Source organism: Drosophila albomicans, chromosome 3 (assembly GCF_009650485.2).
Source record: "Drosophila albomicans strain 15112-1751.03 chromosome 3, ASM965048v2, whole genome shotgun sequence".
In the NCBI taxonomy this organism is placed as follows: Eukaryota; Metazoa; Arthropoda; class Insecta; order Diptera; family Drosophilidae; genus Drosophila; species Drosophila albomicans.
Window position 1 is genome coordinate 13125881 of NC_047629.2, and position 72089 is coordinate 13197969.

Consider the following 72089-nt stretch of genomic DNA (forward strand, 5'->3'; position numbering starts at 1 on the left):
CAACGCAACGCAACGCCATCGCCATGTTTGCGCACGACGTGAAACTTGCTGCTGTTGCTGCTGTTGTTGCTGCTGCCAACGTCAGCAGCAAAATTTTGTATGCCAGAGCCCAGAGCACGCAAGACAAGTGACCCAGTAGAAAATGGCATAGTCATATACTGAAACGACTATTAAGCACTTATCCACTATTTATAAAATGTAAATAACAATATTATTAAATGTAATTAAGCAGCTCAAACCATTAATAATAAAAATCAAAGCGCATCTGTTTAATAAACATTAATATTTAATATGTAATCAGTGCTGACTAAATTGGGCACTGGGTTGTGTGCACAACGTTAAATGGGAACGATGAACGACGAGTCAAAAGCAATAGCAAGAAAGCGTAGTGTATGTACATATGTATGTGTGTGTGTCAGTGCTGTCTGTGGCTCTGGCATAGTGGTGAGTGAGCAGCCGCTGCCGACGCCGCCGCCGACGGCTGCTGCTGTTCGTATTGTTGCTTTGTTGCTTTGTAGCTGGCATTCAGCTGTAGACGTAGTGCCGCATTTACGTGTACCACAAGTGCTCATTACGTATTCGAATACACACACACACACACACACAGACGCAGGCATTTTTTGAGGGTTAATACGAACAGATACTACAGAGATTTCTTTCGCAAATCTTTCATGTTTACTCGCTTGTTTATACCCTTAATTTTTCTCATTTCACATTTTTTTCGTGTATTTTTATTGCATGCCCTGCATATTACTTTTTTTGTATGCTGCCCTCGTTACCTCTCTCTGTCTCTCTCTTGCTCTTGCTCTCTTGCGCATTTGTATAATCCCTGTGTGTGTGTGTGTACTTTTCTAATAAATTATGCGCCCTTTTTGATAAATGTCACTTTGGAAAGTACATTCAGCCTAATTGTGGCCAGAGCATGAACAGAGACATTAATTGCCATAAAAGATATGTAATAACTGCACCTGTCCAAATTATTTTCATATTTCACAGTTGCGAGGGCGAGCAAGAGAGAGAGAGAGAGAGAGAGGGATGTTAATAGAGAACTTCATAGAGGAAATGTATTTGAAAGGAGTTTGGATTTCGATTGCTACGCCACCTTTAACCGGATGCAACTTGGCAAACATTGCGAATCCAACTCCACAGACGGACATAAATCTATTGGGCATCTATGTTTGTTGAGTCTGCTCTTAACCGCATAGACAAAACCACAACCAGTTGCTACACACACATTAATTATTCACTTGGCCAGCAGGATTCATATATCCAACTGGGTTGCAAGGACTCACACACACACACACACACGCCTCTGGCAAAGGCTTCTCCTATCTCTGCCACATGGGATCCCCGTTTATGGAGCCTGCCTCTTGGTATGGGGCATAATTACGTTTGGATGCAGTCGACGACGACTCTGCAGTGGTTTTTTGCCAACTCACTGCAAGCCAAATCAGTTCATGAATAATGCTTGATTCCTGGCAGTCAAATCACCGTTGCTCCTCTGCAGCAATTTAATCAGCAACTGATTTATTCCTGCATTTCCATCATATAAATTAGTCAGTAGTCAAATGGATTAAGGCAAAGCTCGTTCAAATTGTCTTTTTCTTCGTAATTTTAATTCATTTTTAGAGTGTTGATAACTGCATTTACGTTTAAGTGCATATCGATAATAGTTTTATAAAATTATGTATTTCTTATATTCCACATCTTTGAAAATTAAATTTTAGTTAAATGCACAGCAAATTTCGGAACATTATTTATGTTTAAGATAGTTGCATAAAATCATGTTATGATTGTCATGTAGTTTTTAGGTTTTAGACATCTTAGATCTTATTCTTTGGCTATAAATTTCAGTTAAATATAAAGCAATTGGGTAACAGCATTTACATTTAATTGCATATTTAAGATAGTTGCACAAAATCATGTTTTGATTGTCATGTAGTTTTTACGTTCCACATCTTTGATCTTGAACTAATTGGCTATAAATTGCAGTTAAATGCAAAGCAATTGCTTAGCTGCATATATGTTTAATTGCATATTGAAGATAAAAATCTTCATCATCATCATAAAATGTTGTTATGATTGTCATATAGTTTTTCTACTCGACATCATTGATCATTCATTAGGTATAAATTTCAGTTAAGTGCAAAGTAGTTGCGAAACTTATTTAATAACAAAAAAATACGAAAAACTCGAATACCGTTTGCTGCATTTATCATGAGGTATTAAAAATATGGTATAGTTAGGTATATCACAAGCATGCATTAAGAATAGAGAAAATTATATTGAAAATATATTTATTTACATTTTTGTTGTATAAGAATTAGAATTAGAAATCGACATTCTGTATTCTGTATTATGTTAAAATTAATGCATTCATTTAATGTTTGAAAATTCCTTGCAGCCACAACATTTGTAATTAAGCAAATTGTAAAAAACACAAATGATTCACATTAGAGCGGACGTGTGAAAAGTTGTTTTAAACATAGAAAATTAAAGTATCACAAGATTACATACAAAACACACTATAAATCCACTTTAATATAGCTTACTGCCATATTTTTCTTTCCTTAACGGTCACACTTAAAAATGAAAGTAAATAAAATGTAAGTAGTGTGTTGTCTTTTCATTTAGCAGCCTACTTTTTTTTTCATTCCCGATTAATGGTGTTAAGCGAGGTATTTTCCTACAGATTTTCGGATGTTACCTTACTTACCGAATAAACTGGAAATTTGTCTACACAAATTATGTAAATATCTCTTCAGATATTACCTTACTAACTTAATTGTTGGAAATTTGTGTACACAAAGGATGTAAATATGTATGAGAAATGTTAGGATTTGTCCCAACTTCGTGTGGATTTCAGATTACCAACCGAATTGTCCCTTCGGCTATGTGTTCTTAAATATAGATTTTAATTTGATCATTATTAAACAGGTTAGATTTTAGATATTGTGTATAAAATACTTTCTTCAAAAATAATGTTTCAAAGAAAACTTAATTTTTAATGCCGTGCTATAGATGTTAAAAAGTAGGTAGTTATTGGGAAAAACCTACGGCAAGTGCAGACAACATATTTTCTTAAAATAAGTAGTCAGCACAGTGGAAAAAGATAATGCACATTACAACAACAATATTCCTAATGCCATTCAACTAAACTTTCCTAAGAGTGAACACCGAATTAACACATTTTAATACATTGAAAGTGATTTTAGTTCTTGAAAAGCAAAGTCGAATTTTAATAAAATATTTGTCGAATACACTTTTGAGAAACTGTAGCGTTATCACATTATTATTTTGCATGATTCTAATAATATTTTCCATACTGTAGGGGAACCCGAAGTAACCGATTAGCAAAAGTCTCTTTTCAAAGTTATGAAATTGTTTTGAGTAGTTATTTTTGGTGATTTCAAAGCTATACAATTTGTTTAATGATTTGCTAAAATAGTGAACTTGATAGATTATGAATTTCATTAGTTCATTGCAATGTCTTCTGTCATATATTTATAGGGTAATAGTAGCAGCTACATTAAGGAATTACTTTTTTTATACACAGCTTTCATGAAATTTATTAAATTGTGTTGAAATTGCCACGTTTATATATGTATATATTTCAGATATGGCTAAATGTTTGTTTACAGAATTACAATCATCATTATTGCTAAGATTAAAAATACAGTGACTATGCAAAACTTAAAGGAAGAAGAAGTCGACTTATGTTTATATATCTTATACTTGGTTATAAATATACCGAAAATGTTGTTAATTTATGTATGCATATGCATATTTTGTTTATCCAAAAAGTAAGTATTTTCCATCTTATTCAAACCGGGGGTATATATTTAGGATTGTTGTTAAGTTGTAACAATTCTAATATCAAGAAAATACAATAAATAAAGCAAACTTCAACAAATAAAGATAAATGAATTATGCACGTTTGGATAAAACGGAAATTGAGAAGAGTTCAATGAAAAAGGAAAATTAAGTTGGAGCAGGGGCGTGACACGAGGAGCATGAGAGTATTCCCCATTGAAATATGATAAGGGAAGCGATAGAAACGCTTGAAAATTCGCGATGCGTATGTGCATCATTTGTCAAACTCAATGCCCCTTGATATTTTCGTGTGTGTCTGTTTTTCCTTAGTTTCCGTGAAGCAATTGCTATGCATATTAATGCCTAACGGGCCTTGAAATCAACGACGGAACGTGCAGAATCTTCAAGGACATTTTTATTTTGCACTTGTCGTCGTCGTCGTCGTCGATGTTGCCACAAGCCTTTGAAATGCAAATTTCGACAAGCGCCGAAGTCGCTTTCAATTGAATTGAATCAAAAATGCGAGCAGAAAATTCGCAATTCCCCCTTCGTGTTTTCCCCCTACGGCAAAACATCGAATGTAAAATGAAGTAGGCTTCATGTGTCAAGAGGTGTCAGTGACAGGCATCAAAACGGATAAAGAGATACAAGCACACACACACATGCACGTAAGGGAGAGGATGATACGTTTTGCATATGGCATATTCATAACTTACACAAAATGCCCAACGAACTGGGAGAGCGAGTGAGTGTGAGTGTGAGGGACAACAACAACAACAACAACGACTGCAACAATGTGTAGTGGCAGCGACCAAACGAGAATTCGCGATAATTAAAATAAACGCCAAGGCCAATACGTAGCTGGCACTCGACTGTTGACAGCGCTGCCTGCGCTACTCTGTGCGCTTGCCTCTCTCTCGCTCTCTCTCTCTTTCGATGCCAACGTCAATGCTGAAGCGACGTTAATCTCTCATTTGACAGTCGAATTCAATTAAAAAGCAGCACCCACATACAAACAAACAAACAGACACCAACACACACACAACACACGCACGCACAAAGCAAGGCAAACGCAACGCACAGCCACCCCAAAAAAGGTAAAGGCAGCTCAGCAGCGAAGCGCACACACACTTCGTACATCGCATACGTTCGCAACGCACACACTTCGTGCAGAGACGAAGTGTTCGGGCATGGGAGCCGAACGTGCCGAACATGGCACTCGCAGCCAATCAAGCCTCACGACAGCCGCAGGGTGGGCGGTACAGCAATGGCGTGAAACGGCAACAGCGCGTCTCTTTGTCTCGCTTGCGCTAGCTCTCGCTCTCGCGACGAACTCTCAGGCGCAGACGCGACGAACAGCGACAGCGCCACGGTGCCGAAGCCGTTGGCAGGTCTAATCAGAATCAGTCTTTGAACAGTTTTCGTGCCGTGCACTTTGTGGACGGAGAAAAGTACAAAAAATTTTTCAAAGTCGCCGTTCACTGAACACCACAGAGCGAGTGACAGAGATAGTGCGAGTGCAAATGCGAGTGAGTGTGTGAGATAGCCAGAGTGAGAGAGTAAAAGCGCTACAAAATCTCAGCGGCTGTTCGGTGATAATAAAAACGTGTATGAGAAATCGATAAGAGCAGCAGCAGCAGCAGCTGAAGTGAAAGAAGCGCGCACACATACAATCATACGCACACAACAACAACACACACATGGATTAGTGTTGGTGTGCCTGATGTGTATGTGTCGTCGTCAAGTGTTATAAAGTAAGCACTAGAAGAAGAGGAAGAAGCAGTAGAGAAATCCATCAATTGCTTTGAATCGATTTATGCTTTTTTTGCGTGCGTTAAAATAGATATGAAAAACCACAGTGCAGCAGCCACCGGCGGCAAGCGACTGTAACTGTAAGACGTGTGCAATAGTTTGCAGCAATTTGCGTCGTAATGGAAAAGCGCGCCTGTGTTTTGTGTACATTTCTAATAAGAAAATTTCACTTTGCTTTTTGATTGCGCGGCGAGTGCGGCGAAATGTAACGAAAAAAAAAAATAACATAAAAATTATGCCCATGCCGATGTGGTAATTGTGTGTGTGAAAATTTTGTAAACACACACATACACGTGACTGCGTGCGGTGGTGTGTGTGCGTCGTATTGGAATTTTCGACGCAGGCGGCGATTTCGTAGCGAGCCGAAAACTAAAATTGTGCGGCGAAAAGGCGAAAAACGCGCGCGCAAAATTGTAGAAAGTTTTGTTTTGGCTTTTGCCAGTTTTGTTTTGCTTTTTTTCTCGTGCGCTCTCCCCACACAAACACACTCACACACAAACATCAAAACAACCCACTGGGGCGGTCAGGCGAAGCAGCGTTGGCTCTCTCTCACAGTTTATTGCGGCGAATAGATACAAATTTGTGTCGTCTCTGCTTCGTTGTGCCGTCGTGCGCTCGTTTCGCCTCAATTGCGCGGCGAGTACGAGTGCGAGTGCGAGTACGAATACACACACACACCCATACTTACGCACACACATAGATAGTTACGAACGTAGCGTAGCATTTGAATTTCGTGCATTGCTTTCAGTTGTATTTTCAGCGGCTGCTGTTGTGGACACAACGCAAGCAAGCTTATAGCAAAAGTATTTCGTTCACCAAGTTTTGTTTTTCGATGTAACAACATTTCTCGCTTTGCGCGTGTGTGTATGTGTGTGTGTTCGTCTCTCGGCAAAGCTTGTTGCGTGCGCTTCGTGCCGTGTCGTGTCGTCTCGTGTCTATGTGCGTGTACGTAAGTGTGTGTGTGTAACAACCACCCTGCGGGTCGGTTTGTAAACTTCGCTCGTGCCGGCGCAAGTTGTTGTTGCTGCTGCTGTTATTGTTATTATTGTTTCGTTTCGATAGCGATAAGAGCGCGGCAAGCCTCTTTCCATTTTTTTTGTATTGTAAGCTGTGGCCATTTCGTCACTGTCTGCGTGTGTGTATGGGAGACTTTAACGTCAGCGACATTGAAGACGTCATCAACATTGTCTATTGACGTTCGTTCGTTCGTTCGTCCGTTGAATCCTTTGGCACCCAACGAAACCCCGCACAGTGGGACATTTTCATCAAGTGGGCGTGGATGTCAGTGGGCGCCTTGATGAATGATTGCGCTGTTTGCTTAGGCTGCACATTCGCCTCATTATCCTCATTCTAGATTGCCTAGAGCACTTTAGCAACTACAGTGTCCACCCTGTTCAACTCCCACACACACACACACACACACCCCACTGTCTTCCTCCCCACTGCAGCATCAAGTACAATCTACATCTTTTTCTCGCTCTCTCTCTCTCTCTCTCTGTCTCTTTGCCGCCTCATCCTTGCGCCCACTTTGCATGTTGGCTTAGTTTTGCTGCCACTTTTTTTGCTTTTGTTTTTGTTCGCTTTGCTCGCTTCTCGCTTTTTGTGTTTTGCTTGCCAGCATCGCAGCTTTGACGTCGTCTTCGCCTTCGTCGTCGTCGTCTTGCTTTTGTGTTGTCACTTCGGCCGCCTATTTCGTCTTCCCTTTTGCCAGCTGCTTTCGTGCCAGTTTCGCGTGAGCGTGTGCGACGTACAAAAGCGAAGCATGTCAAAGGCAAACGGGGCAAAAGTGGGCAGCAACTGAATGCGACTTGACTTCGCTCTACTCGTCGCACTTCAAGGCGACTTTTATTTGCCCTACACTTTGCTTTCGAGCGAGGCAGGCTAGAAGTTGCTCAATAATGTTGCAAGTTTTCCAATTGAGGCACAGATTGAAAATCAGATGCAGAGCTTAGAACTTTTACTTCATATTCACAATAGAAGTTGAAGTTTACTACTAGGTTACTATCTTAGACCCTATATTATATTATATACTCCATATTACCTAGACACTATAATATGACCTCTATATATTTTAGACCCCATATTATAGTCTCTATACTTCTTTATAATATACAATATATAACAATAATATTAATATCAAATTTGAACAGTTGTCAATCTAAACACTCAACATATCTGTAGACATCTTTATGGATTATTACCAATAATTCACATAGTTCTAAAAATATAGCTCAACATATTTTTGATGTTTTTTTACTATCCAGATCTTTTCGCAGTTCATTTCATTTGGTAATTACTATAAATATTGGAGACTTGATACGTTTTTCTCCATACAAGTTTATTTCTAGTTTAGATGCAATATTTTGCGGTTCCATATAAATAGATTACATTCAAAGTTCGCCTGTTCGGTGTCTAATACTTTTGTAATTGTAGAAAGATGATTTAATGTTTTCTGAGTCTCATTTTAAGAACGGAAATAGATCTAAGGTGTATAAAGTGTAAAGTTAGTATTTTTACGAAGAATATGATTACTGTAGTATAGAGGATCTTTCCTTTTCAATCCAGTACTAGACTCTATTTATAGAGCCAGATACCTAAGTACGTTTTTCCTTAGTTTGGTGGACTAATTATCATATTTCTTCTAACTTCATTTTTATGTTCTTATTTTCTAATTTGGAAACAATATTAACAGTATTACATCGAAAATCCTTCAAATTTTGAATAATTGTTAGTATTTATTTTGATTTAAAAACTAGAGTACTTATTAAGGTACTCTAATATGTATGACAAATAGTTTTTATATTCAGTTTTTACAGAAAATACAAATACTATAATATTTATAGCAAAAAGTTTTTCTATACAGTTTTTAAAGGAACTAAAAATACTATAATATTTATAGCAAATAGTTTTTTTATACACTTTTTGAAGATTGTTAAGCCCAGTGAAATGTTAGGATATGGCGCCTTCGGCTACTTTGTATTCCAGTTCTTTCCCAGGCCCACACACAGACAGACAGAGACACACACAAACTATTATCGTTGTGCTCTTGTATCCCATGTGACAATGTACAGTACATAATAGATTGACATCATGACATTTGCAGCCTTTGTTTCATACAAATCTCTTCATCGTCAACGTTACAGTCATCGTCATCGTCATCGTCATCGCCATCATCGTCATCATCATCATAATCATCGTTGTCATTATGGGTTGGCAACGCTTCGAATGTGGCATAGATTCTTGTGGTAAGCGGCGCTCCAACCTGCTGCCGCTGTTGATCCACAACTCGCTGCCCACATACATACATAATAATCATCATTATTATTATCAAAGAGTTGCTCTATGTATGTGTGTGTGTGTGTAGGGCACAAGAGCGTAATTTTCGTACTTTATTCGTTTGCACGACGCCGACGACGACGACGAGGCAAAACCTAAAACTAGATTCAAGTACACACGTCGAGTGCACAATCGTTGCCGCTGTGTGAAGTGTATGAGTGTGTGTGTGTGTGTGTATTAGTGTGCGTGTGTGCATGTGTGCTTTGTGTAGGGTGCCCTCTGTGTGACACGAAGGGCGTCGCTTTTGAGTAGCCCCCCCAACTCAGTCTTCGCTCTTTGAGCTCTTCCTTTTTTTAGCTGACCCGCGCGTATGAATTACTTTTTTTTCTATTTTTTGTTGTTGTATTCTTCTCTCTGTGCCACTTCCTCTTCTTCTTTTGTTGTATGCTCATATTCGTATTTTTGTTTTCGGCATTGTTCCGATTCATGGATGGCTGACTTACTAGTCTAAAGTTTTGAGGTCTTGTGCCTACAACGACATCGACAACGACATCTACAGCTACATAGATAGAGATACAAAGATACTCTACAGATACATATACAATCTTTGCTATATGCGAGAGCTATCTGCGGCTTTTGTTGTGTGTTTTTTGAAGCTCCTCTCTGACGACAGCGACGACCACAATGATATTTCATGGCTCTTGGCTCTTGGCTCTTGGCTGATGGCTGATGATGGTCTTGTCTGCTTGATGATGGGATTTTGCTTTATGTTTTTTCTCACAGTTAGCTTTTTACTACCTATACTTGGTTTTTGTGGGTTGTAAGGGCATTCTAAGTTGGTGACAATCACAAAATGATTAAAATACTCGTTTGTGAAGCTTTTCAACACTGTTAATACGGTGTTGATCGGTAGCAGTAATTGAGTTGGCCGTCTGTCTGTCTGTCTGCGTCTTTGGAAGATCAGATCTCAGAAACTATGAACGCTATATCAACGAAATTTAAGAACAGTAATCTACTATCATGTTTCATTGTTTTGTACTATGCCATCCCTCTTTACCAAATTCAACGTTAATGTAAAGTCAATTGAAATAATTAGGAATGTGACTAATTCGCAAGTTATTCATAAAGTAGTCTTATTGTATGCATTTCAATTGGAAATGTTTCTTTACGACAGTGCAAAGTAAACGAACAAACAATAAATATGTTTTTAGATTGAAATGCTCCGACATTGAAACTTCTGGTCAACTCCAATCAACGTTTGTGGCTCAAAAAGTTTGTGAACCAAATGCATTTCACATATGTATCTTAATTACTGAACACTAATTTAACCAAAAAGTCAATTTCTTTTTCATATAAATTAGAATGAATCTCATTTAATTTATATATATTTATAAAAAATACAAAGAATATTAAGAAACCGTGATAAACTAACACCTGAATTTACTTTGACCGAAAAAGTAGCTGAACTTGCTTTGTTTTTATTAACGATAGAAATGCTATGAAACTTTATAAAGCGTCAACTGAAGAATCGCACTTCTTTAGCATCGCAATGATTTATCGATAACCGTGTTATCTCTGCTTTAATGACACGACTTTCTGTTAGAAGTGTTATTCCCTATTATGTTCATTCTATTGGCCAAATTAGTTTATCGTGTATCTCAACAGATTGTTGCCTTGTTTTATATCTTTGTGATCTCAGTTAGTTAAGCTTCTTTAAATTGACTTTACTTTACAGTTTCGTTTCCATAGCTAAGCCCCAATCTCTTTCCTTTTGCTATCCTTTCACAGGACATGACATTCGTTTGAAACAAATTCAGTTCAAATCAACAGAGGCTAATACAAAGAAATAAAAGCTTAGAATGCACACCAAGATGGAGAAAGCAGTCGCAAATCGTCGACAGATGGGCGACTTCAATGAACAGTTAAGCTGTCGCATCTGCCTGGGCTATATGATAGACCCCACCACAGTGGATTATTGCTATCACACATGTAAGTCCAGCTCAAAACCACTTGGGATGCCACTTCAGTTCCAACTTCAGCATCAACTTCAACTTCAACTTGAATTCGAACTTGAATTGTGCTTTCAGATTGCCGCAGCTGCATTTTGAAGCATTTGCTGCGCGATGTTTACTGTCCCCAGTGCAAGGCCAGCGGCGGCAAACAGATCAATGAGGATAACCTAAGGTAGGTGCTACAAAAGAGATCTCTTCATATTCCCCTTCAGCATCTTAGCTACTCTTCTCTATCATTCCACTTCATGCATTACTCATGAGTTCATCTCCTATTCGTTGCAGATCCGATGACACATTGCGTGCCCTCATCTATAAAATGGTTCCTGGACTCTATCAGCGTGAGTGCGAGCGACTCGTTGAGTTCGAGGAACAGCACAAGGACCTCGACTCCGACCTCGACGATGTGCTGCAAGCCGAAAAGGAACAGGAGTTCTTTACGCCAACAGAGCCTATAAGGTGAGTCTATAATTACTTTGATATAATAACTTCTTTATGTTGAATACAATTACATAAATTTTGTAATCCTTTTTGCTACTTCTTATAATTTCATTCAATTGAATTTGCTTCTTATACATTTTGTAGACTTTATTACTACTTGTAATTTATTTGTATTAGATACTTATTCTTAGTTTTGTTTTCGATTTTATAATTAAGATATAACAGTTTTTTAGGTTTTCCATTAGTTTTTATTATTTGTTTGTTTCTTAGTTTTGTTTTCGATTTTATAATTAAGATCTAATAATTTTTTTTATCTGATTCCTTAATTTTTCAGTGGAATTAATAACTTTCTTTCGGAAGGAATTCCTTAGTTCAGCAAACTTCGCATTGCTTAGAAATTATAAAAAATCTTTTTTATTTTTTCTTTTCAAAAAGTAAACCTTTTCAGTCACTAAGAATTTTGATTAGAAACTCTCCCAGTCTCGGCTTTGTTCATCCCTCGACTCGTCACTTTAATTAAACTCAACAAACAGAACAGAATGTACAATTTCCACTGCTTTTATCTTAAGAGTTCGTTCACTATTCAACCCTCAAAAGCAAAATGTTTTCCTCATCAGTTATACCATATATTTATAGCAATTTCCGTCGACATTCTCTTAACTTCATCAGCCTAATTGAACTCGCACTGGGCATTACTTGGGCGCTCAAATTTCAAACTAACTATTTTCCTAATAATATAATATAAATGATTAACTATGGGATTTCAGAAATATAAAATACACAGAGAGAAAAAAAAATTTTGATTCATAAACAAATTTTGAAATTTCAGGCACAATTCTAGAATATTTCTTTACAATATCGTTGAAATAAGATGGTTCATTGTGAAAAACGAAATATATTTATTTATATTCTAGAATATATTCTTTCTTGACTAATGTAGAAATGTAAAAAAATGATCCTGAAATTCAAAATGTCTAGATTTTCCCTTTTTAAAAAATCTGTTTGACATTTGACTCTTGTTTGCAACTGCTTAAAATTTGAATAAAGATTAAAACTTTCTTCAATATTTATACCAGCTACCCATAGGGTAGAATAGTAATATAACTATGTCGTATATAATCGTATATTCTTGATCAACGTTAACAGTCGAGACGATATAACCATGGCCTTTTGTCCTATCTCAGATCTCAGAGACTATAAAGAGATTATTTACTACGGGACTTTGTAGCTTTGGCGGATAATCTGGTATATTTTGTTCTCTACGATATATTTTGAATGACAATATACCAAATATAGTATTTGGTATATTTCAGTATATTTGCGGTTATTAACTTGGTATATTTTAAGAATAATTCCGCACTGTTTTGCTTTTACTCAAAATTGATAGCGAGTATTTCACAGTCATTGCTTGAAAATGTCTTAAATTTAAGAGTTGCATTTTCAATTCTTCTTCAAACCTAAATTTTCTTATTGTGTAATAAGTCTTAGACATGTTTCTTGTCTTGTTTAATAATCTACACAGACTTTTACAGACTTGTTTAATTTCCTTCCGGCTTCTCTTGCGTTTATATTTAACTTTTCTTTCTCGCTTCACGTTTCTCCCGCAGTTTATCCCTAGAATATCATCCAGCAATGCTGAAACACTGCAGGGCATCGGATAAGCCGCCCGTCTGCTATCTTCAGTGTCCCGCTGGTCTGCGGATTGCGCATCTGAAGCAGTTTCTCTGTTCCAAATACGACATCGATGCGCAGAACAAACAAGTCGAGGTCGAGGTCACCTATGAGGATGAGGTGCTGCAGCCAAGCTTGACGCTAATGGACATTGGTTATTGCTACCACTGGGATCGGGTGAGTTTCCCCAACTAGTTTTTACACTCGCTACTCATGGGATAGAAGGGTATTATATATAACAGGCAGAAGGAGGAAAATCCGACATATATTTTTGATCAGCGTCAACAGGCGAAGGCGATAAAGCCATGTCCGTCTGTCCGTCCGTCCGTCTGTATGAACACCTAGATCTCAGAGATTGTAAGAGATAGGGTTATAATTTTTTTCGACATCATTTCTTATGTTTGGACGCAGATCAAGTTTGTTTCAAATTTTTGCCACGCCCACTGCCGCACCCACAAATTAACATAACTCAAATAACAAGCATAATTTTAAAGCTAGAGTAGCGAATTTCAGTATATACAATAAAAAATATATTTTCTTTGTGATTCCTGAAAGTTTGATCAGATAAAAATTGTTGAAGTTATTTAAGAATTACTTTTGTAATAGTTGTTTTAGCTAACAATCTGGTATATTTTACATTATTTGATATATTTTGAATATAGTACTATATTAATATATAAAATCATGTGGTAAATTTTTAGTATTTTTATGTTTTTATTTTATTTTTGGTATATATAATATATTTTGTTTTTTTCTAAATGGGGTATCTCACAGTCGAGTACACTCGACTGTAGCTTTCTTACTTGTTATCTATAAGTATGAAAAGGCAATTCGACTGGCAAATCCAATTGTATCGTTCGTTTAAGGTCAATTCTACAATCGTTCCCTTGTTTTGCTCTCTTCTTTTCCCCTCTCCCCTTTGTGCAGCATGCGCCGATGTCCTTTCAGTACAGGATACTGCTCTATGAGAACGAGTGCATAAAAAACGATGAAAACAATTTGTCAAAGGTTAATCAGGATATTGAGTCAAGACCCGCTGCTGCTGCTGCTGCTGTGGTGACAACCACAACAACAACAACAACGACAAAGAGTGCCAAATCCGTGACCTTTGCCGATGAGCTGGAAACGCAACCGAATAATCCCCCTCGCCCACATGCAGCGCCCGCGAGCAAAACGCGCGCTAAATCCAACTCAAAGGTCAGCAAGGGCAACAAGCGAACACCATTGAGTCAGACGGCAAATGAATCCCATGAAGATGCCTCTCAGGCGGTAAGCAACTTCAAGAGCTTACGCAGCAACGATATGCGGTACAGTGATTACGGTGTTGCACCCACGGCGGCTCCGTTGTTGCGCGTGAAGAGCGAACCGGAACCGGAGGAACAGTCTAGCCTGGGTGTGTCCAATATGAACATTGTGGTGAGCATACCGCAGTCGCAGTTGAGTAAATCTGCTGCCTATGCGGATGAGGAAGGTTTCGAGCTGAAGACGGCCAACAAAAAGTCCTCGAATGCAGCTGTGCGAAATTTGCCCAAGCTTAAGATCGAGCTGAACAGCATGAAGGCGAAACTGACGTTGCCCAAGTCAGCGGATGCACGTCTCGAGGATGCCGGGCAACATAATCAATTGGATTTGGAAACGTATGCCAAGAACATTGGCCTCAAACCCATTGAACAGCCAACAACACCCGGTGCAAGCGATGCATTGAAGTACAGTCCGAATGCCTCGCCCATGTCCTCGTGTTCCTCATCCACCAATGGCTCCAATGGCACCGCGGATGCCTCAACCTCAACCTCAACTTCATCCTCGACGAATTCTACGTCATCGTCGTCGCATCGCAAGCGCAAAAAGAAGCACTCCAAGGAGCCAAAGGATGCGAATGGCAAACGCAAAAAGTTGCATGCGGAAATCAGTTCACAAACCGATGGAAAAATGAAAATGAAAATCACAACAACACCGCACAATCACAAAGCGCACAAGCTCGATCTCAAGCGTTCGCATTCGTTAGCTGGCGGAGAGTTGAATGCGCTGCAGAAAGCCAACGATTTGAATCGCACTTTGGGCGAAGAATCGCGCAGCATCAGCAACCTGATGGCGACAACTTCGGCGACAACTTCGATGACGACTTCGATGACGACTTCGGGGATAACTTCGGGAACAACTTCGATGACAACTTCGGGAACAACTTCGATGACAACTTCGATTACAACTTCGGGAACAACTTCGATGACAAATTCAGTGGAGAAGCCGCAGTTGCCTGCATCACCGCCTTTGCCGCCGAGTTTGTTCAAGAGCTTTTCACCCGCTGGCAGTCCGCTGCCCAAGGCAGCAACACCACCTCTAGCAGCAGCAACCACTACGGCTACAACAGCAGCAAACACTCTGACAGCAGCCACAACCAAGTCGAAGCTTGTGCCCGCTCCCAAGCAACTGAAACCCACACCAACACCAACCAATAACAATAACAACAACAAAAGGCAACCCACTTTGACGCCCTTGCCTCAGCCTGCGCCGCACTTTGCCGTGCCACAAGCGCCGCTGCGTCAGGCGCCGCATCAAATGCTGCGATATCTTTCCACGCCCAGTTCCATAGCGAGTGCAGCCAACAAGCAGCCAAAGCGTTCGCTCTCGCTGGATGAATCCGCTCCAGCATCTAGCTTGGCCAAGCATCCACGCCTTGACTATCAGCAACAGCAACAGCAGCAACAACAGCAAGTGGGTGTCAAGTATGCTGCCGCAGCAGCCAAGCTGAAGCAACAAGCGAGCGCTCAACTGCGTCTTTACGGTCCGGAGTTGGCCAAGCCAACCAGCATGCCGATGCTCTCCAGCTTGAATCTACCGCCCAGCGGTTCGGTGACAATAACGTCGCGACCACGCAACACACAACCGCGAGCAACCATGGCAAATGCAACAGCAGCCAAAGCGGCAGCAGCAGCAGCGGCAGCAACACAAGCTCCAAGACCAACTGCAGCTGGGGGCAACCTTAGCTATGGCTATGGCGAGAGTTCGCTGAGCAATTTGCCAGCGTTGGAGATTATGCGACTTGGAGCAGCAGCCGCTGCGGCGGCAGCAACCAGTGCACGTTTGATGGGACCACCGAAGCAGCCAGCGAAACGTGCTGTGGCCATGCCGTTGCCGTTGCCACTCCCTTTGCCCCTCCCCATGCCGCTGCCGTTGCCAATGTCGATGTCGATGTCGATGCCAGCGACTGTCAAGTCGCCGCCGTTGTCAGTTGCGCTGAGTGCGCAACGAGGCAACAACCATAGCAACAGTCTCGGCAACAGCAACAATGCTGCTTATCGCACATCGCCGCCTGCATTAATAAATCTGCGCAACACCGTTCCAGTCTCGTTTCCATCAAAGTCAGCAACAGCGGCAGCAGCAGCCAAAGCCGAGCTTAATTCAAAGAAATCCGCAACAGTTGCCGCAGCGGGAGCAGCAACAACTTTGACTTCGACTGGAAGCAAAGCCAATGGCACAGCGGCTGCTGCTGCTGCTGCTGCTTTGCTGGACAAGTCGAAAACGAGTTTGCGTGATTTTCGGCCACCAACAACAACAACAGCAACAACAGCGGCAGCAGCAACAAGCTCAACAACAACCACAGCAACGACCAAGGATGCCGACATACTTGATTTATCAGCACAGGGCACAGGACGCAACAGCACCAAATTGGCGCCCACGTCGCCACCCGTGGGCAACAGCAGCAACAACAGCGGCAGCAGCAACAGTCTCGAGGCTGCGCTGAATAAAATCAAGCAAAACATTTCCGCCAACAGCAATTGCAGCAATGTTGTTGCTTCAGTTGCTTCGGTTGCTTCGGCTGCTGGCGATGATCTACAGAATCTGCATATGCTCTCCGAGTCGGCAACAGCGCGCGAAAAGATCTCGATAAAGGCTGGCAACAACAACAACAACAACAACACTACTGCTAACAACAGCAGCAACAGCAATACTGCAAGCAACAGCAACATCTACGAGAATAAGCCAAAGAATGCGGTGGTGCGACCACAGAATGCCTCAGTGCGCAGCATACCCAATCCATCGGCGTTGGCCTTTCGCAATCAGGCCACGCTCTTGACTAGCAGCAGCAGCAACACATCAACAACATCGTCTACAACAATTGCAGCAGCCAAGCCGTTGACTGTGAAAGCCGATGAGAAGCCCAAATTGAGCTCAGCCACAATGTTGCTTAGCCCTAACAGCAACAGCAGCAACAACAACAACAATAACAGCAGCAACAACAACAACAACAATTGCAATGCTGCCACATCGCCGCGTGCCACGAAAAAGGCAACAACCATCGATCAAGTTGCTGCCAATTTGAACATACGCGCCGAGGCAAAAGCTGCCGCCCTCGCCGAGGAGGCGCCACCAGCCAGTGTGGCAAGTGTTGCTGCTGCTGCCAAAACTCCCGAATCGGAGAAGGCAACCAAATCGGATGCCACGGCAACAGCGACAGCAACAGTCACAGCAACTGCAGCAACAGCAACAGCTACTGCAACTCCGACACCAACAACCACAACAACAGTTGCTGTTGCCAGCACACCTGCAACACCCGCCACACTTCCCTTGGCGCTGCCCACGGCAACAGCAACAGCAACCACAAACGCTGGCAGCGTCAGCAGCGAGACGCTCTCGAAGCCGCCCGTTCAAATCTCCGCTACCGACACTCCGGTCCCGGTGGCAAGTTCCGCTTAGTCACAAGGTGAGTCTCTCCACAAATATATGATTATTATTATTATTATTCCTATAATACCGATGAAAAGTTCTCATTGAGAACCTCAATTTTCATTAAAATTTAAGTCATTAGAATTATAGTTGGCTATAATCTAATATCAAACATTTCATGTTTATGGCTAACTGATAAACATAATTCAATTGAAAAGCTTTTCGTTTATTAGAGAAAATAAATATACATATATATGATTATTATAATTATTCCTCTAATACCGATGAGAAGTTCTCATTGAGAACCTTAATTTTCATTAAATTTTAAGTCACTTCAATTATATGATAGTTATCAGTTGGTAATAAGCTAATATCAAATATCATATGTTTATGGCTAACTGACAAATATAATTCAATTAAAAAACATTTCCTTTATTAGAAAATATAAATTATATGATGTTTGTCTCAAGAAAACTATGAAAAATCTATATCTTATTCATTCAGTAAAGGAAAAATTCTAAAACTTAGAAAATTTATCAATTTTAAAGTAAGACAAAACTATAGAATTCTAGATTGGCTGTTCTAGGATAAGATTTCTTTGCAGTTCGAATAAGGACTGTTGTCAATTCCAGAATTTAATTGAGGAATTCTTAATTGAAGAATGTAAAATAAAGAATGTCAATTGCACACAGAATTTATGTATTTTTTTATAGAATCAATTTTTTACTTAATATTCATATTCAGTTAAGACTTAGGATATTCTTTTGTATTTCTTAGAGACTAGAAATGTATATAAGTTTTAAGTGGAAGATATTATATAGGATATTCTTTTATATTCCTTAGAGAGTAGAAATGTATATAAGTTTTAAGTGGAAGATATGATACATAATATTTAAAATAGTATTAGTTGGTACACACGTTCAGAACTGTTTTGTTATCTGTTAGAGTTCCCATATTTGGAATTATGTGTATGTAACTTGCTTATTATACGAGTTTATTATTATATTGTACAAGTGATTACCTAATATTCAAATTGGATAAAAGTATAATTATTATAACAGCGATTTACTTCACATCAGATTAGTTTACATACTTGTATTCTTTGGAGTAACACTCATTCATTCATTCATTCCAGAATTCAGTTCAACTCGTTGTATCTATTACAGTTATTGTAATTTTATCTTTTACTATTTTATATATTATTATATTATTTTATTATTATTATTTTCATCACGGACTGTTGCTTTTACTGTTACTATACTAAGATTTTATCCTACCTTTTGCCATCGTATTGCTTATTATTAAATTGTAGCGTAATTCTTTGTTTTTGTATATAAATTTCTAAAGATTTTACAATCGGAATAGTTTATCAATACTTTGTTGAGTTTACTTTTTACTATTTTTGGTAGTAAAATATTTTTTTCCGGGATAAATTTTTATGTTTGTTTGAGGACTTTGAATTCATTTTTCGATTTCTTGAATTTAAAAGTTTTCTGTATTCTGTATTCTATGTTTTATTTTTATTACTTCTATTTAACGACAAGTTTGATGGAATACACGAAAATGTTTCGAAATAGTGAAAAAGTAATTAACTTAAAATTCTATATAAACTCAGCTTGAGTTCTTATAAAATTTTATTGTATCAGGAAAATCTATAATTTGTTAACTTTACCTATTATGTTATATTGTATTATATTATATTTATTATCTTATTATCTCACTAAATTAACAACAATAGAAAGTTGATTTTCAAAGGGTATTTAATCGTCGATTTGTCAGCATTAGTTTGTTAGTTGCCTTGAATTATTGTTTGATTGGTGAAATTCTCGAAGCGAGCTTAAGTACAATATCCATCCACTTGGTGTCGTCTTCCAACTTGAATGGATCATTTTTTTTTCTCTTTTTTTTTTTTTGTTGCTTGTGTTGTTGTCAGTTGTTTGTTAGTTGCGCGTGGTTTTTGTTGCTGCTTAACTTCTATGTTTAGTTTGGTTTTTTTTTTCGTTTTTTTTTTTTTTGCGCGTTTCCCACAGTCGACGACGCAAAGCAAGAAAAAAGCGACTCAAATTATACAAATTACATTTCGTGTGTGCTTGAGTTGTTGTTGTTATTGTCTGTTGTTGTTGTTGTTGCTGTGTTGTGTTGTGTTGTTTTTTTTTCCTCCTCTTTGGCTTTTCTCAAGTAGTCATTATACACAAATTTAGCGGCCACTGCTCGTCAACGTGTGTCTTCCACGTTAGCCTCTGCCCTCGTCTCTTTTTCGTCCCCGCTCTCACTCACTCGCTCACTCTCTCTCGCTCTTTCATTTCATTCACTCGTTTACCGCTCGCTCTCGCTCTCCCTCTCTCTGGCCTTTCTCGTTCATTTGGTGGTTCGTTGGGTCGGTCATTCATTCCTCAGCGAGCACTGCTTTATTTTTGCCGTTATAACGACAACAGCAACAACAACAATAACAACTCGGAACTTTTTATGCAGTATTTCGCTGGCCTTTTTTTTTATTTTTAATGAACAACAGCAGCAGTCTCTTCGTTTCTCTATTTCTCTGCCCTGATTGCGTCTCTCGTGTCTCTCTAGCGCCGGTCATTCGCTCATTTTCTCATTCTCTTGGCCATTACATCATTTCGTATTTTCATCCATGAATAACAATTTTCATTAGTCTTGCCACGTTTCGCTGTGCAGCTTATTGTATGGGATTTGTGTACTCTATAAAGTTGATTTAATTCATTCCGTCTGTCTGTCCGTCCGTCCGTCTGTAAAAACACTTCGATGTCAGCAACTATGAGAGCTAGAAACTCCTAATTTGGCATGTGGCTTTCTGAAAGTTATATACGCACAAATTTGGCTCTAAATTTGGAAAGCCACGCCTATACTGCCAGCATATGAGGGCATATTTTGTGGTTTTAAAGTGACTACATAATAGATATTATATATTAGTTTCAAAAATCAAACTTGCGTTGTTTTATCGGTCAGCCTCTCTGTCCGTACCTTCGGCTGATTAAATTTATCTTGTCTATTATTATATAAGAGCTCAACATATTAAAATATGTATATATTTTGTAGAAGAAGATGAAAGTAGGTTAAATAAGTTTTAATAAATTAAAAGTAAGTCCAACTTTTTTTGGTTTATACGCCAGACTCTCTATCCGTACGTTCGTCTGATTAAATTTATCTGTCTTGTATTATATACGAGCTAAACATATATGTGATATATTTTCTAAAGCAGATAAAAGTAAAATAAATTTGTTTTAATTCAAAAATCCATATCCAAGTCGAATTTACTTTGCTTTATTCGTCAGCCTCTCTGTCCGTACCTTTGCCTGATTCGTTGACTCTTCTTCTTCTTATATAAGAGTTGAGCATATAAAATATGTTCTATGAGGAAATTCTTTAATGAAATCTATTGAAATTTAATTGATTTTTTAATTTTCAAGTCAATATTCAAAGCAAATTTGCATTATATTTATCACTAACCTTCCTGGCCGTACATTTGCCAAATAAAATACATTGTTCAGGATATAATATATATTTTATTTAAGTTTTGAATACAAGAAAAACGAAATTCTTTTAAATTTAACAAGTTTTTGATGAAAAAATAAACATTACACATTTTCCAATACAAACTTTCATAGTTTTTACCATCAGCCTCTCTGTCCGTACATAAATTCAATTAAATTCGTCGTTTTTTCTGCATTGAAGACATAAAATATGTTTTAAGATGTTCAAGCAGAAGAAATTTGTTTTATTTGTTAAATTTAAGAGCCTCTCAAATTAAAATCATAAATTTAAAATAAATTTTAAGATGTAGCACCTTTTAAATTTAACGATTTTGTCTTAAATTGCATCTTTTTCTTTTCATTTGCAGCGTTCCTTTGGATGTGCGGCTCGCAAATGTATCTGGTGGCGCCACTGGAGAGTCTGCAAAGCAGCAGCAACCAGAATGCCAATTGATAACGTCTGCCAACGCCTTCCAGTTGTAGGAGCAGCTCCCAGGTTTCCAGCTCATCAATTAGCACACAAAAAGGTGACGGTAAGAGGAGCGTCGAGAGCGGTGAACCACGGTGAACATAAATACCTTCATTAGAAAGCAATATACAAATGATTCGCACCTAAAAGCTAGCTTATACCAGATACAGCTGCAATAAGATACAAGATACTCGACGTATACTTGTGAACTTGTGCTCTCAGATACAGATACAAAATTCGCGCACAGATGCAAATAATTGTGCAAATATTTGCGCTGGAATTAGTACGCGTCGAAATAAATTAAAAACGTAATGGAAATATGTCTGCTAAGCGACGAGCAGCAACAACAACAACAAAACAGAGAAAAAAGCTGACACAAAAAATGCGAAAATATAAATAAAATAAGCACAGCAGCGACGTCTGTTTTTGTCGTTATTGCTGCTGTTGTTGTTCTTGTTGTTGCTGTTTGGCATAGCAAAAATGCGAACGAAAATTAATTATAAAATATCAGCAAATAACAAATACAGCAACAACAGCTAAACAACAATCACACACACACTCACACACACAAGCCGACAACATTCGAGTCTCGCCGAATCGTTGAATCGCCAACTCGTAGTACGATTACACTGAGCGAAAAACAGCTTATCAAACTCGTCTTCAACTGACGCACTCAGTTGACGCTCACTTCTCAAAATGTCACGACTTTTAGATACCCTACTAATGAATTTCTTGAATTATTATATTTAAAGGAAATGCATTAGGTAAAGTTTCTACTTGATTACACTGCGCGAAAAACATCTCAACAATCGTCTCCTCAACTGACGCATTCAGTAGACGCTCAGTTCTCAAGATATCACGACTTTTAGATACCCTATTAGTGAATTTCTTACATTATATTTAAAGCAAATGAAATAGCTAATATTGTAAAAACCTTAACTAATTCATTTGCTTTAAATATGATGGAGAAAATTCAATAATTGATCAAAAAAACTGAAAATTTTTATAGAAAAGTCATTTTCAATGAAATCGGTTTACTATCCTATTATATGTGGAATGTATCATATATTTTAATGTTAAATTTCTAAAACTTTTATAGCAGTAGCAATAGACAACAAAATCCTAACGCTCCAATTTCTTTGTCATTTGCTAGGGTATCACAAAAAGCAAATGTCTTATCAATTTTAAAATCTATATGAGCTGAATCTATATGTCTGACGCTACTACGCCAATCAGACGTCACAAGCCAGGGTATCATAAAGATAAAACTTTATCAGAAGTAGACCGTTACAGCACTCGCATTAGACTATTATAAAGTGAAAGCTTCATAATCGAAATCGAAATTGCGCTATATGAAATGTAATGTTTTAGTATAACGGAAAGAAATATCAGTTTAAACAAAACTGTTTCGATATGCAAGAAATATTTAAGAATTGAATTAAATTTCTAGGGTATTAGAAAGATGTACATTTAACTGGTGAATGGAAATTTTCATTAATCATTTCAACAGTTAATAGAGGCTTTTAAGAGATTGGGATAGATCATAGAAAACAAAAACCTTAAAAATTCTATGTTAAACAAGTTGTAAAACTAGAAAGTTTTAAGAGCCATAAAAACAGACGAGCTTCTGAATTACGAAAACAACCAGATCAAGTTTTTGACAAAACAGGGAATATTAAAAGATGGCTTTACAATATAAGAAGACAAAACCAAACTTTTTAAAATAAAGCATTTTGAGATTTCAAATGTTATAAGATCTCTTCTATCCATCATCATCATCTATACAGTTTATTAGCTTATTCAAGTGCAATATCATAGCTAAAATCTCAGTCGCTGAGATTTGAATATTTGAAAGCAGATTAGCAGTTGTAACTACCCGTTTTGGAAGCAGGTCTTTAGCAGGGTATTTGTTGAAGAAGAGGCCAACAGAGCTGATAACATTATGAACTCAAATCGCATAAGGAATGCATAAATTATGATGAATATAATGAGTGTTGTGAATCGTGAATACTGAATGCTGCTGAATGGTGAATGGAGAGTTGTGAATCGTACGAACTGCGAGTTGTGAGTTAATCGGAAGTGTGTCCAAGTGTGAAACGCGCACTTGGCGCAGGTTGTTGATGAAATGAGACGCGACGCGATGCGAGTCGAGTTCGTTTTTTGGATTTTAGATTTTTAGTTGTATTTTGTTTTGGTTTATTTTTTGGTGGTGGTGTGTGAACAGTAGCCAACACACACAAACACACAGAAGTACACCCAACACACAAGTCGAAGAGCGGCACACGCACGTTCGTTGAGGCGATAAAATTTTAACGATTTGCGCCGTTTGAGCTGAGCGTGTCGAGCATAAAGATACAAACGACAACAGCAACAACAACAACCACAACAAATGAGAAAACAACAGCAAGATGATTATATACAAATATATATACACATTTATATACCTACCTATAGATACTTATAAATATCTTGTAGATACTTTTCGGTATTAGTTACGTTCAATTGCAGCACGAACTTTGTACATAAATTCAAATCGAAGCGACAACTCAAAAACAAATACAAAAAACAACAAATGCACACAATAATAATATATTATATATTTATCTGTATGTATTTTTTTCAAACTTAAAGCTTTGACCAAAAAAAAAAAACAACAAATAATAAAAAACAAACTTAATTATAGTGAGGAATGTTCTATATGTAATCGCAGCAAATTAGTTACCTAAGTATATCGTATCGTACATATCGATAACTATCGATATTATATAAAGCTTTATGTGCGCTCTCTTCCTATTACTTTTTTGTATTTTATTTCGTTGTCAACGTTTCGCTTTCCGTTGTTAAATTGCATTTTGTGTAAACAAACTTTTATTTGTTATTAATTATGTGTAAATATTTGATCAATTTTAAATTGTATAATATATAAAAAACATCGCGTGTTATCGAAAACATCCGCGTAGACATTAAGGGGGAAGAAAAATCAACCCTTTGTTGCCCACCACCTTACAGGGCGTAAAATTGACATAGGAAAAATCGTTCGCTACCCCATCGCAGATATATCTGTAACCATGGAAAAACGGCGACAAAACGTAGACAACATTTTCATTTTGGGGCTCGAAATTTGTTGAAGAAATTTTGTATTTGTAGATTTACTTAATTTAAATTCCCGGCTATACTATATATGTAGTATGTATATGGAGAAATCGTGCAAAAACTATAATTCTAATTATATTATTTGTAAGCTGATGATGATATTAATGTTTGTTCCGTGAGAAATGTTTCAACAATTAACAAAATTATACACACTATATTTAATTATTATATATAAAATATCTTAATGTGTGCACATACTAACAAAAAAATGCATTAACAATTACAATTAGATACATATTATTGTTAGAAACATTTTTGGCAAAAAGAAAACAGAAAGAGAAATCAAATCACATGTAATCCACATAAGTTAAACAATAAATTAGCAGATTTTCAAATAAAATAAAACATAAAAAGAAAAAAAAAGCAAATACACTCACAAATTGACAAATGTGTTTTCTACTTTAATGGGCACTGATAAATCTGGCAGCTGGGTCGGATATGAAGGCACAAACGACAACGACAACGACAACGTTGACGACAGAAGGTGTCGTTATGTGGCCAGGAAGATGCGATATTACGAAGTACTCGCAACTCCCATACGAGTACTCAACTCGTATCAAGTTACAGTCACAGTTACAGCTCTGCTTGGGCTCAATACGGATTAGAGCTGGGGCCCATGTGAGTTCGTGTTTCTTCACGCACGACTCAACTTGATTGTTGTTTTGAAGTCTCTTTCAGCCATCAACAGAGAAAATATGAGAATAATGCGATAACCATTTCATAATAAGTGTCTTTCTTTTGAATTTTGGAAGCTGTGAGAATTACAATTGGAGTAACACCAATGTACATTCCTTAGATTGTATTCAAATTATTGTATTATCGACATTATGAAAGCTTGTCTTACGATTGAAGTTACTGCAATGTTTTTTATTTGGGTTATATTTAACCCTTTACTAATAGAAAAAGTCTTTTCACTATGAAAGTTACACCAAACATTATTATATAAAAACCATCGAAAAAATGAATTCATTCTCTTGAAATTTGGCATACTTACAATTGAGTATATTATTTACGTACATTCCAAATTTCACGTTAATCGCATAAAAAACAACTACTTTATTGCAAAATTAAATATTGGAAACAAAATCACTTTATGGATTTTAACTTTAAAGCATTAGTTAAAAGATTTTTTAAATAAAATAATAATTCGAAATCCAAAACTAAGTAAATTTGCTCACTTTTCATAATACTTATTTAATAGCTGGGCTCTGGTTTTCAAATTCACATTGAAAACCCTTTAATACTATAAAACATCTTTTCACTATGAAATTAACACCGTCATTATTATATTAAAACTATCGAATAGATGAATGTATCCTCATAAAATTTGGCATACTTAAATTTGAGTATGTTATTTCCCTACATTTAAAATTTCACGTTAATTACATATAAAACCAGTACGTTATAGTAAAATTAAACATTGGAAACGAAATCACATTAAGAATTCTAACTCTAAAGCTTTCGCTAAAAGTTTTCTTAATCAAAATAATTTGATACCCAAATCTGAATAAGGCTAACAGTTTTCTTAAGCAAAATACAAATTCGAAATCTAAATCTAAGTAAATTCTCTTACTTTTCCCAATACACATTTAAATTGTTGCCTAATTTTCGTGTCACATTCGTGACACGCGTGCATCTCTTGCGTATGTTTTTGCCAAATGCTATCAAGGTGAAAGGCGTGGGTAGCGTTAGATGGAGTACGAGAATGGAAGTGTTGGAGTGTGAGACGGAGACAGAGAGCGGAAGCGAGAGAGTGAAGTGACAGTGGGCCGCTGTCAGTTTTTCATTTGAAATTCCAACCCCCGCATAGAAAATTGCACACCAAGTGTCAAGGCAATGTCCTGAGTCGGTACAGGGTGTCACACACACAGCACAGGGTGCTCTCATTGCTTTACTTGTTGGCATTGCAGATTTCAACGCTTTTCACGGACTTTGCTGTTGTCAGTTGTCAGATGATGGGTGGGGTAGGGGGAAAGGGCAGGACACTTGCCGGAAACATATGGCGGCACGCTAAAACCAAAGTCGACGTCGACACACACACACAATGGCAAAGCCACAGCCACAAATACGTAACAACTGGCACGTGCCCGAGCCCGTGCCATAACCTTCAAGGCAATGACAAACGCAGGGAGGCAGCGAAAAATGCAAAAAGTGGGGAGAGAGCGAACGAACACGATGACGAGGACGAAGGCGAGGCGTGGCGAGGCGAGGCAAAGTATAGGCAAAAGTAAGGCGAAAGCGAAGGCAAGGCGAGAGGCGAGAGCAAGGCCGAAGCGACTCGTGGGTGCCGTTAGCTGTGCTATCTGTGTGTGTGTGAGTGAGTTGGGGTGTGTGAGTAAGTGAGTGAGTGTGACGGAGTGAGTGTGTGTCTGTGGGTGTGTGTGTAGCTACTTGTTGTGCTTTATTTGTTTGTCGTACTTTTATTAAAAACGAACGCTACTTAATCAGCAGCAAAATGTCGCACTTTACTGCACACACACACACATACAGTGACTGCAGGCAGAGCCCCGCAGCGTCCTCCTTCCCCACACAACTCCGCATGCTTATCAGCTTTTTGTTGCTGAGAGCTTAGCGACTGCGACGTCGACTGCGACTGCGACTGTCGCTTCATCCGGCCTTCGGTTTGGCGTTTGCCGTCGCTTGCAGCCACACCCATTCCCCCTCCCTCCCCATCCACAGACAGCTTTGTTGCTGCTGATAAATAGCATTTAACATTTCTCGCCGTTTGTCGCTGCTGCTGTCGTTATTATAGTAGTTATTGTTGTTGCTGTTGTTGCTGGCATTGGAACGTGCTGAGCTTTGCGATTTGCGATTGGTAAATTGGGTAATTGAAAACACTTAACCATTATGATTTATTATCGACATTATACGCCTGATCTATGTAACTGTCATAACTGTTCTTCCCCTCCCTACTCCACCACTAGCGCCACCTGCCGTGCGTTGTTTGCATTCGCAAGTTAATTATGCAACAATCATTTGACTTGCTCAACGTTTCCCTTTTTGATTGGAAGCTCCAGTTATCTATGTGGTTATTAAAATTGCATCAATCATTTCCACTTCAAATTGATGGATCTTTTTGTTGTCGCATTACTTTATAGCGGATATGGCACAGTTATTTTTAGTACATTTGCAAAGCCCCTTGACTGTATTGCATTGCACAATTAATCAAACTAATTCAGTTGACATTCGAAGAAACCACAAAAACTCTCTTTGTGATGGACTCGCAATTTAAAGAGAGTTGTTGAATATTTGCACAAAGTACTCAGTACTCTATCAATACGCATTTAAGGAATATTTTAAAACGATTTATTGTGACTTTGAAACCATTCTTTTGAATTGCAAATTTTGCCATTGTCGTATAATTAATATTGCAAAAGTCTTTAGAAAGTAATTGTGAACTTTGAAATAGCAGTGCTAGCGACATGTGCGTATATAATGGAAAAATACTGCTAGAGGCAAAACTTCCAATTAAAATTTAGTTATAACTGCATAATAGACTTAATTTTTAATAATTAAACACACTTTAATAATTAAACACTTTAAACGAAATTGGGTGCTTTATGAACAACTTTGAAATATTTTAGACAACGTTTTCTAATGAAATTTTCTTGAAATAAGCACATATCCTGATTTGCTCAGGCTTTTAACCATATAGAATGTTGATCCACCAGTGTAGTATAAGAATAGTTTTATAACTTTATAGCTACACACAAAAAAAAAGATCAGAAATCAAAATTTTGGTCTAAAAACAAAAAATTTTCGTCAAAAAATTACGTTAAAAACATGCAATTTTTAATGTTACATCTTGCTTTAAAGAACATTTAATATACAGGCCAAGTTCTTATTAATAAAAAGAAGATGTCTTATAGTTTTAAGACCAAGAATCTAATCTAAAGAGAATGAAAAAATATTTTATATGATTGTTTATTTTTTCTTAGTAATTTATTATTATTCTACCATTCATGATTTCATTAGCGGATTCAGTTATTCATTCAGTTGTATGTTGCTCATTTTACTTACCCAATTATGAATCATCGATTCGCGCAGAATTTGATACTCCTATCTTCGACTGCAATGAAGAATGTTTCGACTAACTGAGCTATACACGAAAACACTCAAATCTAGATAAAAACTTAATAGGAATTTCCGTGGATTACAGAATTTTGTAACCTAATTCTAAAATTTTGGTTTATTTTGAAAATTTGTAATTTTTTAGACTAGTTCTTAGTTTTAAGAGTTTGTTTTTAAAGTGTTCTTTTTTCAAGAACATAATTTATAAGACGAATGTTCTTGAACTTGGTATTTTTATTCTGTGTATTGAAAATTGAAATACTAGGTCAACTTTAGTAGGGAGTATTTTGCTCTAAGTTACCTATTTACTTTATCATTTGCCAACAAAACAAAATCAAGATTCCTTCACTTATGGTATTTTGCAAGCACTTCTAATACTAAAGAACTAAAATTTCATGTTAAAACTTAAAACTGAAGTTTTATTAAAATGGAAAAACATTGTACATTAAATAATTTGCCAATAATTGAGATTAACTTGAATTCAATCACTTTCAATCAGAGCTTTTTTTAAATACTGCTTTACTATTATTTTTGGACTTTTCAATTATTTCAAGGAATATCCAGGATATGGAAATGTGACTAAGCGTGAATTTTGCAATCGTAAAGCAATTTGGTCTTCCTAATGAAATGCCTGTTTTCATTAGGAAGACCAAATTGCTTTACATTCATAAACAATGTTAAGTATCTAAGTTTTAAAGTAGTCTATGACTTATACGATCTTAAATGGAAGAACCCATGAATTGCCGATCAGACAGACGAACATTACTATGTAATTTTTAATATTTCTCAAAAGGAACATTAATACATTCTTTATTTAAAAGAAGACGTCTTCTTCAACCCATTACAACCGATTTACCTTTGCACAAATCCAATACCCTTTTAGTTTTTGTTAAAAAAGACGAAAACCTTTACAAACAAGAAGTACTTTTTCTACCTCTACCATGACGGTTAAGATTTATTTATTTACTGAAATTTATCTTGTCAAAAAGTAGAGAAAGACAATGTAGAGACTTCCTGTAAAAAGTAATAGTAAAAAGCCGTGCGAAAACTTTTCAATTAATTTCAAGTGAAATTGATTACGCTTTTTACTAAGCACCTAGCAGGGCAAAATCAATTTAGACGCTTTCTTTTCTTATTAAGCTGAGAAAATGGCGCTCATTAATTACAATTTTTTTCTTGGTTGCATTCACGTACTTTCCCTCTAAGGTAACCAAAAATGAATAAAAAGGATGCTCAAGGTTTAAGTCTTATTATTGCAGTTTATGTGAGTAGTTTAAAATGAATTAATGTTAAATAGAAAATGATTAAAATTTAAGAGATTTTTTTAAAATGGACCTTTATAAACTGAAATGCTTTCTGTGATATTTATTATATATACTTCTTTATAAATACACAGTTCTAGTGAAATAAATGAACCTCACTTTAAGGACCGACTAACCTTTAATGTTCGCATAGTTCTCTGCATATGTGCTCTTCTATCTTATTAGCAAAGTTCCTTTTGACCTCTTTGTTATTCTATCCGGAAGTAAAACTACTTTTCTCACACACTTTTATGCTGTCCTTCTGCAACGGAAAGAAATTCCTATTTACTCAGCCATGAACAAAGCCACAATATTTGCTGAAGCAAAGTTAGTCAAGTAAACTTATTTAAAGTTAAACACAAAGTTATTTTCGACTATTTTACCTTTATTGCCTGTTACTTTTTTGTGTTATGTCAACCTTTTCCTTTGTTGCTTTATTAAAAAAAACAGACTGAATAAGCGAAGGAGTTTTTTGCTATTCATTCAAGCAGCGGTCATGAAGTACACTCAAGTATTTTTTAGTGGTCCATTAGTTTATGCAGACTTTGACAATAAGGAACTATAATTTGAAGCTAAAGGCTGTTGGACTTTGCTTATCAAAATACTAATATGATGATTTCGACATTTTGAAATAAAAGACCCTGAAAGCTTTTTAAATATAACGATTTTTTCGTTCTCGAAGTAAACGAATACACATATATATTGAATATATAGATATTGCTCAAAAGTTGAATGCAGAAGTAAAGTAGACATTGTACACAGAAAGAAAAAACGTGCTAACATCAAGAATAAACTCTTAAATCAAGATTGTTTTTACTTTAAAATTATACCAAAAAGGTTTATTTTTAAATGAAAATCCAAAATCTACAACAAATATATGTAGATTGCCCAATCTTGAAATTTAAGATTATAATCTTGCATATAATGAAATTCTGATCTTATTATAAAGAAACTCGAATTTAAGATTTTACTGGAATAGATTTCAGTACATATAGTATACAGTATTTATTTATTTGGAATTTGTATATATCTCACAGTACCGTAAACCCAATTAAAACCACTTTGCTTTTAAGGAATACCTAATTTCTAATTCTCATAAATAAAAAGCAAGTGCAGAAAACTTACTTATAAAACAAATTTGTGTTTTACAATGTTTTTCCTAAATAAAATAACTAAAGAATACTAAAGAATCCATTCCAATATATGTAACGAGTATTTTTTCAACTTTATACATCAAATTTATATATTATATTTTAAAAAAGACAACACTAAATTTTGCAAAGAACTAGTTTTAGATAAGTATAATTTTCTAAGAAAACACTTGATTTAAAATTTATATATTTCTTTTTTGAGGTATGCGAATAATGACTCAAGGAGAAATACCTAATCAGAAAAGTTAAGTATACGCTTTTATTATACGATTAAATATATAGTTCATTCTACATTTAAGTATTCTTAATAAAAGAAGACGCACAACACATATTCAATTGCTGAGATTTAGCAGTAATTTGTTATCAACTTGTAGCAGAATCACAAAGCAAGAGAAGTCGAAATGAATAATACGCTGGAGAAATGTGAGACTTGCTTTACGTAACGGAAATCTAGAATTTCTAGCTGGAAGCACGTAGCGATCTATTTCGACGATAGATTGCGATTAGTTTGGGTGATTTAACTGGAATTGAATGCTATAAATCAAGTGTGTATATTTGCAACGCATTAGTTTCATTGAGGCTATAAAGCGGCTTCCTTATGGAGGTCAAGTCAAATTCTTATCTGCAATTGTTGTTGGTATTTTTTTGTTGTTTTTCAACTTACTTTTGCAATTACTGTTTTGCGGCGCTATCTGCGGGCAGTTTTGAGAAAAATTCAAACTGTGATCTGCAGTCGAGATAGCAGCCAACGAAATGAAAATGGCAACGAATTTCCATTAGCAGTAACGAACAGTAACTTTGAAAGCAACTCGAGTTGCAAGCTAATCCCGCTGCCGAATCACGTTCGCGTTGCATGCTTCAACTTTGAACTCCAGTTTTGCCGTCGGTATTGGGAATTGCAACTCGAGCAAAATGTATTTTGTTACGATTAAAACTAATGAAAAAGGTCAGAAAGACTCGAAGCGCAACAGGGATGGAGCAGCCCAAAAGAGTGAGTAAGAGCGAGAGCGAGATTGAGGCAAAAGGGAGAGACGAGTAAAAACAACAAAATGAGCGTTAACCAAGCGAATCCTCGGCACGTTTTTGTGTGGAAGTCGCGGGCGTTCAAGGTGCGCGTCCCTGGCCCCAGGGACCCCGCACACGATATGCGAAAACACGCAAAGCGAATTCGATTTCGTTGTTATTGTTGCTGCTTGGTGTTGTTGCTGTTGGTGTTGCTGCGGTTCTCTCTCTCTTTGCCGTCGCACTCACCCCCGTGTGTGTGTGCTAGCATGGCAATTTGCCATTTTGAACAACGTACAACGTAGGAGCCAGCGACAGAGCCACAATTTTGCGGCTTCATTGGATGCCGATGCCAAAGGCAGGCGCAGTTGAAACACTGCATTGCATGAAGGGTAGAGTAGCAGATAGCAGATGACTGCCTTTTGCCTTTGGGCTACAGTTGAATTGCTGCTGTTGCTATTGCTGACTTTGATTTGGATTCTGTTCGCCGGCTGCAGCTGTGATGAGCGCGTGAGTGTGAGTGAGTGACTGTCTGTGCGTCTGTATGTGTGCGTATGCGTGCGGGTGATTCCATATGTGTGTGTGTGTATGTGTGCTTAGCTGTCTTGTTGTTGTTGTCGCGCTGCACCTGTGCAGTCTTTGCTCTCTCTGCTGATTCTGCGTTTTGCTCTTCTGCTTGTCTTTGCTGATGTTGCTTTGGATTTTTTGCTACTGTTGTTCTTGTTGCTGTTGTTCAGTTTCTTTTTGCTATTGTGATTGCTGCTTTTTGGTTCTTGTCTGTGCTTTTCTTCTTCTTTTTCTTGTTGTTTTTGCATTTGTCTTGTTGTTGCCTGTGTTTCGTCTGTGTTGTTGTTTTTGCTTTTCTTTGCTGTCTTGTTGCTATCGTATTTGCTCTTATTTGCGCTCTCTTTGTTGTTGTTGTTGTCTGTGCTCTTCTTGTTGCTGTTCTTTCTTTAATTTGCGCTCTTGTTCTTACTTTTTTTTTGCTTTTGTTTGCACTCTGCTCTTTGTTGTTGTTGTGGCTGTCAGTGGCATGTCGCTGAGCAGACTGTAGGCGGAACTCAAATAAAAGTTATATTGCCGCTGCAGGGGGAATCGAGTTAATCGAATAATAAGCGCGCGCAACACACACACACACACACACACCCATACATACACTCACACACACACACACATAGAGAACAAGCTGCAGTCTCCGCAGCCGAGGTCGAGACATGACCAATTGGCGTGTTTTTCAAAATACTTTGCTTCGCTGGAATGGAAGATGATAGCTTCGCCGCCTCTCGCCGTCTTTCGCCGCGTCTCCCCATCTCTTGATTTCGCCTCTCGCCGCGGCGACTTGTTCGCTTCTCGCCTTTTTATGTTTTGCGTCTTGTTTTCTGTACTTCTTTACTTTACTTTTTTGGACTTTCAGCACACACACACACACACAGTTTTTATTACTTCTTCTCTCCTTTGCGCTCGCCTCAACGTGAAGAGCACAATAGAGCTGGGGGAAGGAGGAGGAGACGGAGGGGCAGCTTGTGGAGCCCATCAAAATGATGTGCACTCATTTGTGAAGTGCGCGGCGACGGCGACGTCGACAGCGACGGCGCTTTATGCGTGAGAAAATACATCTTGGAACTTCCTTCGCTTCCCTTTTGTGCCGGCGTTGCCCATCATCAATTGAAGAACAAAACGAACGCTGCATTTGCGGTGCTACTTGAAAGCGATTCTTTGAGTTCTTCAAATTCATTTCTAATTGAATCGGAATTGCTCTCAATTGCCTCCTCCTCTGTTCTCCTCATCGATTTCGATTTCGATTTCTCGTCAATTTCAAGTGAACAGATTCGTATTTAACCCCTTGCGATCCACAGATGCCACATTTACATATAAATATTACTTGACTCTATCGGAAGAATTCAACTCGCCCATATTTGCTATGAAAAAATAATAAATTACAATAATTAATTTCAGAAATGTGCTTTAAAAGATTAGAGCAAATGATTCTGACAACACATTGCGAGGGAATAATAATATCATTAGTTGAAAAAGCAATAATTTATAGAATGTCCATAGTAAGGAGCATTTTTATTAACATGTGTCGGAAAGTATTAAATAAGAAATTCCGTTAAGTATACGTAGAATTGAAATCTTAACTCAGAAAATATTGTTCTTTTTTATTGTTTTTTTTTTCACATAAGTAAATAAGTATATATGCTTAAACAAATTCTGTTCAGTACAATATAAATGAAGTATGCGACTATCACCAGAATTTCGAGGACTTAACATTACTGATTGTTTCCTTTATATTTAAGAGTAAATTATTATCAATGGGATATTGCCATCAAATTTTATATGGAGAATAAAAATAATAATAAAATTTAATAAATAATATATTACTAGATAGCGAGTAAGTTACTTTAGAAGAATTTTGTAATTTCAAGAATAGAATTTTAATGAAATAGTGACAAAAATACAGCATGACCTCTGTAGATATTTCAGAATATCCAATGTAAATATTTCTACAGTAAAAAAACTCTCTTTGCCGGACAAAACTATAGTTCATGGAAACTATAACAAAGTAAAAAAGAGAAAGTATCGCCTTTTTACTATAATTTTAAATTGAAAATTTCATTGGATATTCCGAAATATCTGCAGAGATCATGCTGGAAAAGATACCATTCTTTTCCATATTTCTTTACTATCTCGAAATACTTTCTATGTATCAAATATTGTTTTTATTGTAAAAGCTTTCCTTATTATTGAATAATTTAAAAAATAAAGTTGCAGATTTCTTGGGTTATCTCCAAATCACGTAAGCTTTATAAGTGCAATCTAATGAAACGGAAAAGCTTTCTGATTGTAAATATTTCCGGACCCCTTTGAGAAAACAAACCATATTCTTTACTTAATATGAAACTTACCATTTTTCACACATGAATGATTGATTATGTGAATTTAACCTATCATGCCTATGACCTTTGAATTTTCAATATTGATTTTATATATTGTATTAATGGAAACACAAAATAGGATTGTAGAACTTATGAGATTCAGTTATCAAACTCGTATTTAACTTATTTGTGTTGTTATTTACTGTTTGTATTGTATTTGTACTATATATGTCAGCTTCCGCTTCTAAGTGAAGAGTTGTTTTTTAATAATTACTAAAAAATTATACTTAAACGTCTTAATCAGTATTGCATTCTTGTGCTTTGCTGTATTTTTCTTTGGATATATTCGAACTTGCTTATCAAACTTGGACGCTTTTTATGAAGGCTGAAAAGAAAGAAAGTCGTTGACTCTGGTTTATATTTATGTTGATGGCTTTAGAAAATTAAGTAAATATTGTTCACATATCAAATTATTTCAAGTTGAGTAGTGTTTATGGCGAAAATGAGCTACTAAAAAGTATTTCTCTGTTCGCCAAGTTATTGTGATAAAAGTATTCCTAAATTTCTTGCAATTTCTGCTATGAAATTTCTGGAAAATGGGCTTGTATTTTAAGATTGTAGTTAAACACACTATTCTTTATAATGTTAAGACAACTTTTTAACAAATTAAGAGTTGATTGCATTTATAATTAGTGAGAAGGATGCAATTATTCTGATGTAAAGACTGTAATATAGATGAGAGACTGACAAAATATGATATAATATCGTATGTAAGAACTGGGACTAAATAAATAACTAATGCACTATGAGTCTACATAAAAACAATATACAATTTCAGCTTATTTTTAATAGGTAGAGTAGAAGTTGACATATTAGATTTCTTTAAAATTAAATATTGTTTAGAAATTAGATTTGAATTTACGTAAAATAAATCTTTTATCTATATATGGGTAAGTTTTTATGAATACAGTAAATCTTTCAATAACATTTTCGAATGTTATCGAAATTGAAATTATCTTAAAAACAAAATAGTTCTAACTTGCGAAAATTACTGACTTATATTATCTTAATGACTGCTTATCAAAGAATATTGATTCTAAAATAATTCAGCACATTTTAATAACAAACCGAAAACATTCGACCATTTATATTATAGATTCTATAAAGTGTTGATGTACTCGTATAACCCAAATATTTATAAAAATGTTCATACTACAAATGTGTATGTGTATGTGTGCTGGGGGCACAGCAAAGAGATTGAACTTGCAATTTAGTGTCGACAAGGGCATCATAAATAAACAATAAATTTTGAAAATTGTTCTGGCTGCTTGTGAGAAGAGCAACACATTTGAAAAGCGCCAACGAAACATTCATTTTGTTGCTTTTTACACAAATAAAATATTGTAGAAGATTCGTTTTGAAATTCCACAGCATTTGCTCTCCCACTTTTCCCCACTCTCTCTCTCTCTCGCTCCTTTCTAGTCTGCCGACAAGCGATAAATTCGTTTGAACAAATTGAATGCGCGCTGTTGTTGTTGTTGTTGTTGCTATTGCTGCTTGTAGTTGCTCGCATTTTTGTTATTGTCATTGCTGTTGTTGTTGTTGTTGCTGCTGCTTTTCGCTGGCGTATTTCATTTCATGACTGACTGGCTGACAGCAATTTTAAATTGCACTGCGCGACGCCAAAAATGGAGCACATTTTTTATACAGTTTTCGACTGTTCACAGCTCAAGGTTTGCTTTGCATACACATACTTACGCACACACATGTTTGTATGTGTCTGCATGCCTTTCTAACACACACACACACACACACAGCTCACCCTTGCATGCAGACATTTTATTTTTGCTCTTTCTTTTCTGTTCTGTTGCGCGCTACAAAAGTTTCGCTGCGCTGTCGACGTCAACGTCGACTTCGACTAGTGCGCCATTTGTCATGTGTCGACTGTGGCGGCGACGTTCCTTGTTTTTATTTGCTCTCTGCCGCCCCCTTCCCCCAACCATCCGCCTCTTGTTTTGCTGCTACCGCCCATTTGCCTCATTCATCAAGCAGTTGCTTAGCTCGCTTTGCCTTTGCCTTTGCTATTTTTCTCTTATTTCTATTCCTTGCCATTCGGTCCTGCAACCTGATGTTCTCTACTTCCCCCCCGTCCACCCACAATAGCTGCCCGTAATCTTCACACCACATACAAGCATTCACTTACACACACACACTCGCACATACACACATATTCGCATACGCATACAAATGAACGGAGCAAAAAGTTTTTGCTTATTCTCGGCTTCTTCTTCTTCTTCAACTGTTTCTGCTACTTTTTCAACTACATTCCCTTGGCACCAAAAAGCGCGCCTCCTCCTCTCCCCTCCCACTCCCCACACACAACTCTCGACCCACTGTCGTTGTCGACTGCCCCCTTCCCTCCCCACCCCACCCGCTGCTTTGCTCTCTACTTGGCTGTTTGCCGTCACTTTGCTTTGCAATTTTCTAGCTAGCTTTTTCGCCTGGTTCGCGTGCAGTTCGTTGGTTGTTTGTGTGTGTTTGTGGGGCGGAGTGGAGAGTGGAGTGTGGAGTGGAGAGTACGTCGCCTTGCCTAAAGCTTCTACAATGTGTGTGTGTATTTGTAATGCTCTGTGTATGTGTGCTTGTGTGTTTGTGTGCGCTGTACAAAGTTCGCTCTGAGTCCAACGGTTTACGGACTTTGCTTTATTCTCTCTGCCTCTTACTCTCCGCTCTCTCTGGCTCTTCTCTATCTCGTCGCTGCAAAACTTTCCGACAAAATTTCATTTTAAATTTCATGGAAAATCGTTTTAATTATATTCGTGAAATTTCGTGCAATTTTTTCTTTCATATTTTATTTTGCTGCTGGCTGCGCTCAATAGAAAGTTGGTCGGTCTCTGGATGAAATTTGATTAAACTTTTTTCTCGCCTCGCGTTTTATTTGCATATTGTGTTAAGTAGCATTTAATAAAAGCCAAAACGAACAGCTTTGAGTGTTAATCTAATTAGTGGCCACGTGCCTTGAGCAATTCATAATTATCTCGCAATTTAAATGCTGACGTCAAAAGTTCTTAAAGTCATAAACGCGTTGATTGATTTTAAAATGGCGTCATAACACAAACACGCATACACACACACACTGAAAAGTCCTTGTCCCCAGTCGACGTCCCTGACAGTCATTTGATGACTTCGTCTCCGACAATAACGACAGCAGCAGCGACATCAACGTCGACGCCATGTGGCGCGAGGTGCGCCAATTTGATTGGCATTCACAGCAGCAGCAACAACAACAACAGTTGCTCGATTTTGCATCCGCATCAGCATCAACATCAACATCAACTTCAGCTACAGTTGCAACTTCAGCATCAAGCAGGAAATTCAATTACGCCATTTGTTGTTGGATGTCATATGAAAAACGGAGAATATTCATGTAGTTTCACTCATGTGTCATTTTCTCTTCTCTTTTCACATTCTTCACACTGATATCAAGTCAGCACAACTACAAGATACGCTAGACTTTTTTTTCATTTTATTAATATTAATATTTATTTTTAAGATAACGACCGCTCAAAGCAAATTATGACAGTAGCTGACTTTAGTATATTTTTACATATAAATTTAAAATTATGCATGCGGTCACACTGGCTGCAGTAAACAGACGAGAACAAAACAAAAGCACAATAAGGAAAAACTTTCCCTTGGCAAACGCTAGATGGCATCAGTATTTTTCCGATTATATTAACCTCTGCAAAATTCTGCAGCTGATTTTAGGCATACAGTACCCTAAAAGTCAGACGAACACATAAACATACATACTATTTGTGGTATTTCGTGGCATCACAACTAAAACTTTAATTAAACATGAAAAAGACGTTCACAAAATAAACAAAAAAGGGTTAATCGATCTAAAATATACAAATAAAATTTAATTAGTCAGATAAATTTCATAAAACGAATTTATTAAAGTTAATACCTTCAACTTTAAAAAGCCAGATAAATTTCATAAAACGAATGTATTAAAGTTAATACCTTCAACTTTAAAATGCATTTTAAATAATTACATTTGGAGAATTCTTGCGAACGTTCGACCACTTTGAAATTCACTTTTGTTTTGACAAAAAGCTCACTAAACGCAGCTGCAGCAGCAAAATTGAACACGTGTTAGAATTCTGGAAAAAACTAGCTTGCAATGACAAAATGTGGACAATTTAGAGACAAATTCTTTACATTTTGACTAATTATTTTCAAGTGGATTTTTCGATTTATGGCCTACGGGCGCAACCACTGTGACACAATAAACAATAGCCGATAATGCAGCCAAAAACGCACCCACAGAAGACAGCTTCACATTGCTAAACTGGTCAGTCAAAGACGCAATCAACGAGATATACAAACGCATTAAACTTGAATGGGAAGAGGAGTACAACTCCTTCGTAGTTCGCAAACCTCGTGGTTTCTGTGACATCTTTCCAGCTTTAATCAAGAAACCCTGGTTTTCCAACAATAAATTCAATATGAAACCAAAAGACATAAAAACGATCAATCGCTTATTAAGTGGTAACGGCTTCGATAAAGCCACTATTTTCAAAATGCATGTCACGTTGGACGACTTGTGCGATACTTGTAGAGTTATCGATAACGCTTCACATGCAATCCTCAGCTGTTCGAAATACGATACGGCAACGTTACCCAACACTGACGCTCTCTTGAAGAAAGGAAATGTCGAGCACATAAAAACAATCATAGACTTCGTAACAGAAACAAATTTGGATTTCTGATTGAACACTTCAATCAATTAATCGTGGCGTTTTTCACCTTATAAAGGCGTCGACGAGTTCTCGGTCGGGTGCTTAGGGAGCGGCCAAATAATTCCCCCCTGCCCATGGGTCGGGTGGTAACTTAAAACACAAAAAAAAAAAAATATAGTTTTCGGTTCTATGAGACGCAAGAGGAAACGCTTTAAATTGGAAATATGGAAAGAAAATTACAAGCTAACGCTAATGACGTGAAAAGAATATCAGATAAAGCCAGTGATGATGATAAAATTCAAAATCTTATAGTCAACAATATGCGTCAACGTCAATGTAAGTGAAGTCGATAAGAAAACAATCAATTCCATTAGTTAAACATCATGTTTGTAGCACGTCGCTTCCAAGCACCAGCTCAGGAACGTCTCGAGCGTCTGCAGTTGAAGCTCATAAGTGGTCGCATCACCAAGGAGAAACATGTCCCCAAAAGACCCACAAGAAGCGCCACAAGCTCCGGATTCAGCAACCACGTGGAACGCAATATTGGCAGGTCCAGTTCATCGCTGCGGAATTTATTGTTAAGCGAAAGCATGCAATGCGCTGTTGCTGCTTCACCTTCCCCAAGCAGCAGCTCCAATTCCCGTCCAATTCCATTTGCCAAGTCAACTAAGAGCAACAGAATCACCGAAAGCAGCGGCGGCATAAGAAGTGCATGGGCCAAGCCTAAGGCGCTGATTGATGCCAGCAATAGGCTGCATCACAATCGTCCTCTGATAAGCGGTAAATACCCGATTTAATAATCAAATACACGAAAGGAAAAATAAGATTACAAGTCTAACCATTTTCTTTTTAAATTTGCACATAGTTAAATTTTCTTTTTAGAAATGAAGCGATAATATTAATTCTGAAAATGTTCTTGCAATCGGTTAAGAAACTAAAAAGTTTTGCACTGCAGTTGCAGTGTATTATTTAATGTTAATGTATTCTTAACAGTCTTAGATATTCTGCTCATTTTTTGAATATTTTCTTCACCATAATATTTTCGAGCACTCCGAATTATCACCTGCTAACAATTGTTTTTTGTGTATTTTTATGCCACAGCCAACTGCCGTCTAGCTTTGCTACAATCATCGCTACAGGAGACGCAGCGCAATGATAACGACAATAATAATAACAATGTGCTGCCAAATAACGCAATGACCGATGATGATGAACCCATGGATATAGACCCAGAGCCGGAGGAGGAACAGTCAGCAGTCGTCGATGATAATGATGAGGTTAGATTTAACTAGCTTCCTCGATTTTACCACTTAATTAATCACTCTATTTTTGACACTTTAGAAACCCAAACTGGATAATGCAGTTGCGGATGATGTGGACAAGAAAGCTAGTGAAGAGCTGCCCAAGCGAATGGTTGATCACATGTATTACGTGCTGGACACTAATATACTTATGGAGAATCTATCGTTTGTCGACGATCTCAGTCATTTGGCGTTGGGCGATAGTAAAGGCAGCATGCTCTTTATACCGTATGTTGTCATTAAGGAGCTCGACGGGATCAAGGATAGACGTAGCGAGGATGACGCAAGCAAGCGTTCGGCTGCCAGAAAAGCTATACGTTATCTCAACGATAAGTTTGACAAAAGCCTAAGAATTCAGGGTATATATAGCTCAGTTATACATATAGATATCGAAGTAAATGATCTTTATTATTTTGTTCTTTCATTTAGGTCAATCTGCGGTGGAGGATGCAGAGCACCTGATTGAGGTTGATGGTGGAGATGATAGCGTTGTGAATTGCTGCGTCCAGCTAAGCGCTCAAGTGCCCAAATTGACACTGCTCACCAACGATGCCAATTTGCGACTCAAAGCAAAGACATCGTCCATCGCAGTTGCCTCGAGCTCAGATTTATTAAGTCGATATCACAAGGACTTTGGCGGCTTGCAGTCATAACAAATAATTTACTATTGTTTGAGACTAAGACTGCATCTGTGATACGATTTTTTTTCAAATGGAAGTTGAGAGTGAGACAGACAGACAGAGAGAGAGAGAGTGTAGATACAGACAGAAAGAGAGAGATGGAGAGAAGAAACCATTGCACCGCGGCCAATATGAAGTACAATCGCATCTGATCAAACAGCATACATATGTACGTAGAGTATATGTTATATTTATTTGTTTTTTTACTTAAAGTATACTAAGTATACAACATTTAACGGATAACTATTACCGTTTAATTATGGTTGTAGCTTGTACTCTTTAAATACAGTCAGCGCCACAAAAAAAGCCGCACTTTTAAGGGTTACGAATTTGTAACTTTCAGGGCCTGTGGCTTCATTATATGATTGCGGATTCGCCCAATTTTTTTTTAACAAGTTAACTGATGGTATGTTAATAAAAGTGCATACCAATTTTTATTTTAAATTTGTTTTTAATGTTCAAAAAATGTTGTTTTTAGTTTCACTCTAGTTTTAACAACTTTTCACTATTATGGCAAACTTAAGGAAAAAAAATCATAAAAGTTATAATAATGAAAAAATTCAACAAAAACTATTTTTTTCCAATTGAACACCTTACTAACTATAAAAAAATTTAAATCTAGGCAATTTAACATAAGACATATTTTTTTAATTTAGCTTAATACTTAGAAATGCCGCCTTTGGCCTTTATTACAGATTTTACCCTATTGGGCATAGAATCGTAAATGGAACACAAATATTTCTTCGTTATATCGTGTATCCATACTTTTTCTATAATATGTTTTAGCTCCTCCATAGTTTTGGGCTTTCGCTTTCTTATTTTGGCACCCATATAGGCCCCAACATTCTCGATTGGATTAAGGTCTGGGCTGTTTCTTGGCCAATCTAAGGACTTAATGCCCAATTCTTTCTTCAAATTGGACTGCTTCTGATTGGTCAAGAGTGCTATTTTCAGATGAGTCCAAATTTAATCTCATTGGATCTGATGGAATTCTCAAGGTGCGCGCTTTATAATATAGTATAATATATATTTTCATACTCAACATTGTGAATCTCAACGTTTTGTTTCCTTAAGGTTCCTCCGTAACATATTTATTTGTAATCGTATCTATAAAATTCAATGATATTCGGTTTTAATACCTAATTTCTTTAGATTTAAATCGACGAAAATCCAAAGAAATTATGTAAATATATCAAATTAGATTTATATAAAATTAGGTATTAAAACAGAAAACTTTTAGATTACAAACTTTTATCCACACTATGAATATTTTCTTTTCCTATAGATTTTAAAAAGTGGATTAGATAAACATTGAATCCCTATGCAATTTTATAATACTTTAATAACTCCTTAAAGTAGGTTTTTATGCAATCTTTCGCCATAATTTCCTTTACTGCAAGACAATCAGTGAATTCTTAGCTATATCAAGATAAATTATTATTATTATAGAGTTAAAATAGAAAGAATTAGAAAAGTTCTTCTCAAAATACCTAAGAACAATGAATTGAACTAAAATCTATATCCTCTTACTTATGTTTTGCATAGATTTTATATTGTAAGTTATTGAGAGGTTTTCAAAATATGATACATTTATCTAGCAACTGCACAATAAAAACTTAATAAATAAACTTTATAGTTAAACGTACTCCATAGCAAATTCTGAATATGTTTAATGGACCACTCACAGTGCTATTTTATTTATTTTTCTTCATTTCTAAAGAATCCACTTAAAAAGTGAAATCTAAAACATAATTGGTTTCAAAGTCGATTATAACATACTACGTAACGTAACGGAACACATACGCTACAGGATTCATCTCAATTATTTTATAATTGAGTTTTTTTCAGGGGTGCATATTTTAAGTGTGTGTAAAACGATAACTCAAAGGTCCAAAAGGGTAAAAAAGGTACACATATCTTACTTATGAGTATGAAAATATTAACCTACCAACATATGTAGATATATAACATATATATATCTACCCCAAGGCGTCACTTTGTTCAATGAAGAGAGAATTTGCATAGAACTCAAGTAATAATTTAATTGGGAAGTATTTGAAGCATGAGGAATTCATTTTTTAGTAAGATCTTTAAAGTAAGTCAATAATTTGATGAGTTTCCTTTTTTAATTTTGCAAAGTATTATGTGTGTTTTAGCTAAAGTGTATAAAATATTTAAATTGTATTGAAAAAAAATTGAAATTTAATATGAGAAAAGCTTAAAAGTTTATTTTACAAATACTATTTTACACATAGAGAAAATAATTTAGACTTAATATGATTTAAGGTTTTTTCGATCTTAAAAAGAACAATCTTGAAATAACATTTTTAGTTTCAAACAATCTTAAATCAAGTTTTTTATATGGAATTTGCATTTTAAGTTAGGAACATTTTATTTTGAGATTAAAATTTTGATTCAAGACTATTTCATTCTACATTGAAAAGTAGATTGCAAATCTTTATTTAAGATTTTTTTCGATATAAAATAAAAATAAATGTTTTTCTTGGTTAAACTTTGATATAGAAACAATCTTGATTCAAGATCTTATTCTTGATTTTGGGATGTTTTTTCTTTCTATGTATTATAAAGTATAGTAATCAGAATGAGTAAAATTAACAAATTAAGTTTAATCAAAATCTTATCAATTCTAAAATAAATAAACTTGTGGAATATCTCAAACAGTAAAAATGTTTATACTATACACTTAAACAATAATTATGGCATTACATTATGTGCTATTACCAAAGCTCTTTTTCTAAGAATACTCGATAAATTGTGCGGCTATAGACTCACTGCAACCGAAGCAGCTGGAAATGTTTTCATAACTTGAAATAATGTTTTTTCAAATACAGCAACCCGATGGGGGGTATTAGTATTAGATTTCGGCAAATGTTGAGTGAATACATTCGACTCATTCACTTCCCCCCGAAAGCATGTTCAATACACATTTGTGGACGACATAAAAAATAAAGGCAAGAAAGCAAAGCAAACCAAACGAAACGCAACGCAACGAAAACCAGCTGCGGCCATTTTGAGATATTTTATTGCCCATAAGTCTGGAGTTATGACAAATATAGAAACTGAAAAGCATTAAATTTGGCGACAGCCGAGAATATCCGTAAAACAACACAAAAAACTGAACTCAACTGAAATTGATATTCAGCACAACAAGTTGGAGAGGCCTTCAATAAGTACGTCCACTCAGATACATAGATACAAGATACACTTGTATCTGTGTGTGCCTTATAAGTCAAGATGAATGTATAAGGCGTGTGTGTGTGAGCTCATTACAAACTTGAACTTGAATATCTGACAGATAGCTAGCTAGATATCGAGATAGATATTGAGATACTCTTTGTCTAGGTGCTAATTTGTAGTCTAGTCTTAATACAACATACGCAGAATTTCGATGATAATCTATTTGCTTTGATCATAATCGACAGCTTCCTTAACTTAATGAATACAGCGAACCAGCTCAGATAGCTATATAAATATTATATATAAATTCCATTTGATATTGTAGACAACGAAATATTTCTTTCGAGATGATTCAATCGAATGAAATCTGAAAAGCTTTTACCTCAAGCAATTAAAGATCAAGATACATTAAAATCATCTCATATATATCTTTCATTCTTTGAAGATTCCCAGCTCTTCTGATGACATTTGAAAAGGCTTTTAAAGCGAATGCATAAATAAACTGCAAGGCTTTTAAGCTTACTTTGTGAATTCATTGAGCAAGCAATTGAATATAATTTATTTATTTATATAACTAATGAAAATTGTTAAAAGTTAAAGACTTAAAAGACGTCAACTTAACATCAAATTGAGTTAAAACTGGCCAAAAGCTAAAGTATAATAGTGAAACTTTGTTCACTTTTGCAAATAGAAATTCTTTTATGTTGAATCATAAAATTTTCAATTTTAGGTAACAGCCAGTAAACACGTTATTTTTTATTCATTCACACTTCAAATTGGAAACAATTTAGAACATTTTATTGTGTATGAGTTTTTAGACGTATGTCTAAAAAAACAACTATGTTACAACTTATGTTCGTTAGTTCTTTGTGTTTAAATTTTGAACTTTGCTTCGGGTGATGAAATTAAAGTATTTATGTGGAAAGACAAATGAAAATTAATACGAATAATATGTAACATGCATCTCCACGACAACAGCCGAGACGATTTAACCTTGTCTGTCTGTCCGTCCGTCTGTCTGTTTGTCCGTCTGTGTGAACACCTAGATCTCAGACACAATAAGAGATATAAATATAATTTTTCGAACTTTCGACAGCATTTGTTATATTTGCACGCAGATTAAGTTTGTTTGAAAATTTTGACACGCCCTCTTCCGCCCTCAAAAATCGATCAAAATCGAATAACAAGCGTAATTTTTAAGCTAGAGCTCCGATTTTTATTAAATACAATAAATATCTACATATGTATATTAATTATGATTCCTAAAAATTTAGTTGCAATAAAAAAAAAAATGTAGAATTTATTTACGAAATAATTTTGTATGGGCTAAAAAGCCTACTTTCTAGGGGTTTTAGTTGCTTTGGTATATTTTGATATATGCTCCGGTATATTTTGTAATTTTTGGTATATTTTGAATATGGTACTGTAGGAATATACCAAATATAGATGTTGGTAAAAATTGCGGTAGATTAATTTGGTATATTTTAAAATTAATACCGTACTGTTTGGCTTTTATTCAAAATGGGTAGCGGGTATATCAAAATCGAGCACACTCGACTGAAGCTGTTTTACTTGTTATAAGTTTGTTATTTGTCTTACATCAAATTGCAAACAACTTTAGCTTGTTAGTTCTTTGTTTCGAAATCTTGAGCTTAGCTTCGGGTGATGAAATTGAAGTATTAATGTGGAAAATTTATAATGCTTCAAACAATTTTTCCCTTACAAGAATCTGAAAAAGATTTCATTTATCATTATTATTAAGTTATTATTATTATATTATTAATTGTGTTACAATTTTGTTTAAGAAAATTCAATAAAAATACCTTCTTTGTAAATAATTATAACAATTAGAAAACATATGTTTTCTTTTTTTCAAAATTTTTTGATTATTAATATAGCACAATAAAAATAGTTTTTTTTTTATTAAAGGTATTGTTAATATTATTAATTTTTAATTGAGCTCACTTTTGTTTAGGTTTATGTCATTATTAATAATCCCATTTCCCTTAATGCTAAAAGCACCTTCCACAAAATACTAAAATGGCCCTCAACACGTATTATCACTTTTTTGTGTTTATTTGCATTCATAATAAAACAATATTTCCCGAGCCCAAAATACTAACTGGCTAACTGAATTTCCATTGACAATTGCCATCATTTAGCTGTCGCTATATCTCCATATCTGAGTAGAGTTCTATCATTGTTGGGTAATGTCCCTGGATGGTTGCACATAAAAAGCGGCAATCGGCACGTTTCAACTCCCACACAGCCGAGTCAAAGCTTTTTACGGCAGACGGCAGGCGGCAATAACAAAATTTGCTTAAACACAAAACTCGATGCCGTCGGCGACCGTAAACCATAAAATGGCGGCAATGGAGAGCTGGATAACTGGAGAGTTGCAGAGCTACAGTTGTTGTGGCTACAATCGGCTGGCTATATTGTAGCTAACCAGCCCCGCCGATTAAGTTGTGCCCGGGCACAGTGGCAACGCTGTCCCGCAGTTCTTACTGTTGTTGTGAAAGATAAAAAAAAAATGCCATAAAAACGCCGCCGCGTTGCCCGCAGGTAAAACACACACGAGCAGACCGACAAAGTCAACAGCGACAGCAGATAACGAAATGCACACAGCATTCGTCCATTCCATTCATACCCACATACATTCATATACTATATTCGTATTCATGTTGAGAGACGGACAACAGGTAAAGTGGACGACAGACAGACGCAGTTGTGGGTGGGCTCTGTTTCAACGTGTTAAACGGCATAAAAGTAGAATAAAAACTCAAAACGAAATCAAGCATGTGTGTGGCGAACAAAAACGTCAAAAAGAAATGTGCAAAAATAAAAAAAAGTGAACTCAGAAGAGTGAAAGAGAAACAGAAGAGAAACTTCTGAAACACACAACTCAAACCCTTTCATTTGCTCGCAGCCGGTAGGATTCGAACCTACGCTCCCAGAGGGAATCTGATTTCTAGTCAGACGCCTTAACCGCTCGGCCACGACTGCTCTTGGCACATGAGTGTCTAGTTAGCGGCTTTACGCTCGGCATACCACTTAAGCAGCGACTGCGACGGCGACGGCGGCAGAGGCAGCGGCAGCGGCAGTAACGACGACAGCTAAAAATAAAAACATGTGAGTGTGAATAGTGCCAAACTACTGTTGTTGTTCCCTTTGCTTTTGCTGTGCCTTGCTGTTTGTTATTGCTGCTTGTGCTTTTGTTCGACTCTGTTGCTTTTGCTTTGCACAGTAGTTGTTGCTTTGCACAGCAGTTGTTGCTTTTCACTGTAGTTGTTGCTTTGCACAGCAGTTGTTGCTTTTGTTTTTGATTTTGCTGTTGCTTTTGCGTCTTTGCTCTTGAGACGTTGCGTCGTCGCTTGCCGTTCATAGTAGTGATAAGATACTTTGAAAACTTTAAGCTTTGCAATGCAATAAACATAAAGCCGTACAAAAACTTATTTACGCCTTATACAAAACTTTTGCTGGCGCCCTTCTCTTTCGCTCTTCACTGCTAATGCTGCCTGCTTAGTTTTTGTGCTGTTTTTAGTTGTGCGTTTTTGTCTTAGTTTCGTTTTTGTTTTTCGGTTTTTTTTTTTGGCATTTTCATTCCCATTGTTCTTACGTCAGCATTAGCTCTGCTCTTTGCCAGTCTCTTCTTTCGTCTACACGTACATACATTTATTTATTGTTGCTGCTTTCGCGCAAATATGCGTAGAAACAATTTGTTCATCTTTGTCTGACCCCTCAAAGTCGTCTTCGTCTTCTCTGCTCTCCCCACCCCACCAAAAAACCACTCTTGATGTTGCGGCCTGTCCAAAGTAGAAAATCTCTTTGTTCCGTGTGTTAAATGCCATGAGTTTGCAGAATTTTCGCCGCAATTTTGAAAATACATAAGTATGTACATATGCATATACATACATAGATTTGTATGTGTGTATGTACGTATCTATCCATCCATCCAAAGTCTACACACAGAACAGAAAACGCGTTCTCACTTCCTTCTAATCTTGCAAAACAATTTCGTTTCCATTTCACCTTTTTCTTGTATGCAAAACGTTGAGATAATAATGCTTTCGGGTTTCCTGAGTGTTAATTGCTTTTTCTCTAATCTTGTTCAACTACTTCAACTATTTTTTCGAATTTGTTTTTCAAAGAATATGAAACAGTTTCGTAGATAATTGTTCTTTTTTCATTTATAAATTAAAATCAACTCAGAATCTAAATTTTCTATTATTTTTTGGTATTACATGATTTCTTTAATGAGATATGATCAGTTATTAAAGATCTTGTATTCTTGTCTATATTATAATATCGAAATTTGAAATCTAATCTGATCTGAAATATAAGAAAATATTAGTAGTACTGTTAATACTTAAAATCTTCAGCTAAGCCCTAAAGTAATTAAGTATAAAAAAGTTTCTAACCCATGCCAAAATTGAGCCCGGAACATAAATTTTTCCATAACCCAATAAATTTTAAATTTATTCATTCTTTATATATGTACACTCAAAAAAGAAAAAAATCTGAAATCAAGAGCATTCATCTTAAAATTTGAATAATTTTTTAAAACTAAGAACATTAGCCTAAAAGAATTACTAATTTTCAACATAAGAGCAAATCTTCTAGATTTAGGTTTCAAAATTCTATAATCCTTCGAAATTCCTATACAGTTTTATGTAGATTGGAGTGTTTTTGTTTATAGTTCAGTTAGTCGAGCCTTTGCGAAACATTCTCAAACCCAAAATTCTTAGTACTAAAACCAAATTCTTGATTAAAGAACATTTTCTGTGTAAAATTATAGTTTTGAAGATAAAAACTTCTTGAATTCAAAACTTTTATTCTGGTTTTTACAAACTTTTGCATGATTTAAAATATATACATACATAGGTCTATAGGAATATAAATGCTTTAAATCTTCAATGCTTGTTGTCTTCACTTTGTTTGCCACAGAGATGAACCAAATTTAATTTGACAACTTTCAAAGCGAAAATGTTACTCAGAATTTTAAGAAATGTTTATTTACCAAAAAATGTATCTGCAAATACTTCCTTCTTCTTCTCTGCTGCCTTTTTGTGCTGCTTAAAGTTTAAGCTTATTCAAGTTGCTTAGGTTTAGTTCTCAGTTTTGCCAACTTCATTTTCATTAAAATGTGAAAATTTCAGAACGCAAACGCTTGTCCGCTTTTAAATAGGCAAATATGTGCACAAATGTGTTTACCCCATTCCATCCGGATAAGTTTGGCACTTTCAGGGCTTCCTATCAAGTGATGTAGAGGGAGGGGAGGGGAAAGCAGTAGCGTGGTTCGTCGTGAACTCATTAAGAGAACATTTTTAGCTCGAAAAAGCAGTTGACTTTACGAAACCGTGCAAACAATAACAAACCCATTAGATTCCAAGTGCTTTCGGTTCTCAGTAGTCGCAGTCTAGTTTTTGTTGTAGTAGTTATGCTAATTTACCGAATGTTTTCCACTTTAAAAGCGTTTAAAGTTCGTCATATCATGAATAATTGGCTGTCGAAGATGAATTTAAACTTTAAATTCATCTTTATACTATAGTAATTCCTTTAAAACAAGCAGTAAATACTCTATTAATCCTTTCTCAGTGTTTTTTTTATTTGCTCTCGGCGTGTAGTGAAAAAATATACTTAGAATGTTTAACAATCGCACACTTTACCTCTTCAAGTCTGTTTAGTATTCACAAATATTTGACTAGCTTATGCATTTCATAAATGGATTAAAAATGGATTGGAAAAGGAGTGAAAATACTTTGTGTCCATTAGTTTTTATACCTACTGCCCAAAGGGTAGAAGGATATTATAACATTGTGCCTCCAGAAAATGTATGTAAAAGGCAGAAGGAGACATCTACGACCTATAAAGTATATGTATATATTTTTGATCAGTGTTCACAGCTGAGACGATATAGCCTTGTCCGCCTGTCCATCTGTCTGTCCGTCCGTGTATAAGAACACCTAGATCTCAGAGACTATAAAAGATAGAGCAATAATTTTTTTCCGACAACATTAGTTACGTTTGCACGCAATTCAAGTTTGGTCTAAATTTTTGCAACGCCCACTTCCGCCCCCGCAAATCAATAAAGATTGAATAATAAGCAAAACTTTGAAGCTAGAGTCGCAGTACAATAACAACTTTATGATTTCTAAAAATTTGGTTGCGATCAGGTAAAAGATAACTATTGTATGGAGAAAACACGATTCCTTACTTCGGGCCTTAGTTGCTTTGCCTGAAAATATGGTATATTTCGAACTTTATGGTATATTTGTAATGGTACTATATCGAAATATAGGCTTTGGTATGTTTGTGATTATTACGAATTAGTTCAATGAGCTTGAATGACAAAAAAAGAAGATTTTTACCTGGAGCTGTTAAGTGTGATTAACATGTAGGGGGCGTGGCGAAAATCTAAAACAAAGTTGATCTCCATCTAAAATACCAATTGCTGTCAAATCAAATAATAGCTCTATCTCTTATAGTCTCTGAGATCTAGGTGCTCATGCGGACAGACAGACAAACTGATATTTCCTTTCAGCTGTTGACGTTGATCAATAATATATATGCTTTATAAAATCGGAGATGTCAAAGTTACAATATCCTTCTTCTGTATGGGTAGCGGGCATAAATACATTTGCTTAAATACAAAGTTTGATATGAATTGAAATAAAAATATGCTAAATTCGAGGTCTAGTCATAAATAATATTAAACAGTCAGATAATCAAAATGTCGTCACGTAGTTTAGCAATACAATTCTTATATGGATTATTCAATAGCTCCTTGTCAAGTTGTGACATTTTATCATCATATCAGAGGAATTTGCATAGCTTAAAAAGAATTTTCCGTTACGGATCGTTATGACAATCTAACTTGACTGCCAGCCAAAATTGAAGGATGCTTGTCCCAAAACCATTTGGCCAACAATGGCGGCTAATAGTAAGTGGACTGTCATCAGGAATTGGATTTCTTTTGGATATCGAGTATTGAGTGGTCTGCGATGATATCTTGCATCTTAACTTTCGAATTGAATTTCCATTGTTGTAGTTGTTGTTGATGTTGATGTTCTTGTTGGTCTCGAGGCGAAATCAGTTGCTTGGTTGGCTTTTACCGCAAAAACGGGGGATGTTCCCGATATCAGCGATTGTCCTTTTTTGGGGTTGATATTTGGTGCTCTTGCTTTTTGGTCGTGTGGCATGTGTTTTGGCTTTGGTTTGGTTTGGTTTGTGTAAACGACGTATAAACGATGTGGCAAATCCATTCGAGTTATGACCAATGAAGCACATAAAATTCTTGATTCCATTTCGACGTTTTAATAGGGATTTGTGACCGCAATTTTGGTGAAAATATTTGCTAAACTACAAAAATACTAAACTTAAGTGGAATCCAATTTGCAGAAGAGCTTTTTTTCCAAGGAATGGGGAAACTTGACCCTTTTTCTTTCTTTTGGGAAAAGTCAGCAGTTTTCCTTGTGGCATTATTACCTTGGCTACAGCAAGCAGCAAATTCAATGCAGATACTCGTACTTTTTGCCACGACGAGTAACAGATACTCACACAATGAATGCAACAACAACAACAACAATAACAACAAATCTGTGGCTGTTGCAAAGAGACATTGCCATGCATCTTTCGTTCGTTCGTTCCTCTGTTCGTTTGTTGCGACGTTCGCCGCATGCCGCAAGCCAAGGAAATGAAATAAATTGCAAATAAATTCAATATACTCCGCATGTGTGTGTTTGTCTGTCTGTTTGTGTGTGTGTCTGAGTGTTTGTCTGTGTTCGCATTAGAGATCCAGTAGCAGAGATACATAAATCAAGGCCATAAATGGCAATTGCGCTCGCTGCCAGCGTCGACGTCGACAGCGACGTCACTTTGATTGGAGCAGCGCAGTGCACATGTGTGTGTGTGTGTGTGTGCTTGGTATTCACTGCTGCTTTGCCCTTTGCATCACTCGGGCACTTGAGCGTCTCTTGCACTCTTCTTCTTATCCACAGTCTGAGACGAAGTTAAAGTGAGAGAGAGGGAGAGATCGACACTTGAGCTTTGAACGTTGAGCTTTTGTGCTCTCATTGCGCCTTTTGTGCTTTATGTGCCATAATTTTCGGTTATTACTTGCAGTTCATTAAAGCTGTCTCCCTCTCTCTCTCTCGCTTGCTTACTTGCTACGTTGTTGTAGTTTTGTGTGCTTAAATCAATCTTTATTAAGCGCGTCCGTTCCCTGCAGTGGCGTCGTGCAATAAAAAATCAAATTGCAGCAGCAGCAGCAGCAACAACAACAACAGCAGCAATCACAATAACCTGAACCTGTTTAAAGTGCAACTTGCCGCAAGTTGCGCCCCGTCTGTGCTTCAGATTTCTCCGCCACTTCTTTGCAGTTGTTGCTGCTGCACTGACAGCTTTTTTCTTCTTTTTTTTCTGTTTTTTTCTGCTTTTCGTTCGTCGTCTTCGTGCTACAAAACTCGAGTGGGCTCTTGTGCTCAATTTGGCCCTCTGCTCTATGTTGCTGTTTCTCTTATATGTGTGTATGTATGTATGTATGTATGTCTGTTGTCAACGCTCTGCTGCTGCCGGCGCCCGTGCTCCGCCTCTGCCTCTGGTGGCCAGCTCGCTGCGCCAATGCCCGACTACTTTGCGGACTCGCGAGCATATCGCAAATGCAATCGCAATTAAGTTTTATTTTGTAGCGAGCGCATTTTTTAATTAGCAAACTACTACGACGACATACGCTACGTTACGCTAAGCGACGCGACGCCATCTACCGCCCCAACCAAAAAGCTTCCACTCGTCGCTACTGCGATCTCCACTGTTTGTCGTTTGTCTCGTTTGTCGCCGCTGCTGCCGTTGTCGCTGTCGCTGCCTACGCGCGCGCGCCGCTGCTAATGATGATGATTGCTCTCCGACTGCGGCGTGGCGTCGCGTCGTGACACTGTCTGCATTAGAGATGGACACGAGCACGCACGAAAGCACGCTTCTGATTAAAACTGCCTATTGAAGTGATCAACAGAGTTCAAAGCTGTTCTTTGTAAGTAAAAGACTTTTAAATTAAATAAATGTTAAATATAAATACATTTTATTGATAATTAAATTATAAATATCACAATTTATTCAAAGGTGAGAAACCAACAGACATGAAAATCCATTTTTAGAACAGGGTAATTAAGTGTTATATAAAAAGCACGCTAAAAAAAAAAAAAAAAAAAAAAAACATTTTATTCATAATTCTAAATATAACAATTTACGCAAAGGCGAGAACCCAACAAACATCAAAACCCTTCTTAGAACTGGATAGTTAAGTGTTATAAAAAATTTTATTCTTAATTCTAAATATCACAATTTAGGCAAAGGCGAAAAACCAACCAACAGATATTAAAACCCTTCTTATAACAAGGTAATTAAGTGCTTTATAAAACTGCAGCCAGTTGAAATTGTTACAAATAAAACAACCAGATCAACAGAAATCACAATTACATTATTAATAGTATAATTCATAATAAATATAATTAATGCATATGGAGAAGAACAAATCTAATAAATAGACTAATTTTAAATGAATTTTACAAAACCCAAAATTCTATAAAGTTTAACGTACTACTCAATAAGAAATAAGATTACTGTGGCTCAAATTGTGATCGGAATATAAGAGATAAATGTTATAGTCTCAAATATACCAGTTTTAAAATAAATTTTTCATAAATTGTAATGCGTTAGGAATAGATTACTTAAAGTAAAATATACTGATTTAACAAAAATATAAAACATAATATTTCCTGTCTTTTATAAAAACTTTTTGTCTTCTATATCAAAATATTTCAGATTTCAAACTACACGCTAAGTAGCACTTATTTTAAATTAAACTCTAAAAATTAAAGAAAATTAAGGAGATATGGTTTTATTAATATAACTTGAAGAATTAACTCGTTTTATCTAAAAATAAAATAAAAAAAAAAAATAAATAAAAATGTAAATTTAAAAATGCATATAACTACTAAAATAATTAAGTGAGAGAACACTTATAGAAAACTTAAGACCAAAAAACTAAAATAATGAAATGAGAGTTGACTTATAGAAATCGTAAAACAAGAATTTTGACGTACTTTTAATAATTTTAGTTAAGCTTGTTATGAATAAAATAAATTATAAATACTAATCACGTTTTCTGTTTATTTGCGAATATCATGAGACGTCACGCGCTCATCTCTAGGCTGCACGAGTATCTCTGGCCATGTATCTGTATATCTGTATCTGTGCACTGCATACGAAAAGTGCACGAAAATTTATTCGCTTTTCGATATTTAGCACCCATGGGGGTATAAAATAAAAATCAACAACTACAATAACAACAACAACAGCAACAACAACAGCGAGCAATCGTCTCGATCTCGTTGGATCGTCGCTATATTTGGCACACGGCCCCCAAACAGTTCACCGCACCCCGTCCACTCCCTCCACACCTTTGGCAATTCTATCTTCTCCTCCTGCTTCTCCTTCTCCTTCTCCACCTCCTCTTTATAATCATCGTCGTCTGATGCGGCTACTGCGTAGCATACAAACAAAATTTTCATATTGATTCAATTCCATTTTCAGAGTTTTATCGTTCGTCACTTTGGGAACCGAATGAATGCATTTTCGAGAACATAAACGAGCACAGAACTCAGAACTCAGAACACAGAACAGAACACGAACAAAACGAGACGCAAATTTGCATTTGACTTTTATTGACATATTCGCATTTTTATTGATCGTTTTAATTTGCATTTCGATTTCAATTTCGTCTGTACTCGATGTCTGGCTGGCAAAAAACAACAAAAAAAAATACCCCCAAAGGCCTCTTTATATTTTTTTTGCTATACCCTATCGCAACTGTGCTTATATAGAACGGGTATAATTAGGTTGCGTAATTAGATGAAAGTAAAAGTTCTTTATAATGAATTCACTTGCGATTTTTACTGTGCTCTCCATCATTTTTCTTTACGTTTTATCATTTGCATATCTTATAGGATATTCGCTGTAGGAAATTCCAAATTGGGATGTAGTTTCCTATTTAGTTAATATCATTATGTATGATTAGAGAATACTGTGGATGTATTATATTATATGTATATACGTTGAAACTTTCGAGTGGATATCCAAACACCTTTATTTTCTGTGGCATTCGCTTTCATCTACAATTTCAAAACTATTAACACTTTTAAGATTATTTAATTTTAGTAATAAAAATCTTGATAAAGAGCTCACTACAAAATATTGAAAAAAAAAAACAAGATAAAAACTGAGGCCAACAAAATTCTTAGTAAATTAATTATCTTTCTGTAGAAAAGATTGGATATACATATGTATGAAAAACTTTTTGTTATTGAACATAATAACAAATATCAGAACGCAGATAATATAATTTGCGTTATTATTTAATCTATATAAGTCTGTCTTCTAAGTCTCACTGAATTTGCATTTACTATACATAACATACACAGAGAGAAAAAATCTACATTGAAAATCTTGATAGATTTTTTTTATCTTGATATAAGATTTTTGGTTTGAAACAATCTTAAATCATGATTTTAATGCTAAATTTGCATTTGAATATTAAAAACATCATATTTTTGAATTAATATCTTGATTCAAGAATGTTTTATTCTACATTAAAAAGGAGATTGCAAATCTTGTTTAACATTTTTTTCGATTTAGTAAAAAAAAAGATGTTTGTTCTTGTTTCTTAAAATGTTGGAATTCCTTTCGTATAAAATAAGAACCTTATTTACGGTGTTATTACTGTAGTAACATTTAAAAACTATTAACATTCTTAAATTTATTTAATTTTATTTTTTATTATTTTTATTTACCACCGAAATTCTGTATTAATTATTGTATATTGACCAAAAATAAGTTAAAAACTAAGCCAACAAAACTCTGTATTAAGTTGTTGTTCTACTGTAGAAAAGATTACAAAAAGAGTCAACAGAATTGAAATATGTACTATATATTCAAAACTTTTTGTTATTGAAATAATAAACACATATTGCAACGCAGATAAAATAATTTGTATTATAAAAGTCTAACTTTTCTCCATTTTTAAGATGTGTTCACTGACTTTATACAGTACCAACTTCTGTGCTCCGATATTCTAGACACAATTAGTTATATTTTACCAAAGAATATTACCTTTAACCTCTACAAAATGTTATAAATTTTGAAGAAATGAAATAAATTAAATTAAAATTAAATGCAATTACTATGATCAAAAAGGAAGCTCGCTTAATTTAGTTAAGTCGCAGCCAAAGAGAAAGTTTAGTGTGTTGCAGGGTATCTGGCAGTCGAGCACGCTCTGCACAAGCACTTGTGATTTGTGTTTTGCTCATTTTGTCAGTCAATAAACTGGTTGCTTGCCACCACACGCTGTGGTATGTGCAACAAAAACACATTTGCAATATTTATAAAATTTTATTGCATTAATTATTTAATTTATGACTTTCTTTTATTTTATTTTACGACTCGAATTTTGCATTCCGCCTGCTGCTGTTGTTACTGTGGCTGTTGCTATTTTGTTGTTGTTGCTGTTGCTGTTGTTGGCCATAAAAGCAATAAACACATACATTAACATATTCACAGACTCACTGAATCGCACTGGGCATATATCAAATGTGATTATTGCGCATTACCGATTGCCTTGTTTACCAATTACACATTACTACACACTGATTAGGCAATGCCCCTCTCTCTGCCCCTCTGCCTCCTCCGTCTTCTTCCCCCACTTATATGATTTGGTTGCAATCGCGTGTCGATTGCATCACATTGCAAATCTCGATTACAAATTTGAATATTTGCATTTGTAATCGAATGCGTTGTGAAGGGCATTCGATTCCCTTTTACAAATTGCTTCATTCGCTATTCATTCCATCATTTCTTTCGGTTTATTTCCATTTGACGCACGAAGGTCAACCAATGGAACTTTAGCGACAATAAAAGTTCCACTCAATGACGCAAATATATCTAATCGCTGATTGTGATATGAGATATCATCAGCCTTATCTATATAGACATTTCAATTTTCGACAGATATTTTATTTCTTGCGATATTTGGCATATTTATTTATTACTTAAACAATACTTCGACCATATTAATTAGTTTTAAGGTTTCGTAAATACTTTTTCCCATACAAATGTAAATATGTAATGTTAACGATAAGGTCAAATGAGCTTATATACTTTATAGTTTAGTTTACTTTTATCTTTTTTTAATATTCTAATAAAATTGTTCTAAATACATATATTGAAACTTATAGAAAAAAATCAAACTGAAATGCAATTTTTATGATGAAACTTTCTGATTAATTTGTGACTATAATAAATTGTAAACATTTCTAACTATAACTTTAAAATTCAAGTTTTTTTTATAGAAAATTTGTGGTGAAAATGGACATGGCATTAAGTTCCAATATAAACATTCTTATGTTCAGCTGCAAAACTTATAATAGCATCAATTTCATACCTTCTTCAGCTTAATTAACAAATAAATTCGTCTAACAAAACAATCCAATTTAACTTTTATTACATTAAGGGAAACTTAAATGATATACCAAATGCTATATTTGGTATATTTATATAGTAAAACATTCAAAATATACTATAGAGTACAAAATATACTAGTTTGACAGCCAAAGCAAACATTACAAGTGCTGTCGGGAAAAAATGAACAAGGTATTAAGTTCCAATAAAAACTTTCTAATGTTTAGCTTCGAAGTTAATAATAGAAATAATTTTCAAAACTTTATTAACTTAATTAATAAAATGGCTTAACACAACAACCCAATTTAACTTAACTTTACTTTAGATATTAAAAAATACTTAAATTATGTAGAAAAATTCATCTTTTGAAATATTTATTACATGAACCGTTAGTTATATGATTAACATTGCATTCTTATGTGTTCAATTAGTCACTTGACAAAACTGAAACAAGATAAGGTCAAGGCTTTATTACTATTTGTTCTAAAAAAGAGTGAAAGAGGACATATTCTATTATTCAGGGTTTCCTTTATTAAGGATTCGCGCAACGTTTTAAATTTTCTTAAAAAACATGTCGAGCGTTCTAAGGAAAAGCTCGCTCTGTTCTTTGACAAGGGTTACACGCCTCTTACAGCTTATCAAGAGAAATAAAGTAATTAGAATGGCTTTCCTGGTTTTTTTGGGACCACGCAAAATTTGGACACGCAGTGCCTTAAGCGATAATGGAACCCAAGCAAAGGAAGCACACAAAAATATACGTGTAACAACAATCATAACGATAATCGAAACTCGAAAACCATATTAATGCAAGTTGGGTAGTGGAAACAATCATTTTCTTCGATGGCCGTTCACTTCCTGGGCATTCGACAAAAGTTAATAACTGTGGCATTAAAGTTACGCCGAGGCCTATTATTATTTCATGACTTAAAGCTATACGCGGCCCCGAGGGGGCCTCCAACACAATAACAAGTAAGACAGCTAGAGTTGAGCGTGCTCGACTGTGAGATACCCGCTAACCATTTTGAATAAAAGCAAAATATACCAAAAATACTACAAATACTACTGTATTAAATTTAAAATATACCAAACTAATATACCACGAAAATACTAAAAATATACCAAATCGTATATTTATATATCGATATAGTGTTACATTCAAGATACATATACCGTAGACTGCGAAATATGCCAAAAATAATATACTATAAAAATACTAAAAAAATAACATATGGTATATTTGATATATCGATGTAGTACCACATTCAAAATATACAACACACTGAAAAATATACCAAAATAATATACCATAAAAATAATACAAATGTAACAAACGGTATATTTGGTCTATCGATAGAGTACAACATTTAAAATATACCAAAGACTGAAAAATATACCAAATTGTCAGCCAAAGAAACTAAGACCCGTAGTAACTAGGCGTATTTGCCCATACAAAAGTATTTCTTTAATAACTTCGACAATTTTTATCTGATCGCAACCAAATATTCAGGAATCACAAGGACTATGGGGTCGGAGATGCCTCCTTCTATCTGTTACATACATTTCCTGCCAGCACAAAGTTATAATACCCTTCTACCCTATGGGTAGCGGGTAAAAAAAGCGTTCGCTGCGACTTCGTCGGAGTCGAAGTTGGGATTCGTGTTCGTTGTTCGCTCTTCGTCGGGGGTTCGTTCGTGCTACGTTGAAGACGTTAATAGAGCGGGGCGCAAGCAAGTGACAAAAGGAAACCTTTGCGGTTAATTGCCACGCCACCGTCACAGCCAACATCGAGAATCGACAGCACGGACAACTGGGAACTGAGCACAGGGAATTGGATGGGGGAGTAGCCAGGGAAGTGGACAGGGTCAAAGGCAGCGTTAAATGTCAATTGGATCATTCTGGGGGTTGTCGACGCCGCAACGCTGCCGTCGTCCCATTGTCAATGTGAGCCTGACAACCTGCTGAGTTCAACTAATGCGTTTATACGACGCGCTCTTTAGGCCTAGAAAGCAATAAGCGTGCGCTACCAGGCGAGAAAATGCGGAAATGAAAAAGAATGTTGGTTAATTGAATAAAAGGAACTAATCTAGAAGATATGTACATATTTGTTGGGCGCATCATTCCCTGATGTTTTTCTATTATATTCGAAATTGTGATTCATTCTAAGAAATATATAATATTTACATTCTTTATTTCTCTGATGTTATTCTAAATTGTGATTCTTTCTGAAAAATATACTATATTTACAATCTTTATTTACGTTGAGTTTCATTTATTTTGTTTTTCGTCAAATATTTATATAAAAAATATAGTAAGTATATAGGAGTATTTATATTTTATTTATTATTCAAGTTAACATTTCTAAAATTTGTTTTGTCCAAAAGAAATCTCACAATTGTTCTCTTATTATAAGTTGAATATCAAGAAATTTGTATAAATTTTGTTTTTAGCCAAATATTTAGTGTGTTAATCTATATAGAAAGAGTATATATATTTTATTTATTATATAAATTTAAAATATTTGTTTTGTCCAACTTAAATTCTCACATTTGTTGTCTTATTATAAGTAAAATATCAAGAATTCTAGCATAATTTTGAATAAATTAGTTTACCAAAGTCTAAAACATTTATTCTTTTCATGTGCATATCAGAATAATAATATAATATAAAGTATAATATAAATATTGTACTTTTATAACAAATATATATATTTGTTATATTATATTGACACAATGTAATATATGCATATACATATATACTATATATTACAATTATACTATATGTATATTATTCAAACTTACAAGTTGTTATAGACTTCCATGCCTTACAAAACTGTTCATTATGTATGTTTGGACTATTTGAGTAATTATTGATCTGATGAAGTCTATATTTGTTGACTTTGTTTTTAAATTACGAAATGTGTTTACACAATATCAAAATAAACATAGACACCGCATGAACGTTGTATACAGAGCGAAGCAGCTAGAGCACAATGCGAATGAGAGAGTGAGGGAGAGAGGGAAAGACTGACCGTGCAGTCAGCTCTATTTAATAACAGTAACTATAACTGTCAATAAGCACGCAGTGTGGAAGAGAAGGGAAGACGGCAAGAAGCAGCCCTAACCGCAGGCTAATTAGTTGACCAAAATGTATGATGCGAACATTTCGCAACGCTTTTTATATGCTGAAGTGGAAATGGGCATATAAAATGCTTTTGCACACATTTAAAGCGAGTGAAACGGGCGAGATTTAAAATAAATTATATCGTCATATTCCCAGGGGCGCTTTAGCTCCATTGTTGTTGCTGCTGCTGCTGTCGAGTTGAGTGCTTTACGCCGCCCCCTTTGGAGCAGAGGCAGAGGCAGCGACAGAGGCAGAGACTGAGGTTGAGGCAGCACTCAACTGGCAAGCACCCAACCACCCACACACACATACACACCCGCACACACACATAAGACGAGAACTCGTCAGCGTCGACACGCCAATTCCATATGTTACACAGCTCGCTACGTTTCGTCCCCCCCTTTCTACCTTAACAACATACGTCGCATTCCTCACTAGAGGGGGTGCTGTAAAGGGTGTGCGAGGCATCAACATCAGTCTCAGTCTCTACATCAGTCTCAGGCTTAGTCTCTACACAAACTCATTCTTTACATCAGCCTCAGCTTCAGCTTCAACCGCATTGCATGAATTTAACTTAACCCCAAACCATTTTGGGCACAGCTCAGTTTTCTCTCCCCTCTGCTTAGGCTTTATGTTCGCTCTTTCTCTCTCTCTTTCTCTCTATGAGCGCATATGTGTGCGTGCGTGTGTGTGTAAGTCTATTGGGGTAAAATACAAGCAGAACGTTTCTACACTGCGATAATTGAACATGTTTCCGCTGCCTCAGTCGCTGTCGGCGTCGCAGTAGCTGCAGCGGACCCTTTTAGTATTTTTCGAAATTGCTTTTTGCTGCTGCTTCTTCTTCACTTTTGAGTTTTATGCTCGCAAAAGGAACGAACGAACAACCGATAGCAACTCCATTTTGTAACCGCCACTTTAGGGTGACCAGCTGACGTCAATGCTAATCAGAAACAAAAACAAAACATTCGCTCTTATTCATTTCAAGCATTTACAGTTGTTGTTGCTGTTATTGTTGCTGCGGTGTCAATTTTGCATTCCATTATCTTTATCTTTATTGCTGAATTTATTTTTAGTGAGCGACTTTTTTGTTGTTGCGCTGCGGCTTCGAAGCTTTTGATTAGCAGCAGCGGAATGCGATTTGCCGACGTTCATTTACTAACCTTCGATAGCTCAGTTGGTAGAGCGATGGACTGTAGCGTGTAGTAATACTAAGTAGACATCCACAGGTCGCTGGTTCGACTCCGGCTCGAAGGATTTTTTGATCAATGAAATGTGTTTTTTTAGAAGATGAATAATTTAATAATATAATAATAATAATGTGGGGATGGTCTTTTTACCTAATATTGTCATATTTTGGAGAAAAATAAAAATTTAGCTTATTTTTGAACTCGAAATTGAGATTTTTAGATTGTTGCTTAACTTGTTTCTATTAATATACATACGTAACATAAATATTTTATTCAATATACTCTTTATTCCATATATCTTTATCTATAGGGTATATATATCACTTTAGATTTTATTCTTGTCACGTGTACTTCAGCATAAAAGCTCTGTAAATAAAGCATACAAATTTAAATTTGTGCAGTGTGTAATAATTTTGTTGATAAAACTTAATTCTTTAAATTTCTGTAATTGAAATTATTCTTGTTCTAAATTTAAAATATTTAAGTTATTACAAATTTTGGAATCTTGAAAACATTGTGTAGATAAAATTTGATTCTTTTAATTTCTGTAATTGAAATTATTCATGTTTTAAATTTTAAATATTTAAGGTATTACAAATTTTGATTATTTAATATATTTTGGAAACTTGATAACTAAAATTTATTGAATATTAGAGTTATTTTTATTAAATAAAATAAGATATATGTTTTAATGTGATAGTCTTTCCACTTTTTGTAATTATAGTAGTGGTTCAAAATTTAAATTTTATGCAGAATGTTGAGACTTCCAAGAATTAGAAATACCTTTAAAGCAAAGCGCTTACTCTTGGTCACCCTAAAGCGCACAATCTAATGAGGAAAGGAAAGCTACCTGGTGTTGTCGTAATAAACGTGTACGAATTAAATACGCAGTACGCAGGACACGCACATTGTGTCCTTCTTGCCGGACAGCGGACAACGGACACGAACAAGAATAAGAAACAGGCACAAGGCTAAGAATGTGAACGGAGCAAGGACACGAGACGCGCTGTAGTCGAAATTGAAACGTGAGGCGTGTAATGAGAGGCCCACTTTCAATATACATATTTTATTAACAAACTGCCAGTGACGCGGCAAGTTGCAACAATAATTGATGAAGGCAAATTGAGGCGCCACGGCGCCACAACATTACACACACACTCTCACACACACACACACATGAACATAAATTAAAAAGTGGCCCCTGGGGCATTGTTGCTACTGGAACTGGCTGGCTACCTTTTTTCTGTTGCTGCCTTTGCTGCGGCTCATCCCAATGTCAGGCCCACGCAAAGTCCTCCGACTCCCCTCTGACGCCCCTCTGAAACCCACAAACACGGCCAATATTGGCAGTCATAAAATGCGAGCTTTATGTGCGCCGCGTTTATCCTTTAATATTTTTAAAGCCCAGGCAAAATGCTAAAACACACACACACACATAGACAAACACACAAACAGTTACAGCGACCAGAGAGAACGAAAGAGAGAGAGAGAAAGGGCATGAAGGCTTTATAAAAATTAAATATTTACCCAGGAGAACTGAACTGAGCAGAGCAGAATGCGAGGGCGAGGTGAAGTGAAGTGACGTGACGTGAGAGCAGCAAAGACAGAACACAGGAGTAACGGTGGAGCGGAGGGCTACACCAAAAAGTTGAAGCATAAAACTTTTTTTCTTTCTTCTATTTTGATGCGCTGTCCTCGTTGTAACTGCTCTCACTCTTCCTCTTCCTCTGCCGTTGCCTGCTCCACGGTCCTCTCACTGCTGTTGGGTGGTGGGTGGTCCATCATGAACGCCTCTCTCTCGTGCACTCTTCTTGCTCTCTCTCTGAAGTTTCTGGCGCGTGCTTTACACTCGTTTGTGTGCTTGCAAATGCTCGAGGCGAATGCTCACACATACAAAGATAGACTCTCAAGCACAGTTGCACTCAAGCACACACACACACACACGAACACACGCTGAGAATTTGTGTTTGCTTTTGACTTTTTGTGCTAAGGACATTACAGACATTGCACAGTTTTTGTTGTTTCTGTTGTTTTTGTGTTTACTGCACTTCCATTTGGGGTTGGCTGACGTTTTTGGGCCTTGTATTCTATGCCATGTCCTTATTTCCGGCCACCCTCTTTTTGTTTTGTCATTTTCATTTCATGCCACTTTTTATTTTATTATATTTTCTGATTTCGTCTCGTGCCACATTCTTCTGCCTCTGCATGATTCCCCAGAGCTTCAATTATGCCATTTAATGATTGGTTCGGGTTGTTCAGGCCCGAAAAAATATTCAACGTGGAGAGCAACAATTTAACGAAGTGTTTTTTCGTTTACTTCTTCATTCATTACTTTCACATGCATTCATCATTGAGGGTAAAGAGAAGATGAAATCTATAGATATTCGTAATTATATTATGTTAATAATATTTCAAAAGAAATTTTCTGTATGATGAAGTCCATAATAAATATCTAATAATCTGTTAATAACAAGTAATCTGTTCATTGCGAGACTCATTAGCAACTATTTATTAGAGAAATTCCCATGGTAACATATTTTCTTTTAGACATTATTGCAGTGCCTGTAAATTGATCAAATTCTTGTCGGATCTATTAAGCATATTTTATAATATTCTTTATTATGCTGTGCGCTATATTCTACTATTAGTTCTCGAATTCATGAAAGTGTTCCTCATCTTGTTTATCATCAAACTTTGGCTGTTTTTCAGAATAATCTTAAATAAATTCCATCATTATATCAAAAACAAGTAAGAAAACTACAGTCGAGTGTGCTCGACTGTGAGATACCCGCTGCCCATTTTGAATAAAAGCAAAATATGGCAGTATTATCATCAAAATATACCAAAATAATATACCACAATAATACTAAAAATATACCAATATGTATATTTGGCACACAGTTATAATGCCCTTCTACCCTATAGGTAGCGGGTATAACTACATACATAGTTAGAAAGCTTCAATCGACTGTGCTCAAATTTGAGATATCCGCTACCCATAAAAGTAAAACATGGCGGTATAATTCATAAAATAGACCAAATTGTTCTACCCAAAAATAAAAAAATTTACTGAAGGCTATATTTGGTATATCGAAATGCTTTTACATTATACATATACCATAGAATAGATTGTCTACCAGAAAAACTAAGACCCAAGAATTAACTCTAGTTTGCTGGGGCGGAGAGAGCCTGAAAAAACTAACAAATGCTGATATATATAACCATATTATATTGAAAATTCCATTTTAAATATTTGTTGTACCAATATTAAAACAATTACTACTTATTTTTAAAGATCAATAAAAAATGCGTATGATTTGAAGTGTGTTTTTAAATAGGAATCCAAGGAACTTTAACCATATTTACTAAAATCGTGTGGATTGACTATGTACGAGGGTTGCTATTTATATTTCTGGCCTAATAATGAAAATGCGAATATTTATAAAAAAAAATGGATTTATTGTTTGTCACACTATTCTCCAGCAAGATTTATATACTTTTGAATGCCCTCAAATCAATTGTCGAAGCACTTTTTCCACTCTGATTGAGGCACCTCCAAAACATGGTTTTTGAACACTTTAACAGCATCTTCTGACATCGAAAATCAATGACCACGCCTTTTTTCGATGATGTGCGGGTATAAAAAGAAGTCAAGTCAGGGCTGTACGGCGGATGACCCATGAATTCCACGTTTTGACCGCAAAAAAAGGCGCGGGTTTGAGCTGGTGTGTGGGAGTTCGCGTTGTCATGGTGCGGAATGATCCATCTTTTCTTGTTCGTTTTTCGAATTTCTACAAGGAGTTCAGGCTTACAAATTATGGTGTACCACTCAGAATTGACCGTCCTACATTGCTCAAGCGAAACAGTCGCCACATGACCAGTTTTACCGAAGAAACAGGCGACCATTTGCTGAATAGTGCTTCCTCCACGAACAAGGTTCGTTGGATTTGGCTCGTCTTCAAAGACCCACACGGTCGATTGCTGTTTTGTTTTGGGCTCATAACCATAGATCCATGATTCGTCACCTGTGACCATCTTATAAATGTCTTTTGAAGCACAGGGAATGTATTTTTTCAAAATTTCTTTGAACCAATCCACACAAGCCTTTTTTTGAGCAATCGTTAAATTGTGCGGGATCCAATGAGAACAATCCTTTTTTACGACCAGGTGTTTATGCAATATCGAATGTATTCTGGTGGAAGAAATGTCAAAGGATGCCTCTATCTCACGATATGTCACATGTCGATCTAGCATTATCAGTTCACGCACGGCATCAATGTTTTCTGGCCCAACGTCCGTTTTTGGACGACCTTCACAACCTTCGTCTTCTAGCGAGCATCGGCCACGATAGAATCCATTAAACCAGTATTTCACAGGGCTATAGGATGGCACTTCATCGCCTTATAAAGATTTAAGTTCATCGGTGCACTCGTGTCGTAATAATCCAATTCGAAAGTTGTGAAAAATTTTTGCTCAAAAGTGTTCACGAGTTAATTCGATTTTTCTGCCGAGGTAAGTTTTTGATTAATCGTTTATCGATATCAAACGTGCTCGTACATGAACAAGTTGTATGGAGCTTTTATTGATAAAAGTCCAAACTTTTTTTGGGAAATAGCCAATTGGTCCTAATATGGCTAGAAGTGACCTAGGCCAGAAACTTAAATAGCAACCCTCGTATTACTATTATTCTTAGCAATCAATAAGAAATGACTATATTATATCATTATAATCACGATTTTAAGAGTGCTTTTTAAAGAGGAATCTAATAAACTTCAACCATATTTACTAAAATCACTTGAATTGTCTATGTATTATTAATCTTAGCGAAATGAATATAATTTGTATTAAAATTTCTTTTTTATCCAGTTTTTTAGTGTGTTTTCAATGAGGAATCCATGAAACTTCCACCATATTTACTAAAATTGTATAAATTAGGTATGTATAATCAATACACATCAATGTTTTGATTAATTAAAGAAATTCATATTTAATTCTTGCGAATTTAGTTAGACAATTTATCATTACAATATTAGTAATAATATTCTATAGTTATTCCATAAGTGTGTTTCTGTATACGCTCAAATCGAGTCTAAAAAGTTAAGAAAGAGAATATTAACTTGACAATTTTGACTTCACTTTTAATACTTGTAAGTTATTTAATCAGTCAGAATCTAATTATACCCGGTACCCATAGGGTAGAAGGGTATTATAACTTTGTGCCGGCAAGAAATGTATGTAACAGGTAGAACGAGGCATCTCCGACCCTATAAAGTATATATATTCTTGATCAGCGTCAACAGCCGATACGATCTAGCCATGTCCGTCTGTGTGTCTGTCCGTCCGTCCTTATGAAACGCTGGATCTCAGAGACTATAAGAGATAGAGCTATATTTTTTTTTTAAATACCGCAAAAAATATTTCTTTTATTCAAAATGGGTAGCGGGTATCTCACTCGACTGTAGCTTTCTTACATGTTTACATTCTAACTAGGGATTTCCTGTGATTCCTGTGTGTGATATATCCGAAATTCGTTATTATTTCGTTATATATCCGAAATATAATCCCTAAACGGGCATAAACTGGAATCACACAATAAAGACCATTTAAAATGAAACTAAATTTTGGGTGAGTGATTACCAAGCTTGTGAATAATGAAATTGTTAGCCAATGGATTACTCCTTTCTTTTTAGTAGTTGGTGCAAATCATTAATAATGGAAATCATTGAGAAACGATTTGCTTGCGTTGGCCGTTATTCCCCGATGGGCGATAGTGCTCTGGAAATCCACTTGAAAGATATGAACTGAACTTCAATTCGATTTAATTGACACGGACTCGCATTAGACAGGCGGAACTGCAACGTTTCCCCAGCGGAGGCATCAGCTAGCAACTTGATTTATGGCCATGTCCTAAACTCCACACACCTTTTTGCCAGACAACCAGCCAACTGCGACTCTTTCACTCCAGTTTCAACTTCAACTTCAACTTCAACTTCTACTCTAACTCTGTCTTCGACATCGACAGCGAAAGACTTCGGCTTCGGTTTTCTCTGCGTGTTTCGTGTTTGGTGTTTGGCGGTTAACGTTGCCGTTGCCTGTTCCCGTTTCCCATTTCCCATTCCCCTTACCATTCCCATTCCCATTCCATGAGTCGCTTTGCGACTTAATATATTAATCAAAGGCATGAAATCTTTATCAAGTTGTCAAGGCGTAGTACGACTGACAATGAGTCTGCCACAGAGAGATGTCGAGCAAACCCGTTTGATCCTTAGCACGCACATGGCACATTCCTTTCTCCTCCGGTTTCCTTTTGGTCCAGTTTCGCTTGCATTCGCATTTGCAATTTGCAATCGAAATCGGAGAAAAAAAATGAATACAATTAAACTACAAATTTTATAAGCACCTCAACGAGGGCAGCTCTTTGAATAAGCTCTTTCTTTATTCTACTTACAAATCGGATTACTACGTGTTGGCTTTTCTATTTACATATCGCTACAGTTGTAGAAACTCGTGGAAAATTGCTTTTCAATGTGCACTTGGCACTTACTTTGACACTCTATTAACATATCAATTTGCGTTGAAAATGTGGAATATATTAAGAAATTTCAAATTATACAATATACTGTTGACTATGAGTAATTACTGAAATGCAATTATTTTGCTTTGGAATTTTAAAATAACGATAATAGAATAAGGCAATCAATCAGATTTTTAGTGAGAAAAAATCTAGATTGAAATAATCTTTTCAAAAAAAAACCATTAATCTATTTATTTTATTGTAAACTATCGAAATTTTAGATTGTTCTAATTGAAGATTTTGTCTTTTTTGGTTACATTTTAAGATTTTTCCATTCTTGAAACAAGATTATAATCTTGAATTTCAAGATGGGGCAATCAAGATTGTTTTGTAGATCTTGATCTGGATCTTGATTTAAGAATAATTCTTCTTGGTCCAATTTTCACATACAAAGTATCTAGACTCAAGATTTCATTCTTGATTTTAGTACTTTTTTTCTTTCTGTGCATAAAATTACTTTTATATCAGACAAGACTTAATGGCTTAAGTAATTAATTTACAAGTGAATGTGAATTAACAGATAAAATAATCGAATTAGATCAATGTAGTTTGATTAAAACCGTTTAGAAAACATAAAGGATAAATTTTTTTTTGTAAAGAAATTTAGTATAACAAAAACTGAATAAAATAAGCTATTTGAAATGAATGTGTTGAATAATATAGTAGAAACAAGTAAGAAAGTTACCGTCGAGTGTGCTCGACTGTGAGATACCGGCTACCCAATTTGAATAAAAGCGTGGCAAAAATTTGAAACAAACTTGATCTGCGTGCAAACATAACAAATGCTGTTGAAAATACATTTTAGCTATATCTCTTATAGTCTCTGAGATCTAGTGTTTCATACGGACAGACGGCCAGACGGACATGGCTATATCGTCTCGGCTGTTGATGCTGATTAAGAATATATATTCTTTATAGGGTCGGAGATGCCTCCTTCTACCCGTTACATACATTTCCTGCCGGCACAAAGTTATAATACCCTTCTACCCTATGGGTAGCGGGTATAACTATTCAAACTAAAAAAGAGATAAGCAAATATCTTCTTATTTTTTAGCTATCTAAAAATGTATTTTTGTGTCTTTATTCCATTTATTTCTGTATTTCATTCATTTGAAAATAAAGTTCATATATAATTTCGTAACATTAATTTCCATCAAGGGCTTTCATAGGATTTCAAATACAGCATTACTTTTTGGGATCAAATAACAGATAAATAGACGTATACTTAATTTGTGAATATGGTGAATAGTGTGTTCAATAATTTCAACTGCTAATGCACGAATTTAATTAAATTCGAACTATCAGTTTGTAAGCTAAACCCTTTAAAGTCAGTCTACTATCAATTTAGTTCAAATTGTGAAGGAGATAAAATCCATGAGGAAATTAAACATTATATCTAGATTGTATGGTTTAAATAGAAATACAAATTTTATCGTATTAATATGTAAAAATATAATCATTTCTTCAATTCTTTTCAATATTGATATTGATTGAATTAATTAGTTAATAATGGAAGTTAATAATAACTGATTTTTTAAATTGAATTTTTAATTATTATTTTACTTCCTTTTAGAATTGATATTTTCCTACTTCAAGATCTTCAACAAGTTGGAGAACTTTTAATATAATCCCTCAATTCGAATAAATTGCAAATTTTAGTAGCTTGCATAAATATTAAGATTATTTCTGCTTTCGTATCGAACTCTGTTGGATTAACTTTAGTTGCTTGCTCATTTATATTCTAAATTTTGGTTTTACCCACGAGGTAAGCCGCCTTTCAGCTCTTCCCCCGAATATCTTGTCCCCAAAGTGCGAATCACTTTACAAGCAAACTCGGAAATTGTCACAAGATTTCGCTCGAGTCTGCGACTGAGTTTGGATGTGAGAGTGAGTGTGAATATGGGTATGAGTGTGAGTGTGAATGTGAGTGTGAGTATGGGTAGAGGTTTGAGTTGAAGTTTGAGTATGGGTTTGCGATCCGTTTCCAATCCGTTTTGTTGTGGCGGCAAACATTAATATTCACATGTCGTTCGTCGGTATGCGCAAGCAGTTGGGAAGAGGAGAGGGAAGGTGCAGGGGCAGGGGAAGGAGAAGGGGCCTCGCAGTCGAAGTCGCCAAACTGCGACCCATTCCCGTACTCAGTGCTCTTACCTTCCTTCTTCCCTCCCTCTCCCACTCGCACTCGCACTCACACACTCGTTCGCTCTTTCTCCCTCTCTCCATCAGAGTGCTCGCCTTTGCTCTTTTCGCTGTCTAAACAGTTCGTTTGCTGTCTCTGTTTTGGTTTGCTTGCTCTCCCCTCTCCACCTTCCCCATTCCTTATTTTGCTGTCACTCTTGCTAGCTCCCTTTCTTCCGCCTCCCTCCCCCTTCAAGCTGAGGTTCGGTCACAAAAACGCGCTTTAGGCTGCATAAATTTATTCGTCGCTAACTAGACTCGAGCCTCAGTCGCAGTCGCTGTCTCAGTCGACGTCGCTGTCACTGTCGCAGCTTCAGCTTTGGCTTCGTCTCCGTCTTCGTCTCGGCGACTGAGCCACAAAACTGGTTCCATTTATGCAAGTTTCTTTGCAGTTGT

General features: G+C 36.0%; 2 protein-coding genes and 2 non-coding genes across 4 annotated transcripts; 3 read left to right on the forward strand and 1 right to left on the reverse strand.

Annotated features, from left to right (window-relative positions):
• The first annotated feature begins 6387 nt into the window (after positions 1-6387).
• Positions 6388-22176, forward strand: LOC117569250 (protein suppressor 2 of zeste). The gene is made up of 7 exons (XM_052004346.1): positions 6388-6570; positions 10690-10890; positions 10989-11085; positions 11196-11369; positions 12959-13199; positions 13950-17724; positions 21547-22176. The coding sequence occupies exons 2-6, from the start codon at positions 10761-10763 to the stop codon at positions 17715-17717; spliced, it is 4410 nt and encodes a 1469-aa protein (XP_051860306.1). The 5' UTR covers positions 6388-6570; positions 10690-10760; the 3' UTR covers positions 17718-17724; positions 21547-22176.
• Positions 22177-39912: 17736 nt separating this feature from the next.
• Positions 39913-42301, forward strand: LOC117571378 (uncharacterized). Its single transcript, XM_034253491.2, has 5 exons — positions 39913-40282; positions 40340-40726; positions 41048-41223; positions 41288-41606; positions 41677-42301. Exons 1-5 carry the CDS (start codon positions 40171-40173, stop codon positions 41898-41900), a joined length of 1218 nt encoding a protein of 405 aa, XP_034109382.1. The 5' UTR covers positions 39913-40170; the 3' UTR covers positions 41901-42301.
• A 5748-nt stretch (positions 42302-48049) lies between these two features.
• On the reverse strand, positions 48050-48131 carry Trnas-aga (transfer RNA serine (anticodon AGA)). The gene has a single exon. It is a non-coding gene; the product is annotated as a tRNA-Ser (tRNA).
• Positions 48132-62913: 14782 nt separating this feature from the next.
• On the forward strand, positions 62914-63008 carry Trnay-gua (transfer RNA tyrosine (anticodon GUA)). Its single transcript has 2 exons — positions 62914-62950; positions 62973-63008. It is a non-coding gene; the product is annotated as a tRNA-Tyr (tRNA).
• Positions 63009-72089: the final 9081 nt, after the last annotated feature.

Bases quoted from the DNA above. Each gene is read 5' to 3' on its own strand.
- LOC117571378 (XM_034253491.2), top strand. From the start codon at position 40,171: ATGGAAAGAAAATTACAAGCTAACGCTAATGACGTGAAAAGAATATCA. The intron at 40,283-40,339 runs GTAAGTGAAGTC...TCATGTTTGTAG, and splicing joins CAATATGCGTCAACGTCAAT to CACGTCGCTTCCAAGCACCA. The intron at 41,607-41,676 runs GTATATATAGCT...TCTTTCATTTAG, and splicing joins CAAAAGCCTAAGAATTCAGG to GTCAATCTGCGGTGGAGGAT.
- LOC117569250 (XM_052004346.1), top strand. From the start codon at position 10,761: ATGCACACCAAGATGGAGAAAGCAGTCGCAAATCGTCGACAGATGGGC. The intron at 10,891-10,988 runs GTAAGTCCAGCT...TTGTGCTTTCAG, and splicing joins GGATTATTGCTATCACACAT to ATTGCCGCAGCTGCATTTTG. The intron at 11,086-11,195 runs GTAGGTGCTACA...TATTCGTTGCAG, and splicing joins ATCAATGAGGATAACCTAAG to ATCCGATGACACATTGCGTG.